The following is a 72,089-nucleotide window of genomic DNA, read 5'->3' on the forward strand; positions in this document are numbered from 1 at the left end:
CGATTAAGATATTGTAAAATGAAGCTGTTTATGCTTCACTGGCTGCCCTTAGACTTTGATTATGAAGCATGACGATTCACATCATGAACAGTCTTATTGTTTCCTTGATCTTTTGAAAGTTCAATGAACTATGAAATCACGCTGTAACTTGCAGAATTCGAAACCTCACAAATAAAGGCTTGAGAAAATGAACATCAGAACTGCACAATAAACTGTCAAGTTTGAGAAAGGAATCATTTCTAGATGAACTTTGGACAAACACTCAAATAATTAGTCAAATTAAGTGTTCATTCATGTATATTTATACAAAGTACAAACATTCTTTGAACACCAGTGACTGAAGCACAAAAGAAGTTGTTTTCTGGTTGTTTTAGGTTTTAATATCCGTCTGAATAGAGCCACTGTGGCCTGGCTGTGTTTTCTCTCTGCTCTGTTGGTTTTGTTAGTGTATACTCGTTAAAAAATGATGACGAGCTTATTATAGCACTGTCTTGATACCTTCTGTGCATTTCCATGCATTATTGATCCGCACTTTAAACAGAAAGGAAAATTTCACTCGCAGACTCTTATTTATGTGTTTTTATTTGAACTTTTTACAATTAGTGTCATTGTTAGTATCATTAGTATAAGCATCATTAAGTAAACATCAAGTAAACATGCAGTATTTACAGTCGTTCTTCAATTACGCTTCATCGTCTGTATATGCAAATGTTACATTATTCACACATATTCACATCAGGATGATCGAGAGCTTCAGAAACCAACATGAACAGTCTGGATCTGTGAGATCAGCCTCAAAACAGTGTCTGAAATTCACTGGGTGAATTCACATTGTGATGGATGACGTGATGATGGTGGAACTACATAAATAATGGGAAAGTAAAGGAAGACATGGACAGCCTTGCCATCAAACACGGGTCAGATTGCAGGATAGAATTGACATAGAAGAGCTGAACAAACAGGTTATTGATCAGGTAATTGTGGTCTGTTTTAGGTGGATTTCTAGACATATGAAGTCTTTGGCTTACATGTTTGGCACTGTCTTCATCATTCTCTCATCGTCCTGTTCACTGGAACAGAGATCATTTATTAGAAATGCATGAAGATTTCACACCGAAAGTATTAAGCTGCTTTCTAACACTGGTGTAAATATAATTAAACCTTGCAGGGATGCTAATAAAATTTAAATAAAGTTCATGAATTTGTCATGCAACGGGAATCTTTAAAGAAAAATGTTTTATATTAATTCTGAATATGCATCAGTGTTATTTTAGTATTAATGAGATACTATTATATTTTTAATAATACTTAGAATTAGTCTTTTATATCTTCATTTTAGCAAAAGTTTTAGCAATTTTACTGTGTTTTTTGTCAATTCTATTTCTGTTTTTTATAATGTCTATAGAGTTTCTTTTATAATTATATTTATATTTGAGCTATTTTTGCACATCAAGCCAAACTAAATGAAAATGAGTTATGTTTTAGCTGCAATAAATTTATATATATATATATATATATATATGTATATACCATATGTATATATACACATTATTTCAGTTAACATTTATTTCAAGTACTGAAAACGTTAGTTTTAGTTAATGATAATAAGCCTGATATGCATATACAGTAAAATGACGAGTTATTGCATTAATTCTCAACTTGGCAAATTAAAAACATCCTAAGAATAAACACAAAGAAGTCCCATAAATGTAAATTTACATCAATATTAATGTATTATTATTACACTGAATAATACCCTAAAGTGGTAAAGAAACATGCATTAAATTGAAAATCAAGCACTTTGTAGTTTTAAACTTTGAACTGAAGGCATTCGACGTGAAATTGCGGATCTGACTGCATGCCGAAGGCAAACGCTCAAAACATCTAAATAAAGCCAATTAAAAGTTACAAAAATAGCAGATCTATTTGAGAGCATCAACAATCCCAAATGAAAAACAGTTTCAAAAACCAAAACGAGGTCCAGAGAGGAAAATTCATCCATTCATAAATTACATCAGTTTTATTACTATATTTAAAAACATAACCCAAAGTGTTCAATCCAGTTCAGTATGGGCCGCTGTCACTTAATCCAAGTACTTTAATGCAAAGATGCATGTCCTAAAAAATTCAATGTTTCCAGACAGTTTAGCATTAGTCGCCACATGCAGTCCATGGCCTTTGGTCCGGTCCGTATCCGTCCTGTATAGAGTCCACAAACACCTCTAAATCATTAAAGCCAGGTCATATAAAGAGTTTACACGGCCCCTGCAATCCATCGATAATGTGCAAGAAAGGGGCCGAGGCCGGAGGATTTATGGAAGTAATAAACTGGTAGCAATGGCTTCTTTCTGCCCTCAACACCGTAACTCAAACTCGAGAACCACAGACACGCCTGGAAGACACGTTAGAGGCATTACAGTGTGGAAAATACCAACACGAGAGAATAAAAACAGACTAAAGGAGAGCAGTTGCTGTGCTTAAAGGGATAGTTCACCTAAAAATCACTATTTACTGACCCTCATGTTTCCAACGGCTCTCAAACCTCGTTCACACTTGTGTTTAATTCAAATATGACGTGTTGCTGTGGATTAGATGCCAAGTAGGGATGCAACACACAATTATTTTGATAATCGATTAATCTAACGATTATTAGAAGGATTAATCGACTAATCGTCAAGTATTTAACTGATTAATCAGTAGGCTTTGATCGATTATTCAGCTTTTGCAACTCACTAAAATATTAAGTTATACTGCACATATTCATATAAATATAGAGCTGCTTGATAGCTGAAAATTAAGTTGTAATTCTAACTGTTTTTTTCATGTTTAATGCTGTAAAGCTGCTTGCTTTAAAACAGTCTACTGTATAAAGTATAAGTTTATAAAAGCGACAAATAAACAACAAACGTGCATTATGATCAGATGCTTTCTTAACTGCTGTTTTCTCACCACTGTCATTTTTGCGGTGTTGTTTTGTTATCGAAAGGAAACGTGCAGCATATATTTACATATTCATCTAAACGCCACTCTCACCTTACAGTAAACTACAAGTAAAAATGCAAAAGAACTTTGCCGTCAGTATATCAGGACCTTTGTAAAACATTCCCACACTCTACTGGTTTGGCTTTGATTGCTCTAATAAGTGTCTCATATTATATTAAATCACAAAACGAAAACAAAAATTACAGTCTTGCGCTACAGCGCCACACTGGTCAAACCGCATTATTGCAGGCTCTTACATTAAGTCATATGACATCAAACAACTACTCAACAACAAAAATATTTTTATGATCAACATTGTCAATAATATCGACTAATCATTTCAGCCCAAACATCAAGCATGAGACACACAAGTTATGTTAAAGCTGCCATCATATCTGAATTGACCGCAAACGCAAATGAGATTCGAACAGTCATAGAGGCTTTCAATGGACGTGAGGGTGAGTAAACAACATTGCTTTCCTCTTTAAATGAACTACACCTTTAGGATATCAACTTGTTAGTCCCTTTTTGATAATATTTTTCTGTTTCGTGCCATTTCAACAACTCCCAGCCGATCATGATGAACACACACTCACACACACAAATCCACATAAATGATTCTGACAGTTCCCAAAAATCACGTTCACACACCTTCAAAAGCTAATTATTATTATTATTATTATTTTATTTTTTTGGTGATAAAACCTACAGTGATTGAAGATGTTAATTTTTTGGTGATAAAACCTACAGTGATTAAATAATTCAACAGAGCACTATTTATTTATTTTTTTCAGCCTTATTTATTTTTTTCAGCCATGTTTTTTTTTTTTTTGTTTATTTATTTTTTTCAGCCAAAACATTTTGAAATTAATTATCTGCTTGAAGTCCCCTGAGTTTTAATTTATCAATAATTTAATATTTCAATAATTTAACAACACATTTGCATGTTCACGGTTTTCTGATGTTGGTTAATAGTCACAAGACATGCAGGTAAACTAATATAAAAATTTTAGTAAGTGTTTTTTTTAATTGTTTTATTTTCAAATTATTTATCAATTTTAATTTGATATTTTATGATTTAATTAATTACTGTATTAGTTTGGGAAACTCTGCTCCAGAGGATCTCCTTGTATACCAGCCGTAAGGCTTCTTTACCAAATCCATCATTATTTACTATTTTTGCTGTAACCTCTATTATATTAACTTTCACCAGCATTAAATGTTAATTATGAACTATATTCCAGAAAGGCTGCGTTAGCTAGAACAGCTGCCTAAAACAACAACTAAATGCTTGACCGGTTAAGATTAACATTATCCAATAGTCCACAGCCTAGATGACTTCAATGGAAAAGTTGACTGAATTTTGATTTCATGCTGATGTTAAGATCTAGTCTGCTCATCTTCAGCCACATGTGAAGTCAAACTCAGATGTCCAGTAAACTGATGCTAAAATTCACATGCATTTTCCTCAGTTTACCTTTAGTTATTCAGAAGATTTAATTATGGGAACCATTGTGGAGATCCAGGGTTGAATAGCCACCATCAGCCACAACAAACTTCCAACCTGAAGCTTACGCTATCAGTGAGATTCATATATGGGACAATACGGATACTGAACATGTCTCCTCACTATGTTCAATGCAAGTTAATCTCTGTCAACAGCATCTGTAGCACATCAGAGCTGGTAAACACTCAAACTTTCAAAAAATAAACATATGGATGTTTTCCATACAGAAAAAGCGACTCACAGGGATTATGTTGCTAAGTTTATCCACTGCAAGGATGACAAATAATAATAGGGATTTACTGAGTAATTCAAAAAGTTGACATTTAGGCTTTTACATGCTGTAAGTGCTATAGTAAATGTAGTAATGGAGATTAAAGCACAAATGCTGATTATAGATCTATAGTATCGGCATCATTCTGAATAATCGGCTGTCGGTATCAGTATTTGTATCGGTATCGGCAGATATCATTCTGAATAATCGGCTATCTGTATTAGTATCTGCACTGGCAGATATCATTCCGAATAATCAGCTGCCGGTATCAGTATCGGTAGATATTATTAGATTATTAGAATTGGATATTGGTACCAGCAGAAATCATTCTGAAATAATCGTATTGGCAGATATCATTCTGAATAATTGGCTATTGGTATAGGCAGATATCATTCTATATAAATGGATATTAAGTATCAGCAGATATCATTCTAAATAATTGCCTATCATTATTTGTATCGGTACTAGAAGATATCATTCTGAATAATCGGCTATTGTTATCAGCAGATATCATTCTATATAATCAGATATTACTATCAGCAGATATAGTTCTGAATATTCAGTATCGGCAGAAATCATTCTGAGTAACTGACTATTGGTATTGGCAGATATCATTCTAAATACTATATTAGTATCAGCAGATCTCATTCCGATTAATCGGCTATCGATATCTGCAGATATCATTCTGAATAATCGGCTATCTGTATTAGTATCTGCACTGGCAGATATCATTCCGAATAATCAGCTGCCGGTATCAGTATCGGTAGATATTATTAGATTTTTAGAATTGGATATTGGTATCAGCAGATATAATTCTGAATAATCGGCTATCGGTACCAGCAGAAATCATTCTGAATAATCGTATTGGCAGATATCATTCTGAATAATTGGCTATTGGTATAGGCAGATATCATTCTATATAAATGGATATTAGTATCAGCAGATATCATTCTAAATAATTGCCTATCATTATTTGTATCGGTACTAGAAGATATCATTCTGAATAATCGGCTATTGTTATCAGCAGATATCATTCTATATAATCAGATATTAGTATCAGCAGATATAATTCTGAATATTCAGTATCGGCAGAAATCATTCTGAATAACTGACTATTGGTATTGGCAGATATCATTCTAAATACTATATTAGTATCAGCAGATCTCATTCCGATTAATCGGCTATCGGTATCTGCAGATATCATTCTGAATAATCAGCATTCGTATCGGCAAACATCATTCTGAATAATTGGCTATTGGTATCTGCTGAGAAATGTAGTATCGGCGTAACCCTAATTATTTTCCTTCTCTGTTGAGTCTCTACTGGTCTTTCAGACACACGTGCCCACACTAGCGTACTTACTAACACACAGAAATGATTCAGCATGATGCCCTGGTTAAAAGTACAGGTAGTATGTCCAGTATAGCAGATTAACGAAGATGAACGACAGTGGGAAGGTTAACCGCGAGTAGTTGTCTATATAATGTGGGTTTTCCACATGACAGCAGTTGATGGATCTCAGGATCTTCCTCAGGACGGAGATGTTTTTGGCACAGCGGCTAAAGAGCTCTGTCGGGACCTCTGCGGTCTTGGGTTCACTGGCGGTCGGGCTGGAGGGTGTGAGGCCAGGCTCACCGGTGACGGTGGGCACAAGTGCCGGACCGTCTTTGCGTCGCTTTAGCCGTGAAGAATCGCTGGTGATGGTGGTGACGATGCCATTCATCTCCTCCTCACACTCATGCATGTGATGACCGTACTGACAGAGAAAACACAGAGACGAGAGAAAATGAGCAATGAAATTTAACAAGACCCTAAGTATGTTGAGATGAACAATAAAAAATTACAATGATGATAATGGGAATAACAATAATGATTATAATTGACATTTTATTAAATAATTTTGAGTGTGTCTTACCTGTGCGAAAGTGACATTAAAAGGGACTTTAATGAAATTTTGCTGTTAATTTACTCTCCCCCACGCCATCCAAGATGTAGGTGACTTTTTTTCTTCAGCATAACAGTAAAGAAGATTTTTAGCTGAAACCGTGGTCCTTGGTGATTCGGTAAATGCAAGTTAGTGGCTGCATCTTTGAGAATGGAATTAACACAAAATTAATAGCCATGGCTCCTGACAATATATTGAGGTCTTATGAAGTGAAATGATTGGTCTGTGCAAGAAACTTAATATTAAACACAACAACATTAAATCCAAACCATAACCCAAAGCAAAGCCATGCCCTCCAACAAAACAAAATCATTCTTTAGAACCAATTTTTTTTTTTTTTTTTGTGACCTACTTGAACCAGTGCATCAAATCCTACTGAACCACCTGAAACAGTTCACGGCTCAAGTTACTCATTTAAAACTCACTTTCAGATGCCTGACAGTCACTCCAACTGGAAATGAGCCGAAATAGCAGCATATCTGATCCTGTGATGAATGCATCATTCAGCGCTCAAGTTTCTCCAACAGTCACTGAACTTAGGAAACAGTTCTGACTCAGACCAAAGACTGATGAGCCGCTGATATGCACATGTGTGAACCCAGCACTCGAATGAAGGAGCGAAATGAAAGCTTTTGTAGTTTCTCTTGGTTAACAGTTAACAGTTGGATGTGCCAAAACTTTCTTCAGTTAAACGAGGAGAAAACTGAAGTCATTGCATTTGGAAACAAAGATGAAGTTCTCAAGGTGAATGCATACATTGACTCTAGGGGACAAACAACTAAAAATCAAATCAGGAATCTTGGTGTGATTTTGGAGACAGAACTTAGTTTCAGTAGTCATGTCAAAGCAGTAACTAAATCAACATACTATCATCTAAAAAAAAAACATTGCAAGAATTAGATGTTTTGTTCCCAGTCAAGACTTGGAGAAACTTGTTCGTGCCTTTATCACCAGCAGGGTGGACTATTGTAATGGTCTCCTCACCGGCCTTCACAAGAAGACCATTAGACAGCTGCAGATTCCAGAACACTGCTGCCAGGATTCTGACTAGAATCTGAGCATATCACACCAGTCCTCAGGTCCTTACACTGGCTTCCAGTTACATTTAGGATTGATTTTAAAGTACTTTTGCTCATTTATAAATCAGTCAATGGCCTAGGACCTAAATATATTGCAGATATGTTCACTGAATATAAACTTAACAGAGCACTCTGATATTTTTATTATTTTACTTCCTTTTATGTAAAGCACTTTGAATTAGCATTGTGTATGAAATGTGATATATAAATAAACTTGCTTTGCCTTTATGTTAAAAGATGAGCTGATGAAGACAAGATTATTTACTTTATATGCTTTAGACATGTAAAACATTTTACATCATTATTGGGTGCTTTAATAATATAATTGTGTATACGTTACATTATTGCATGATTGCATAAACAAACTAATGAACCAGTTCATTAAAACGAACTGTCCGAAAGAACCAGTTCGCAGAAAAGAAACATATTTTCCCATTTGCCTGAAGCTCTGGATTACAGGTAATAATGTGGTAAATAATGTTCAGTTTCTTACACAGACCGATCGTTTCACTTCATAAAACCTCAATATACTGTATCGTCAGGAGACAAAAGATTCATTTTGCGTTCCTTGATATGCTTTTTTATTCTCAAAGACGGGCAGCTGCTGACTTGCATTTTATGAATCACCAACCACGGTTTCAGCTAAAAATCTTCTTTACTCTTCTACTGAAGAAAAAAGTCCTCTACATCTTGCATGGCCTGAGGGTGAGTAAATTTAAATTTTTGGGTGAACTATCCCTTTAAGACTCAAAGTACAGTATGGGCAATAATAATGATGCTTACCTTAGAAAACAGCACAGACGATGATGAACACTATGATGATGATGTTGATGATAATCCTATCTTACCATGAGTCCGTTGTTGTAGTCAGGGTGCTGAAGCGTGCAGAAGTGGGCCACAGCGTACTCTATCAGCGCTCCAAAGATGAAGCTGAAGCAGATGCCCAGGTACACGTCAATGGCCTTGATGAAGCAGTTGGCATTGGGCAGAGACGTCCGCGCGCCCATCATCAGCGTGGTCATTGTCAGGACGGTCGTCACGCCTTTAACATGTACCAATAACACACATGCTCAGCTGAAACGCTCATCTGCCCAGCTCTAAACTGTCAGAAGGAAATCAGCTTTTGCAGTTATTATACTGGATGTGTGAATGTTAAGATGTTCTGTGTAGTTACTACACTGAAAAAAATAATGTTGTAGATTTACTATGAAAGGATTTTCACCCTAAAATAGCTACTAAATTTCACAAAGAACTGACTAGTAGCACATTGAATTTGATGAACAAGAAATTTTGAAGTAGAAATCCTGAAATGGTATTTTATTTTAAAATCAACTCCAATAATCTTTGTTTTATTTAAAACTTAAAAGAAAATATTTTTTACCATGTATATGGTTGCTAATGTGTTATTGGGGGTTGCTATGTGGTTGTTAGGATGTTTCTGTTTGATTTATATATGTGGTTGATATGATGTATTGGGTGGTTACTATGTGGTTTCTCAGGTGTTTTTGGTGGTTGCCATGTAGTTTTGGTTGTGTTTTTGGAGGTTTCTGTGTAGTTTCTAAAGTGTTACGGGTTGTTACTATGTGGTTGTTAGGATGTTCTGGGTGCTTGCTGAGGTGCTCTGGATGGTTGCTAGGATGTTCTCGGTGGTTACTATATGGCTGTTAAGGTGTTGGTTGCTAGGATGTTCTGGGTGGTTACGATGTGGTTGCCAAGGTGTTGGTTGCTAGGATGTTCTGGGTGGTTACTATATTCTGGGTGGTTATGGTCCATATGGTTGCCAAGGTGTTGGTTGCTAGCTGGATGGTTACCATATGGTTGCCAAGGTGTTCTTTACTATTACTATATGTTGGTTGCTAAGATGTTCTGGGTGGTTACTATGTGGTTGTCAAGGTGTTGGTTGCTAGGATGTTCTAGGTGATTACTAAGTGATTGTCAAGGTGTTGGTTACTATGTGGTTGCCAATATATTAGTTACTAGGATGTTCTGGGTATAGGATGTTCAAGGTAGTTACTATGTGGTTCTAGTTGATTTAGGATGTTCTAGGTAGTTACTATACAGTTGCTAAGGTGTTGGTTGATAGGATGTTCAAGGTAGTTACTATATGTTTTCTAGGTGCTTACTGTGTGATTTGTGTCTAGGTGATTACTTTGTGATTTCCAAGGCGTTGGTTGTTGTGTGGTTGCCAAGGTGTTGGTTACTAGGATGTTCTGAGTGGTTACAATATGGTTGTCAAGGTGTTGGTTGCTAGGATGTTATGGATAGTTACTACATGGTTGCCAAGGAGTTGGTTACTAGGATTTTCTAGGTGGTTACTATGTGGTTGCCAAAGTGTTGGTTGCTAGGATGTTATGGATAGTTACTATATAGTTGGCAAGGTGTGTTGGTTGCTAGGATATTCTAGGTGATTACTAAATGATTGTCAAAGTGTTGGTTACTATGTAGGTTGCCAAGGTGTTGGTTACTAGGATGTTATGGGTGGTTACAATATGGTTGCCAAGGTGTTGGTTGCTAGGATGCTACAGATATTTACTATATGGTTGCTAGGAGGATCTAAGTGGTTACTATGTGGGGTTACTATGTTTGGTTGCTAGGATCTTCTGGGTGGTTACTATGTGGTTGCCAAGGTGTTGGCTGCTAGGATCTTCTGGATGGTTATTATATGGTTGCCAAGGTGTAGGTTGCTTGGATGTTCTAGGTGGTTACTATATGGTTGTTAAGGTATTCTGGGTGGTTACTATGTGGTTCCCAAGGTGTAGGTTGCTTATACCTATGCAGATGCGAGCGGGGACGGATGATTGGCTGATCCAGAAAGAGACCCAGGACAGAACCACCAGCAGGCTGGACGGCACGTATGTCTCCAGGATGAAGTACAGGATGCTCCTCTTCAGCTCGAAATGAAAGATCAGCTTGGGATAATTTCCTGGGAAGAGAATCAGAGTCCTTTCATGGGTATATAAAACATTGATGTTGTGCGTCCAAGTAAAAGTCTTCAAGACTATCAATAATTCAGAAGTTATTGGAGTGGTTTTTATAGCCACATACACACTGTAAAGTTGCAGGAGTGACAACCATATTATTATCATTATTACAGTTGTGTGCATGTATGGAAAAGAACTCACTCTAGAAAATGTGATGATTGGCACCATAGCAACGTTTTGCCGTCTCACGCTTTCGGTATCAGCTATTTTAACCAAAGTGATAATACAGCGACCAACGATATTTATGTTTGCTGATTTTAACTAAACCACCATCGACAGAGGCGTCCTCTTTCATTTATGTTTGGAAGGCTACTTAGCAGAGTGTGCTCTTGAAGGGTTGCCATGTCCACGCTTATTAATTGTCTTTGGGCTCAGCTCATTAAGCGATCCAGTTTACAGAGTTCATAAGATTGGCAGGTGTAGGACTCGCGACCTCCCAATATTTTGGTATGTGAATTATTTCCAAGATAAAGCATCTGGATTTGATTTTATTTTGAGCTTGTTCTCATTTGCTGTTTTTTTCTAGGAAGATCTGGCAACACTACATACAGAAAATGCACAACTCTGATACACATTTAAATGCTTCATTCAGTTTCCGTACACACTGCATAGAATTTCTGTAAATGTGGTTGACACTACTTGCATATTTCAGGAGTCAGTTTGATTGTAAAATGCATTTCTCACTCCCGTAAATTACTGAACTCCAAAAACAGACAGTTTGATTGTAAAATGCATTTCTCACTCCCGTAAATTACTGAACTGTGTGTACAGAACAGGATCAAGCACTAAAACTTTGAAATATGAGAGAACATTATTGTTCCGGAGTCACTCCTGAATTGACATAAACATGAAACATGGTCATTTCAGTGCCATTTCTGATGAAACAGCCATAAACATGAAACATGGTCATTTCAGTGCAATTTCTGATGAAACAGGTATTATTATCAGGTCTCTGTTAATAAGCGGCTCCACAGACGTTAGATGTTGACTGCGGTGTGTTTGTGGTCTTGTGTACCCGTCTCATATACGGCTTCAGACACTGAGGTGTAATGATCTTCTACGGTGAACTGAGCCAGTTTCAGCGTGTCCAAACCGCTCACAGAGTCGTTCCCTCGAGCCCAGTAAAACATCACGTCATTGATGTTATAACCCCCTGTGAACAGACAAACAGATCAACACAAGCACACTCAATTTAGACATGACCAGTCCGGGACGCTTTCATACATGGGAAATAAATCAGTCTCTTCTGCTCACCAAGGCTGCACTTATTTTGTCAAAAATACAGTAAAAATAGTTTTTACAATTTAAAACAACTGTTTTCTATATGAATATATAATAAAATGTAATTTATTTCTGTGATGCGCAGCTGAATTTTCAGCATCATTACTCCAGTCTTCAGTGTCACATGATCTTCAGAAATCATTCTACTATGATGATTTGCTGCTCAAGAAACATTTCTGATTATTATCGACGTTGAAAACAGTTGTGCTGCACAATATTTCTGTGGAAACCGTGAAACATTTTGAATAGAAAGTTGAAAAGAACAACATTTATTTGAAATAGAAATCTTTTGTAATTATAAAAATAATAAATGTCTTTACTGTCACTTTTGATCAATTTAATGCATACTTGATGAATAAAGGTATTAATTAAGAAAAAAAAAAAAAAAAAAACTTTTGACCCCAAACTTTTAAACACTAGTGTAATTGTTAAAATATTAATCAATCCTAACATTTACTTTGATCAGTGAAAACAAAAATGCTAAAGTAAACATGTAAGACTAGAAGTACTATGTTTTTGTGCTTTCATGTGGAAAATAATAGTAATAATAATAACAACAGATTAAATAATATTATAAAATTGCTTATGATGTACTTATGAAAAAGAGAAAAAATATTTGATGCACGCAAGTCAGTTCTGGAGTGATCTGAAATGGGACAAACTGTCAAGAAACTGTGAATGCAGTCTAAATAATTTATATTTATTAAGAAATGTACAAATATTTTGATGTGTAGGGGACTATATCAGATAAATGGCCATGTGTATTGGTGTGTAATGTGTCCTCTTGGTGGCGCTGTGGGACAGTAATCAGATACTGTTTATATTGTGCAAATAATTTCTTTAGAAAACCTGTGCAAAAATTGCAATTTGAGGCAAAACTGTCATGAAAATATCACAATGCAAAACAGTTCCTGCAGTTTGTGCATGTAAAATGCATCAAGAAACCTTATTTCGTCTTTTCATTTTTAGAGTGCAATACGACCCAGACATTTCTTGAAATTCACCCACGAGTGAAGCTTTCTGTCTTTTCATTAGAGATAGACTGCGGATTGTGGGTGAGACAGACTTCAGAAGCTCCTCTAACGCTCCTACTCTTTATATAAACACGAGCAGAAGACGTGAAAGAGATCCACATCCAAAACTCACAGGCTGCTAGAGAAGAACGAGAAGATCAGAGAACGGCAGACGGGCGGAGAGATGAAGAGGAAGATAAACTCAGCACTCAGCAAATCCTGACCTGAATCTAGTGGCTGTCACACACACATCAAACAGGAGCATCTTGGACTGCTTCCTGTCTCTCTGTAACATGTATTTATATTAATGATCTTATGCAACTACACATCAGAGATCTGCATCGCATGCAAGTGCGAGGAAAGAAAACAGGCGTGATGTGGCGTGTTTGTGTGCAAGCACAACATGCTCTTATAAAATATGAAACAGCATGAACATTGTGTGAGTACAGATGTCACAAACAAGAGCACAGAAATGTCAGCTTGTTGCCAGAGCAACACTTTAGGGAAGCAAAAGCTGGAAATGTGTGAGTTTTCTTACAGCTCTCCAGTTGTAAGGTGCACGTCTGTTTGTCCATCGGATATTTGGTCAGATCCATATTACAGGCCACAGTCGTGGTGATCCTACAGAGAAAAACACGACTCAGATTATGTTTCATAAACACTGACATGTTTTCATCAAGCTTCTGATATTTAATGAATGGTAAAGAGGCACAGGCTGCAAAACATCCCGTCTGTAATCAGTATTTTAGGCTTGTTTTCCAGGAGAAATATCTACATATCCTTAAACCAAGAAGTGATTAAAAAACTTCCAGGTTTGCTGTGCTTGTTTGTAGAGCTGCACAATTTTGGCAAAATGTTTTGGTTCTATATGGTTATGTAATAACAACAACAATAATAATTATTAATATATTTGTATTATTAAATTATTTTTAATTGTTTATTTATTTTAAATGTATTATTATTATTATTATTATTATTATTTTATTATTATTAAAATTATTATTATTATTATTATTATTTAAAATTACAACAATAATACTATTATTATTTTATTATTATTATTATTATTTATTATTTTATTATTTATTATTTTTATTATTTCTTATTATTAAGATAAGTTTTTATTATTAATTATTTTATTATTTTATTATAAGTTAAATTAACTATATTATTATTATTATTTGTTATTTTGTTATTTGTTATTTTTGTTATTGTTTCTTATTATTTCTAAATAAAAACTAACTAAATATCTTTATTTAATCCTCATCCTTCCATTTTAATAATATGCAAAACTGAATTCAGACTTATTTATTTAGATTTTCTTCTTCTTCTTCTTCTTAATAATAATAATAATAATTATTACTATTATTAGTTGTAGTAGGCTAGTAGTATTTGTAAATATTTTAAATATTTTGAACTTAATATTATTATTGCTATTAATAATAATTGTTATTATAAATATTATGTACTTTTAATTATTTATTGTTATTTTTATTTTTATTTATTAGCATTATTAATTATTAATATTGTAAAAATACAGTAATAATAATTAATTATTTTAGTTGTGTATATGAAGTACAGTATATTGAATGGTCGAATGGATAAATTTTGAATGATACATTTGTGTTAAGAAACAATGTCTATATATATATATATATATATATATATATTATTATTATTATTAATAATAAATAAAAATTTGTTGTTAACACATCAAGAGAGCTCAACGGTCAGATTCAGAGCTATATATCTGTGCTACAGACCAGATAAAGCCTCACCGGAGCGCATAGAGCACGGTTCCGTTGGGAAAGATCCGGATCAGTCGGTTCTCCACGGTGATGTCGTGGAGGAAGGACTTCTTGGAGTCCACTATATAGGTGTCTGGGACCCACAGCAGCTCCACCAGTCGCCCGTCCAGACTCAAGCTCTTATTGCCTTCAAACACGAGCCGCTCGTCTGTCCAGCGCTGACGGAGGAAGATTGTGGCGGTGTAGTCCTGCTCGGTCAACAACAGCACAGCAGCCGTAATGATTCAGCAATCAATACAAATATACACTTTCACAGTTTATGAACAGCACAACATAAACTGTGTGAGAGGAGCCAAAGTGTAATACTTCAGATTAAGAACTGGAACAAACCCTTAACTTTAATTACAAGCAATAATAATAATAATACATATTAAACTAGTATTATTTGTGTTTAATTATTATTATTATTATTATTATTATTATTATTAATAATAATAATAATAAGCAAAAATAATAATAAAACAAATTTTAAATATTGTTTTTACTTATTTATTAGTATTGTATTATTATTATTATTATTATTATTATTATTAATTTCCTTTTCAATTATTGTTATTTTAATAATAATAAAAAATAAAGAAATTTGCTAAATAATAATACTTTTTCAATTATTTTGATTATTACAATATTATTATTATAATTAAAATAACTAATATATGCATGGAATATTGTTATTATTATTGTCTTTTTTTAATAATTATTATTATAAAAAAATTAACCAATTGATAATAATAAATAATCATTTGTAAATATTTTCTTATTACAAAAATAAAAAATATAAATAATAATGTTTTTAATATCATTATTTAATAATAAAAATAATAATTATTATTATTAAAAATTATAATTTTATTTTGTTTTACTACTTCTACAACTACAACTAATAATAATACTTGTGTGGGAGAAGTTTATTACTTAAGGTTATGAACTTAAACAAGCCCTTAATCTCAAGTATGAGCAATAAATAAATAAATAAATACTCACTAATGAGCAGATAAGAGTTTTCGAGTCACCATTCATGCAAACTGATGTGGTGTGTGAGGGTGCTCTGTTTCTCACCATGTTGATCTCAGAAATGGTATCAATACTGGCGATGTCTAAACTCATGCCCACCGTGACGGGACCATCTGCAGAACAGAGATGAGAGAGGGCATGCAATCATAATTCAGAGAATCGTTGCTAAAGACGGAAACCCTGCGAGCGAAACTCTCTGCTCATTAAAGCTGACAATGTGGGAGGCATGTGTTTTATTTCTTCACACATCTTCACAACAGAATGAAGTCGATGCCGGGGGTGAACATGCAGTGAACAGGGACAAATGAACGTGTTACTGAAGTATTTGTCCCTCTGGATTCAACAGTTCGTGTCTGTCTGCCACCGATGCACTGCGAGAGATGTGAGCCGAAAGGCAATTCACTCTGAGATGAGACATGCATTTTGCTGTAAGTGTGACGGGGAGCATGCAAAGATGCAAATGATTGGACATCAACAGCAGATTGATTTCATATCATACTGGAGTTAACTGGAGCTTTGTCTCATTTAACAGCTTTTACTTCATGCATTTAGCAGATGCTTTTATCTGAAGTGACTCGCATTGCATTCAAGGTTTACACTTGATTAGTTCATGCACTCTTCAGGAATCGAACCCATGATGTTGGTGCTATTAGTTATCCCTGAGTTACAGGGATACTTGTGTTAGTTGCTTAAAGTCTAGCTTATGGCTGGGCAATATGGAAAAAATAAAATCTCAATTTGTTTTCAGAATGTTTGACCGATCCAAGATTTGAACAATTTAGTTTTTTGTTGTTGTTGTTTTACTCTACTTTTTTTTTTTTTTTTTACTTTTACTGAAATAACTGTACAGATGTTAATGTTGCTAGGGTGTTGTTATGTGGTTGCTAGGGAACTTGGGGTGGTTGCTATGGTGGTTGCTAGGGTATTGCTATGCAGTTGCTAGGTGATGGGTGGTTGCTAGGGTACTCTGGGTGGTTGCTAAGGTGTTGATATGCGGTTGCTAGGGTACCCAGGGTGGTTGCTAGGGTGTTGCTATAAGGTTACTAGGGTACTCTGGTTGGTTGCTAAGGTGTTGCTATGGGGTTACTAGGGTATTGGAGGTGGTTGCTAAGGTGTTGCTAGGGTACTTGGGGTGGTTGCTAGGCTACCCAGAGTGGTTGCTAGGGTGTTGCTCTGTGGTTGCTGAGGTACTGAGGGTGGTTACTAGGTTGGTTTGGCTAGTTGCTAAAGTGTTGCTTTGATAGATAGATAGATAGATAGATAGATAGATAGATAGATAGATAGATAGATAGATAGATAGATAGATAGATAGATAGATAGATTCTTTCAGCCTGAGGCTCATTCATTTCACTTTTGGTGTGAAAGAGCTTTTGCATTTGTCAACTTTTTTTTTTAATTTAAAACAAACAAGCAAGCCCAGCCCAGATGAGGAAAAGTAACACAAAAGTAACATAACAGTACTTTTTATAAAAAGTATCTAAGTAATGCAATTAGTGCGTGTCTAATTCTAGCCTTTGCCAATACTGTAATGCGTGTCTAATTCTAGCCTTTGCCAATACTTTCATTCAAAACTGGAATTCTTCAGTGTAAAACAAGAATAATATTGTGACAGAACTAATTAATCAATTTCCTTGCAAAAAAAAATCTAACTAACTTGAAAGGCATTATTTCAGCTAGTTGCCACTGCAACATTTCATTTTCTTTTAGTACTTCTAGTTTAAGTACTAAATATGGAAGCTTGTTTCTGCCACAAGATTTAAAAAAGTGCAACTTTTTTTAAATTCAGATGCAAAAACAAAGGTCAGAATTTTTATTCTCCAAAAACAAAAAAAAAAGAATTACAAAAAAAAAACTAAAAAAAAAAGAATTGCAAGATGTAAACTCAAAATTGTGAGAAAGTCAGATTTAGTGAGTTCATATCTCACAATTCCAGAAAACAACAACAACAAAAATAAAAGCTTAATTGCTATTTAAAGTCCAAATTACTTCTTTTTAATTATTTATTTAATTTTTTTATGCTATGACAGAAACAAGCTTCCATACAATAATAACTAAAACTAAATAAACTAAAAAAAAAAAAATTAAATAGACATATTTAAAAAAATAATAAAGACAAAAACACAACAAACTTACTAGAACTGTAACTAAAATTAAAATTAAAACAGAAAATATAAAAATAAAATCTAATTCAAAATATTAACAAAAAACTATAATATATCAGTTGTGCTGAAATAAGACGTGAGCATGCATGTGTGTTTGTGAACAATGCAAGCTCAACTGCATTTTGTAATGTCTCAGAGATGCCACAAGGGGCGCTATCACTTTAGTCATCTTCAGTCATGATGGAGCAACAGTTTACACAGAATCTTGCTGTTATGTTATGCATGTCTCTCGCTTTCTGATCGATGGTACTGTGGCTAAATCACATTTCGATTCTCATTTGCATGTGTCACATAATGAAGCATCAATCAATCTGTTCTGAATGAAGACGTGAGAGAGTAAAGCGCCGTTCAGCCCACATGCAGTACACACATGCACGCATTCAACATTCATTATGTCCCTACTGTCAAAGAAAGGCCGGAGGTATTTGTTGTATCCTTTCATCAGCTTCTGGATGGTCGGAGGAAGAATCTCTCCCTCTTTCACCTCAGCGCTGAGCAGAGAGTTCTCCAGAAACCTGTGGGAGAAAAAAAAAAACAGAGGAATATGAATGAAGAGAAAGAAAGCTGTGCTTCCTCTGCACTCTCATGATTTCAGGGCAGATCGCTGATCAACGGTTTGGCCCGCACTGATAAGAGCGTTCAGATCCCAGAACAACTTCAAATTAAGATAGAGAGAGAGAGAGAGAGAGAGAGAGAGAGAGAGAGAGAGAGAAAGAGGGAAAAAATAAGCTCATTTTCATAATTGGATTACTTTAATCTGTCAGTGTGGAAGACCTGAAAACGTACCATCAGCACTCGGATTTCACCACGCTTCACTTTTACACACAACAGCGGAAATACGGCTGCACCGTCAGCAGAAACTAAAGCGCATTTATGATGCATGAAAGATTTGTGCATGTGTGTGACATGTACGGTAAATACAGCAACGCACTGAGACGTGCAAAAACTGACTACAGAAAAACTCTACTTGTGATTAGTTTCATAACCACAGAATCGGTTTTCGATTTGAATTTAAAGTTTATTTAAGTGTAAACATTTTTAGAACTAGGGCTGCATCATTTATGGGGAAAAAATCTAATTGTGATTTTTCTGATAGAAATCTGTGCTTGTTTGTACAGTAGGGCTGCAAAATATTGTGATTATATAATAAATATTAATATGGCTATAATAATAATATTTATTATTATTATTATTATTAAATAAGAAATATTATTGCTATTTTAATATATCATTGTAAAATAAAAATAAAAAAGTATTTACACAATTTTGCCTAAATTTATGATTTTATATTAATATTGCTGTATTATTATTATAATTATAAAAAATTGGAAATATTATTACTATTTTAATATTTCACACTAAAATAAAATAAAAAATGCTTTGCCAATATTTTGTGATTGCAATAATATGGCTACAAAATAATAATAATAATAATTTAATATTTCATTGTAAAACTAAAATATAGTATGTAAAAAAAATTTTAAATGGCAGCTAAAAATAATAATAATAATAATTTAATATTTCATTGTAAAACTAAAATATAGTATGTAAGAAAAATATAACCATAATCATCAACATTTTATTTTAAATGGCAGCTATAAAAAACATTTTAATTAAAAAAAATGTAGTCTTAATTTCTTGATTTTTAAATGCAAAACAATAAAAAAAATACCTTAAAATAAGCACTTCTCATTACAAGTAATTTTTTATTCATTCATTTATTTCATTTTTTTTTAGATAAGCACTTCTCATTACAAGTTTGGGAAGATGGTTGGTGCTCGCGTGTAAATAAACACAATACCACACTTCACTCTGAACCACGCAGTGCATTTATTTATTCATTCATTCATTTATTTCATGAACTCACAGCCACTGCGATTTGATAAAATACTCATATAGACAAAGATAGTCACTGTTATCAAAATGACAGCCTGAGAGATAAAGAAAGAATAAATATAGAAGATGTAAATGCTTCAGAGCGTCTGAGGAGGAAACGGACACAGGCTGAACTCAAACATTTATATTGCTCCACATTATAGTCATGTACTGAACTCATTTGTGTCTCTGTTTAATTCTTCTAAAGAGACAAATATCTTAGAAAGTTAACTCCATCGAGCAATGAAAGAGCAACATCTGAGAATTTCCTGTGGTGCAGATAAATACTGGCTGAAAATAAAGTAGAACAGCCAAACTGTGTTTCTCTGCCAGGCCTGCAGGTCGTGTGTGGGATCAGCTCTGTTTCTGACAGTCATTCACTTTCCTTTCACACGCTAAACAAAAAAAAAACCAAATAAAAAATTAAAACCTCGCAAAAACATGCAGGTCAGGTCACATGTCACCCCAAAATCAAAGTAATATGAATAAAGCAAATAAAAAATTAAATTTTTATTCATTTAAAAAAAAGAATGAATAAAAAATTAAGCCTATTTGGCATCAAAATATTTATTTAATCATTCATTTATTTAATAAAAAAAAAAAAAAACTTTAGATATCAATGATTCTAATTTGAATTTCATTACTTTAATAGCTTTTTAAATGGGCATAAATGCTGTGATAAATTCTACATTGTTATTACATTCATTTCTTTATTGCAATTCAAAAAAAAAAAAAAAATTTACTTAAAAAAAAATAATGGATTAATGAATTAATTAATAAATAAAAAAAATAAAGAAAAAAAAAATACTAATTGTCAGACATATACTGACCTTTTTTTGTTTTTTGTTTGTTTGTTTTTTAAATCCACACATTAAAATAAACGCACATGCTCAAGTTTATTCGTTGTTACTTTCGTTATATTTAAAACAAATAATAAATAATATTAAATACTATTTTAAGATAATGTATATACTGTAATTCTACCATGCATTAATAATACTTTTAACAATAATCTATCATTCATTTTCTCTCATTATTAATAATGAACATGATTTTCTATTTTTTTTATAAAATTTTCTTTCTTTTTTCTTTTTTTTTTTTTTGTTGCACATTTCATCAATAAGACTTTGGTGAGAAATATGCTTTATTTTCAATAAAAGAAATTTCATTAGGCCCTATAGGCATTCCTTATATGATCACAAAAATATAAAAAATAAAAATCTACAATAGACACAAAAAAAAAAAATAACAAAAAAAAATATAGAGAAGATCAAAAACATACACATCTAAAATGAAAATAACAAAAAAAAAAAAAAACCATAAGTAGAATAAAACATGAGTGAATGTGAATCTCCTGCGTGTGAGAGCACTTCTCGGACTGTGTGGGAATCCAGCGTCTGCTGAAGGCTGAGAGATGTCACCTGCAATCTTACACATGTCCTCGAGGACAGGAATGAGATGGCTCCTCAAGACAGAAAACAGCAGGAAGAGCCTTGAATCTGCTGGAAATTATCGAAAGATTGCATTCGGTAGCTGATTAATGACACCGCATGAATCATCTGAATATTTAACGTAAGGCAATATTGTGTGGATTGACCTACTTAACAATTACACAAAGTACAGGTCTCACCTCACTGCTGTGCTGTTTGCTAAGGAATGCATCGCTGTATCACTATTGCTTTAACTCTGAAGAAATGCATAAAGTATTTAATTCAACATGCAACCATCCAAAGCTTAGGAGTGTCATATATACAGACATGCAAGGCTTCAGCAATGACAATTTGCCAAAAATCTAAAGGAATTGTTCATATTTAATTTTATTACATTCTATAAGATTAATTAAATTAGGTAAAGTTTTATGCATTCATCTGAGCAATACCATTTTTGAATATCAATTTGTTTTGAATCATGAAACACAGAATCTAGAAACAGAATTTCTAAAAAAAAAAAAAGAAAAAAAAAAAAAAGAGTTATTACTGATTATTATTGATTATTACTTTTGCATTTTCAAAGTTATATTAAACAAACCTATTAAACACAACTTATTACTGATTATTATTGATTATTACTTTGATTAAACCATAAAAAAAACTAATTCTACAAAACTTCTAGAAAAAACATAAACAAAAACTAGAAACTGAATTTCTGGGGTATATGCAGTATATGGCAGTATTGTTAAAATTGCATTAAAATTATTATTATTTTTTTAATTTAATAATTAATAATTAAAAAACAAATAATTTGAAAAAAACAAAATATAAAAACAAAATCTCAAAATAAATAATAAAAAAAAAAACCTAAAAAATATACTTTAATATTTTAATTTAATTTAATTATAATATTTTATAACTATAATATCTATTATAAAATAGTAATAAATTATTAAATAGCTAAAAATGCATGAATTCAACTGATTAGGCATCCTTTTTGATTATTGCAATTTAATTAAACCACTAAAAACAGAATCTAGAAAAATAAAAGAATTTCTGAATGAATGAATAAAATTATTACATATGGCACTATTCTTGTTAAAACTGCAATAAATTATTAAAGTTTTACATTTTTATGAATTCAGTTGATTAGACATTAATTAGACAAGCTTCAAAATCAGACTCTTGAATAATTCAACTTTAAAACACTATATTGCTAACGCTCTGAACAAATGCAAACAGTATTAAATTTAGCGTGCAACCATCCAAAGCACATGTGCAATACTTCAGCAATGACCTGACAAGTTTTCTTCAGCAAAATCTAGTGTGGGATCTATGCAGCCTCCAAATGACATTTACTACAAGTATTGAATAAAAAAACAATGCCATCAAGATGCTCTGTTAGTGAGCATTCAGCTAGAAGTCTATTAAGCGAACCCAGCAGGAGTCTGACTCAATAAATCCCCTTGTGATTCACTATATAGGAAATAATAACCTGCTGAATGCGTTTGCGAACACGCTGAGAGCGCTGAGTTTGGACACATGACAGCTGGGTTTTACAGGAGCAAGTGGAAGATGGTGAGTGAGAGAGGCCGAGCATTCAGTAGGAATATTTTCTGCTTATTAATTCAGCAATAACAGCCTCCTTGCAGTGTAAATATCAGCCGAGCGCTATTTAAACATGCCGAGGACAGATTGAGATACGTAGGGGAAACGGCTGATGATTTGTCTTTATGATTGGACTACATTTGTGAGTTTATTCTTATGGTATTTTTTTTAAGTTGAGGGAACATTTCTGGGACGTTTTGCTCAATTGATGTGGAGAAACATAACACAAAACAATATGCATGACCTATATAGATATGTGTGTGTGTGTGTGTGTGTGTGTGTGTGTGTGTGTGTGTGTACTGATAAATTACAGAAAAATAGAAAAAAAATATGGAAAATATCTAAATAAAACGCATATATAAAATAAATTGAAAAATGATGATTAGAAAAATACATAAAAAATATAAAATATAATATGCATTATATAAATATTATATAATTATGATAATAAGGAAAAATAAGAAATAATATAATATTATTAATAAATGAAAAATAATAAATAAAAAAATGACCAAAACACAGAAAGACATATTTTTAACTAAATATATAAATGACGAATAAATCAAATACATATGCATTTATAAATAAAATTATGTTATATATGTATAAATTATATATATGCATAACGCTAGTTGTTGCGAAAACGTTTTTAATGTATGTATGTGTATGTATAAAAGTGAAAGTAGTAGAATACTTGAAGAAAGTATTTTTACTATTTTACTTTTGATACATATAAGTGAAGGTGGACACCTGTCAACAGCTAAAAGCAATTACATGCAATGGTTTACAAACCTGGACTGGATGCTCGGCGTGTTTCATGCTGATTGTTTTGATTTGTCAGATTATGGTTAACCATCTGGAAAATCACATGGACAATTACTTATTCATTTTTCCCTGCTAGAGCAAATGAGGTAAATAAGCAAGACTCTAACAGCAAACTAACAGCAAACAACCCTGAAACAAAAATCAAAACAAGTAAAAAACAACCACCAAACCTATTTTTCACAGTGTCTGGCTGGTGGTGTGATCTGCTTTAAATCACGTTAAAATAATAATAACAGCAACTGGAGTGAGTACATGAGAACTATCTACTGTATGTTTGGCTGTATTTGTGCGGTGCATTAGAGAATCCCTCAGGATGGTTGCTATGGCAACTGCTTCTGAGGGGGAAAAAAGTTACATATTTGAGGATCATTTATAGAAACGGGAGCTTAGAACGGTTTGGATCAATTTAGTACAAACCTCCCAGAAAGAGCCAATTAAGTTAGCAGCGTTTGCCAAGTCAAGCATCACTGTAACTAGTGCTCACACACACAAGTTTCATGCTATTAAACTTCTATATAAACTTCATCAGGCATATTTAGAACCATATTACTCTATTTAATGATGAAAGCACAGCACCAAAATGCAAATTAATTGTCAGCTTAAATCTTCAACATCTCAAGGATCTTTGTCACGATCCTTCAAGGTTTTAGGTTTTAGCCATTTGTCAGCAAGAAGTTTTTAATCATTTAAAATATATTAACAACATTTTAAATAATATTTAATAATATAAAATTAAATAATATATAATAATGTAAAATTAAATAATATTAAATAAAATAAAATAAATAATATAAAATAAAATAATATTTAATAATATTAAATAATATATTCAATAATATTTAATAATATATTCAATAATATTTAATAATATATTAATAACATTTCATATGATCACTGATTCTTTTATATCTTTAAATAAGCACAGATCAGAATCACTGAATGACCATGGAACATTAAAGTTATTTGAAACATTAAAATAGACAGTTTACTTGAATTTAATATGTTTTATAAACTCACTTTTGTTCATTTAAATTTGAACTGGACTTTAATCTTTGACCCATTTACGTATACTAATAATAATAAATGATAATTTTTATATGCTGTTATAAATAGCAATCATTTATATATACAATATATATTTTATTTATACATGCAACTTTATTAAAACAACATATATACAAAAAGTAATTTTTTAGGTTGTAATTTTCTTTAAATCTTTCATATTTACTTAAAAAATTTCAACATGTATTGATAAGTTTAAGGATGTATTTGCATGTATATATATATTCTAATTTCTTAAAAGGTTTCATATTTCAAATACAAAAAAAATACAAAAAGGCCCAAAAGAGAAAAATATTTTCTGAAACATACATACACTTGCAAATGGGTCCCTGCAGAAAATTATTTTCTGAAAAGCTTAATATAAGAATACAGAGGTTTTTAGGTCAAAATGTGATGAAAACCTATTGCATCATGAAACCCTGTAAGAAGGAAACAATAAATCATCATGTATAATCTGAGAGAGCGCTTTCATGCGAAGCTGTATGAGTTTCACTTTAATATGTTTGTTTAAACTGCTCAAAGTGCCTATAGAAATTACTTTAATTTAGGACTTGTGTCTGCTGAAACCAACAGCGCTCTTGTAAAGAGCTTCATGTCCCACATCATTAATAAGAGGTTAATCCATGTTTTCCAGTGAATTGGGACACTCTCGTGTGCGTACGCTCGAATGTGAGCGAGTGTATGTTCATGGCTTTGTGTGTTACGCAGCACACGAGTAGCTTTTAAGACTTCATTCCACATTAATCCTCCTTATCTTTGCCGGCGTGTGTCTGAAATCCCTCGCTGAGGCCGCCGGCAGTATTTGAGACGCTCGTTCTCAGCCTGTGGGGAAACTCGCTCATTTAACATGTGTGCTTTGACAATATTCATGATTTCACTGTGCCAACAATAATGCATGACAGAAATCAGCTGACCGAAGCACTGAAGGACATTCATCTGCAGCGAACAAGTCTTGGAATCCATGTTCAACTATTGCCTTTATAACAAAAGTGAGACAAAAGCAATTAATGACAGACTAATCTAGTAATGCAGCTGGGTGGATGCTCAGTGATGCTGTGGGATCATTATTGTTGCGTAGTAACGCAAGGTAGTTCGTGTTCAAACTTTACATTGAATTTATTTTAACTTAAAAAAAAAAAAATTAAAACCTAAAAAAAAAAATCTGTAAGATTTTTTTAAAGAAATTAATACTCATTAAATTGATCAAAAGTGACAGTAAAGACATTTATAATGTTACAAAAGATTTATATTAGGGATGCACGATATTGAATTTTTGCCGATATCCGATATGCCGATATTTTTCAACTCATTTAGGCTGATATGCCGATATATTTCCTTTTGTTTGGAAATAATACTAAGTCTCTCATGTACAGAGATTATAAATAAATAATTTTTCATTTTGGTTAGTTTAAAAAAAAACTTACTTGGGAGAATTAAATAAAAAAATAAAGTTATTTTTTAATAAGAGTACATTGAAAGCTTTGAAAATAACTATAAAGCAACTATAAAGCAATACTTAACATTTTATTTGAAGATTTAACATCGAATTGAATTGTCTAAAGCAAAAGAATAGTACAACTTCTGAAAAGCTTTTAGAGCTCCTTGTATCTAAGTTTTAATAATCCGTTAAAAAAACCACCTTACACTTATAAAATATATTAAGATTATATATAGATATATATATATATAGATATATATATATATAATATTAATATGATATATAGATATATATATATGTATGTATAGATATATTATATATCACAAGTGTCTTGTTGGTGATTTTATTTGTGTATTTTTTTGTATGTTATTTTTCTGACCTTTAAATCAAACCATGCTCGTGATTTTATAGCATCAATTATTGCTTTATTAAATCAGAAACATATTCTTAATATTATTTGTGTATTTTTGTGTATGCTATTTGCAGTGATTCAAAACAGTGAATCTAATCATCATTCAGGAAAAAGTTTGCTTCATGAATGACCGCACTGCTGACGTGATCTTATCGCTATCACACGCTGAGCACATGTGAGTTACTCGTCTTATCAGCAAGGCATATCGGCATAATAATCAATATCGGGCCAATGCCGATATTTGCATCTTAAGCCATTATCGGCCAATTTCGGTAACATTACAATAATATTGTGCATCCCTTAATTCTACTTCTTTTGAACTTTCTATTCATCTGTGAATCCTGAAAAGACCTACAGTATATAAAATGCTCCTCTGTCCACACAGTTCTAATGTTTTCTAGCTGTCCTTGTGGCTGCATCTGTCTGGGTGTTTTAAACAAGACTGCGTGTGGTGACCAGAGCCGAGCTGTGTGACTGTTTCTGCTACTCAATAATCCTCTCTCTCTATTATCCCCCACCAAAAAAAAAAAAGTAGAAGAAAAAAAAGAAAAAAAAAATCATCATTCCCCACAAGAAAGAGAGAGATAAGATACATAAAAAAAACAGGCGTGTAACTCAAGGACAGCCTCCATATCCTCACACACACATACACCACACTGAACGCCTCTCAAACCCCCTGCGTGGCTTCACTAGAGCTCACACACATCAGACTCAAAGCATTAGATGGAGATGGACGTCAGCTTGGTTATCATAGTTAACTAAAACTAAAACCTTTTAAAAAATGTATTACTTAACAAAATAAACATATTTAATAATATAAACATACTTAAATTAAAAATTAACTGAAATAAAAAATATTTCAGCTAGTTTCCAAGGCAAAATGTCTAATTTTATTTTTTTCATTTTCATTTAACTAAATTACTAAAATTTGAATAAAAATGTATAAAAACTAGGAATGCACAATATATCGGCATTGGCTAATAAATGTTTCATAATAAATAATAACAATAAATGACATGTAATAAATGCATAAGTTTTAAGATGTTTTTAATCTAAAGATTTAATTTTATTGGCCAACATATCAGTTATCGGCTTCCAAATATAAAAAATCATCGGTTATCGGTATCGGCCAAAATTTCAATATCAGTGCGTCCCTAATAAAACTATATAGACTTTTTAAAAAATTTTTTTAAACCTATCTATTCAAAAATATCAAAACAAACAACTGAAAAAAATACCAAAACGGAATCAAAATAAAAAACTGAAAATATTAAAAAAGAAAATATATAGAATATATATAGTATCGATAGAATATATTATATATATCTATATATATATATTATATATCAATATGTATATATTAGGGCTGAAATGATTAAATCACGATTAATCACAATCACAACTAAAAGTTTGTTTAAATACTCATATGCTGTATGTGTACAGGGTATATGTTATGTATATATAAATACACACACATAAATCCTAATATTTAAGAAAATATTTACATGTATATACATTATCAGATTTATATTCTTATAGTTTATAATCTATAATAAATCTAGCCTTAACTAATACTAACATAACCATATTCTTCTTAAATATATACATGCATGTTTGTGTATTGCTATATACAGAATAAATATACACCAGTTACACCACATATATTATGTAAACAAAAACTTATCTTTGGATCGTGATTAATTCGTGATTCATCATTTGACAGCCCTAATATATATATATTATATATATATAGATATATATATATATATAATATATATATAAACATGTGTTAGTTTTTGTTACAGCCGTCACTATATTCCCTTATTATAAAATGGACAGTTCTGAATCTATATTTTAACACTAGTACAAAATTAGCATTTAACTAAACCAATGTAAACTACAAAATAACTGAAAATAATGTAGACAGAAACCAATGTAAACTACAAAATAACTGAAAATAATGTAGACAGGGAAAAAAGGTCATTGCAAACATGACCACAGAAGTCCGTCCAAATGCACACATCAGTGAATTAACAGCAAACTAAAAGTGTTCTTGCTGTTGTAAACGATGCGCAGGATAAATGAGATGCTAATGTTTTTCTTTGAGAGTCTTTCTCTGTTTAGCACCCAAATCAACTGGCAAATGACGCAAGACAAGCTGAAGATAAAAGACAGAATCTCATTCAACCTCATTCATCATAATCACCATAATAAACGAAACAAACAACTAAACTCAGCTTAGTTTCTGTTTTTGTGTGTGTGCATGTGTCCATAATAATGTTTCCTCCAACACGTGGGACCAAAACAAAGCAAATGAGGCTACATTTCATTAGAGTTGAGACCTGATGCTCTGAAGTGAATGTAATAAGATAAATTAGAATTATAGTATTTTGCATTATTTTTACATGCAAAAACTAACAGCACAGCCTGTGTATGTGTAGTCTGATTCACTAACAAATGACTCTGAGTCGATTCCTTTAATAAATCAGTAAAAACAAAACTCACAAATCATTAGCTAACTCATGAGTTACTGGATTGAATTGGTGCATTTTCTAAAAGCATCATAAGCATAATCAGATTATAGAAACTACAATCTACTAAGTCAGGTCACACTTATTTATATAGTGCTTTTATGATACCGTTTGATTTTAAAAACAGCTTTAATAAACAAGAAAGTATTAATCTTGCAAAGTTAATCAATTATGAAAAGCTATTTCAGTTGCAAAGCAGCTCTAAAAACGACAACAGTGTAATTATTCAGCTCAATTTAGTTCCATGTTGATTCAGTTTATTTCAATGTCTCAGTGTCGCAGGAACGCATTAAAAAAACAGACACAATAAAAAATAAATAAAAATCTTAACTTAATAAATCAATAACGGAAAAAATAAATTTACAATCAAAAAGCAAAAAATATAATAACATATTAACAAATAAAAATTAATATAAAAAAAAATAAATATTCATAATTACATACCATATTATATTAAATATAACTTAAAATATTTGTGAAATGCCATAGTAAATGAATGAGAAATTATTTTTTTACCTATTTGTATTTATTTATTTTTTTATTTTTATTTTTAAAAAATCTATGTATGTATTTATTTTTGTATTAGTATTATTATTTATTTTTTTTATATTTAAATATATTTCTCCATTATTGATGATAATCAGAGGTTTAGTAGCATTAAAATCACATCAAAACACCAAATATTAAAGAAAAAACATTACTAAAATGAAATAAAGTATATTTCTCCATTATTGATGATAATCAGAGGAACAGCTGGAGTCTGGAGCTCACGAGCCGTGAAAGCGCTTGATTCAAAGCGCTGTGGGAACTAGGTGAGTGTCAGAATACATCAGTCTCTCGGTTACTGAATCAGGCCCAGAGACGTTCCTCGATGGAGACGATTACACGCGCCGCGAGCTCATGCACATGTGTGTTTGTGTGCGTGGGTATGTTTATCACAGTCTCTGTTAACACCAGCGTCAGGGAAGCAGACTGTGAAAATCCCACCATCATCACAAAAAAAAACAACAAAATACACACACACAAAAACACACATCTAAAAAATTACAAGCCTCTGTTTCTGTCTACCTTCCGATTACTAAATCTACACTATAGATTGCACGATTAATCAAAATAAAAACAAAATGCGGCTTAGTGCAATTATCGTAAATGCTGCAATATAAATTAGATAGATAGATAGATAGATAGATAGATAGATAGATAGATAGATAGATAGATAGATAGATAGAGAGATAGATAGATAGATAAGGACAACCATAAATACCAGTATTCTAACGTAAAAACAAAACTTTTTCATGCAAAAACATAAAAAATAAAGTAAAAAAAAATGAAAATAAATAAATAAAAATGAAGACAACCATAAATACTAGTATTCTAATGTAAAGTATATTATTTTACTTAAACACTCAATCTTTTAATTCTACAGTGAATAATACAATAGTAATATTTTCTGAGACTGAGATTTTTTAACTCATTTAATCACTGACTTTGGAGACGTCACGCATTTACTGAACTCAAAAAAAAAAAAAAGTGGATTCCTTGAATGGAAATATAATTCAACTGAAAAAAAAAAAATAAAACAAAATAAAAAAAGAGATACTATAATAATATATACTATATATCTATATATATATATAATATTATGTATATATTTTATATCTAATATTTAATATTTACATTTTAACATTTTAACAGTGGATTTCCTGTTTTTATGTATTAATTTATTATTATTTCCAAAGCCATATTAATATACAATCAAACAATCAAACAGAAATAGCCAAATCCTAAAAACAAAAAAAAAACAAACATTTATTTTTTAATAATCTGCAATTAAAACAACCCACAAATCAATTTTTTTTTAAACACTTGATTTTTTTTTTACAGTGAAATATTACAATATTTTTTTAATGAATTTTCATATTTTAGTAAGATTATTATTATTATTATTAAATTTTTTTATTATTACTAGTATTATGTCATAGCCATATATATATATATATATACGATAATATATTTATATAGTATATATATATATATATATATATATATATATATAATCACAACATTATGGTCAAATTGTGCAGCCCTAAAAAATAAATAAATAAAAAACTGAGCAAACCTTTTTTTCTGCAAATGCATTATTTATCAGAGAAAGCACAATTAGATTTTTCCCCTCAAATCATGCAGCCTTATATTGCACTATAAACAGTATATATTCGTTGAAACCTAATATCCGAACATCCTTCCCTAAATATTGCCTTTTTTTATTTCCAGACTCATTTCCAGAAACATTTCACATGAGGAATAGTTCACCCAAAGTCATCTATCAAACTATGCCTTTCTTTCTCTAAATGAAACACCAAAAGAAATGAGAGTGAATATATGACAACTAACTATTCCTTTAACGAAGTGCTGAATAATTACACCCTTTAATTGTTAATGCAGCCCACGCACCACAGTATGATTTAGAAACATCAAACACGGTTAAATGAGATTGATTCATGACACAATCCTCTTACCTGCTGATGAAGAGGAGGACAAATAAAGAGCTGAAGAAGGTCATGGTGAGAGGATGAGAGCTTCAGTGCGCTGGAGTCAGTCTGGAGAAGAACAGAAGCAGGTCACTGACACGGCTCCAAACATGCTTTCAGAACCACTGTAAAAGAGTCCTTTAAACTACTGAAGCTTCGGCATAAAAGGCTCGTATCATGCATTTTATTCATGCATCACTATTTTTTCATATTATAAGGTCCACTTATAATGTTAGTCAAGATATATTGTGGCTAAAAGGACATTTTTATCACCATTTTCCACCCTCTCTGATCATTAAAATTAAACTGGGACGGTCATTTTTAGTCATTTTGTCAGACCACATATAATACATAATTTCAGCATCTACTCTCCTGATCCAGCCCTCTGCAAAGCATGCTGGGAACTAACAATCAGCTTCAGTTAATGTGACAATAACGATTCAGGTCGTCCCAAAACGAGTGGATTAAGTAAACTTCTTTTTTTTACATATTTAAGTAGATTTAACAATAAAATTAGGTAGTGACAGAATGATCTGCAATTGTTTTGCTTTTGCTTATTTTAAATTACGTAAATTGTCACGATTATGATTGAAATTAATACGGAGACCATGATTATAAATAAACAAGCGTTAATACAGAGAAAATAAAATAAAAAAAATCATAATAAAATAACAATAAAATAAAATGGATTTCACTTAAACTTGGAAATATTATCAACTGAAATATGAAAAACAAAAACCACAAATAAATAAATAAATAAAAACTTTTAAATAGTGGATTTCCCTGAAAGATAAATATATTTCAACTACAAAAAAAAATAAAATAAATAAATAAATAATAATAATAATAATATGATAGACAGATTTCACTGAAGAATAATTCAACTGAAAACAGAAGTAAAAATCTAAAATAATAATAATAATAAATAAAAACTCAACTAAAAAACACATAAAAACATTTAAAAAACTTCACAGAAAAAAACTTCCTTGAACACTAAATATAATTAAACTGAAAAACAGAAATATAAAATAAAAAAACAAGTAAATAATATATAACACATTTAAATAAATAATGTAAAAAAATACATTTAAGTTAGTTATAAATAAGATCAACTATGATGTGTTGGAAGAACTTAACAATCAGGAGAGGATGAAAGCGCACTGCTGTAAAGGAAGAGATGCGCTGGATTTATAACACAAAACAAAACTAGAGCATCACTGGGAAAGCCAAGGCTTTTATCTCAATTACTGTATCTTGTATTCATAATCACCGGAAGCCAAATCCTGATTGAAAACAGTGCAACACAGTGACAGTAACAGTGTATGAGATGCAATAATTCATCAGATCGAATGAGAGCAGATCTCTAAACCGGTATACGTAAAGTCTGCTAAACTGGAACAGCAGCTAATTTTGTACTTAATGCACTATAATTGTGCTGAAGTCCAACTACAGATATTCTGTGCTAAAGTGGAGCTATGCAAGTATGCATCAGGTAATCTTGCATTTAAAGACTGATTTTATTCAAAGATCATTAAATCCTCATCAATAATGACATTAAAACACATTTTAGGCTTGGTATTAAGAAATGTGCATTGTGCACAAATAGTGCTCAAAATAAAGTTTAATTATAATTTCTATTATAATTATATGTTAGCAAATAAGTTAATTGATTTGAAGTAAATAAATGTATTTTAAATATATTACTGTTTTACTACTCTTCATCATGACAAACAAATTAAATTCACATGTTTTGTCTCTTAAAAAGCAGATGCAAATGTATGTTCATTAACAAATACAGTAACATCTGTCAAATTTGTAGCAACCTCATTTTAAAAAGAAAACTGACACATTCTGACTGCGAGTTAGCATTATAATTAACCATTTGTGTTCCACAGTACTTAGATCACTTGAACCAGTTGAATTAATATAATAGAAATACACACACAAACTGCTATAGCTTAATGACATAAAATATTTATTTCATATTTATCCTGTAATATATTTAATGTCTACATTAATAACATAATTCATTCTTTATGATATATAATTCTATATATCCCACATTTTGCCACAATGCCACAGCTGGAGTTACTGTTACTACAATGACATGTCAATAACTTTGAGTAATACAATGAAGTTAAAGAAACTTAAACAACTTTTAATATATTTAATATATATATATATATTTCTTTCTTTTTTTAATTAATGAATTGATGCAAAATGGTAAAAGAAAGAATCACTATTCATTCGTGAATCGATCTCCTAATAGAGTATATCATATATCAACCTCATAGATATCCAAAAAGATAGTTAAAACAGGGTTTTTGAATTTAAATGGTTAAGATCTTGACACTCAATGTGCCAGAATTTTACTAATAATATATATATATATATATCTATATAGATATATACTATATATTATATATATATATATATAATATATATATTTTACGCATTTATTATGATTATTTTATGTTTTTTTAAATTTTCTTCAAAACACAAATCAACCATCTACCACTAAACACGAAATGTGCTTCAGTATATAAATAAAGCTGCTTTGCCTAAATTATCTATTTCATTCAAGAACAGATAGTATTGATTAAGAATTGAATTGTTAAATTTACACTGTAAAAAAATTACTTTTCAAAGTAGTAAATAAAACAGGTTATGAGTACGTTTTACAAGAAAATACTATTTCAGTCTTTCTACTTGATAAATTCAAGTTTAATCAGTTAAAATGTGCTACTTGCCATTTCTTTGTAATTGTGAAATTTACTAACAATTTCGGAGTGAAAATTGTTTCACCACCAAATTTTTTTTTTTTTTTTTTTATGTAATCAGAACTATTTAAAGGAATAGTTCACCCATATACAAGTCTATAATCCATAATAACACTTCCTGCAGTGAAAAAGTGTTCTGGTGTGAATCAGGAGATAAATCTGCACAGATCAAGCAGCGTTTTAAACAGCGCTAAAACAAATATGTGAATGGATTTTGATGTGGAGAGATGACAGGAGATGCACTTTTCACTGAGGGAGTATTATTATGGATTATAGGATCTATGTATTTGAGTTAAAAAAACATCTTAATGCTGGATGTGTTTCATCTTTTGTCTTCTCCAGATGTTCAACTGATGGACTGGAGTGCTGTGGGTATTCTTGTGGATTATTGTGATGTTTTTATCAGCTGTTTGGACTCTCATTCTGACGGCACCCATTCACTCCATTGATGAGACACTGATGCAGCTCAATCATTCCTAACCTGCCTCAACGGCCAATTGATCCAGATGATAAACTGATCTAAACAGGATTTTTCAGAATATTAAAGCCTGATTAAATTGGATTGGTGCGAGTGTGAATTTTGAGTTTGAGTCAACATGAAAAGAGCGAACGGAGGGAAAAAGTGCGGCGTCATGTGACACAGCTTGATTTAATGTCCTGTCTTATTCTTTTCATCACTTTCTTGTCTTAAAGAGCAAGAGAATATGACTCACGTCTATACTTAAACACATATAGACAAGAAAACCAAGCCCATTTCTCCATGACCTTTGACCCGCACCTGTCTAGCTCACACGGCCGGATGCAGAAAAGGCAGAATGGATAATCGTCTCGTTTTCAGGTCCAAAACAGATGCCTTTATCCTAAAAATTTAACATGAGCAACTATTGTATGCAATTCAGTTCAGCTGCTGCTTCTGGTGTCAGATCTTGAGTGATTTTGATCAAGTAAAGGTCAGAATAACTGCAGTAATATCTCCAGATGAACTCTTACTGGATCTGAAGCAGCTCAGCTTTACTTGATCTCCATCAATCATGTTTTAGAGTCTCAAATCTGATCATCAGGATCTTTTGAGGAGCGTTTGTTTCCAGAAGCTTTACTTTCACTGTTCTTCAGTGAACAGTTGTGTAGTTCCAGTCTTAAGACATTCTGTACTGTTGGGAGATATAGAGTGTGTATATATATATATAGTGTACAGGTCAAAAGTTTGGAAACATTACTATTTTTAATGTTTTTGAAAGAAGTCTCTTCTGCTCATCAAGCCTGCATTTATTTGATCAAAAATACAGAAAAAAACTGTAATATTGTGATATATTATTACAATTTAAAATAATTGTTTTTAAATTTATTATACTTTAAATTATCATTTATTTCTGTGATGCAAAGATTAATTTTTTAGGATCCTTATCAAATGATCCTTTAGAATCATTCTAATATGATGATTCATTATCAAAGTTGGAAACAGTTCTGCTGCTTAATATTTTTTCAGAACATGTGATACTTTTTTTAGGATACTTTGATGAATAAAAAAGTAAAAAAAAAAAAAAGAGCTTGTTTTTAAAAATATAAATATTTTGTAATCAACAATATACACTACTGGTCAGTAATTTGGGGTCAGTAATTTTTTTTTTTTCTGTTTTTAAATAAAATCAATACTTTTATTCAGCAAGGATGTGTGAAATTGATAAAAAGTCATAGTAAAGAAATAATATTATTAGAATATATATTATTAGAATTTTTTATTTTTATTTTGAATAAATGCAGTTCTTTTTAACCTTTTATTCATCAAATATATTAGACACAGCAGGAACTGTTTTCCAACACTCATAATAAATCAGAATATTAGAATGATTTCTAAATGATCATGTGATAGACTGGATTGTTACATGTGACACTGAAGGCTGGAGTAATGATGCTGAAAATTCAGCTTTGCATCACAGGAATAAATTATTTTTTCTAAGTATTATTCAAATAGAAAAAAACTATTATTTTAAGGTTGTAATAATATTTCACAATATTACTGTTTTTTCTGTATTTTTTGATCAAATAAAATGCAGGCTTGATGAGCAGAAGAAACTTCTTTCAAAAACATTAAAAATAGTAATGTTTCCAAACTTTTGACCTGTACTATATATATATATATATATCTATATATATATATATATATATATATATATATATATATATATAGATATATTTTTTTTTTTTTTTTTTTACACATTTTCAACTAAAAGAAAACTTTGAGATATAACGTGACGTTGCTGTAGAACATTGTTGTGTATGATGCCTAATGATAAGCTTATTCAGATATGGTGATAAAAACTTAATTATTAAAAACGAATGTCTTTCTCGTTAAACGTCATTTAAATAAATGAATATTCAAACTTTTGTTTTTTTCATGATCCTAAATGTTCAAATACAATATTTTTGAAAAATTCCCAATCCCTAATATTAAGGTGGTTCTTCTCTAATACTCTAATACCACTTTTTATGATCTGAACATTTCCTGCTGAATTAAATCATGCCTCGCCCTTAAAAAGACCATTTCATGTTGACCTAAAAATATCCCTGAGAAAAATATAATATAATATGAATTATATATTTATTGAATTAGTTTTGTATTTAAGATCCAAGTAAAATTTTTAACTGTTTTAATTTGTCCCATTTTTGTAAGATTTTTAATGTTTTAAAGAAGTCTCTTCTGCTCATCAAGGCTGCATTAATTTTATCAGAAATACAGAAAAAACTGTAATATTGTGAAATATTATTACCGTTTTAAATAACTGTTTTCTGTGTGAATATCTGTTAAACTGTAATTTATAAAAAAATTAAAGCAGCTGTATTTTCAGCATCATTACTCCAGTCTTCAGTGTCACATGATCTTCAGAAATAATTCTATTCTATATCATTAAAAATCAAATCCAGAAAAAATTTAAACGGAAAACACAGAATTTAGTAAAAATAAATAAATAAATAAATAACCTGATTTTAAAGGCCACTCTTATTGTTGAAGTTTTAATAAATTATAAAATTGAAACACAGTTATGAATTTAATTGATTAGAAATATGGTTTGATGATAAAACAAAAATGACTTAAACAATTAAAAATGGAATCCAGAAAAATTAAAATTAAGAAAGAAAAATTGGAACTCTTACATTCAGACATGAAAAAACAATCAGCAAAAACAACAAAACAAACAAACTAAAATCAGAGCCAGTCAGTATTATTCCCAACTTTACACAATTACACAAACACGGAACTCTGACAACACCTCAACAAATCCACTAAACCCAACATCCTAAAATCCTCTTACAACAGTGCAACATCCCAAAGGATCTTTCAGTCAAGTGTGGGCTTATACAGCGGGGAGGACGTATGAGGAGAAATAATGGATCAGCTGTCACACTTTCTGTACAAATAGTCACTCAACCTTCTAAAAGAAAAGAAAGAACAAAGAAAAAAAGAACAACACTCCCACCGCACCCACAAAACAAAAACCGATTAATAACAAATCAAGTCTGTGAGACTGTGTACTCGTGAGATGGAGTATCGCATAGATTTATCGGGAACTCCTATCCCTAATAGACAATATGACAACCCTCCCACCGCGCCGTCCAGAGATACTGTGATTGATGGCCAATCAAGTCTGTGAGACGGATGGAGCTGGTGCTTTAGGAAGGCCCTACAACTATGATACCCTGGTGTGCCCTCAGTTAGCCTCATTAATCTTATTTTTGACCTGCAGTGGGACAGAATATGACCCAGCTGTTACTCAGGGTTTAGTTATAAACTAGTCTTAACTAGATTGCTGTTCCATAATCCATAATAACACTTCCTCCAGTGAAAAAAAGTGTTCTGGTCTGAATCAGGAGAGAAATCTGCACAGATCAAGCAATGGTTTGAAGTTAAAAACGTCTTAATGTTGGTTTTGTTTCAGTTTTGTTGTTCACTGATGGACTGGAGTGCTGTGGATTACTTGTGTGGATTCATTCGTGATGTTTTTATCAGCTGTTTGGACTCTCCATAACATTCTGACGGCAAACCCATTCACCGTGAACAGTTAGCACTAAATATACAGATACAATGCTACATTTCTCCAAATCTGATGAAGAAACAAACTCATCCTGATCCTGGATGGCCTGAGCGTGAGCACATTTTCAGCAAATTTTAATTTTTGGCTGAAGTATGAGCAAAACACCTCTAAATATACAGATATATACTCTACATACCACTGCCCTGATTCAAACTGTCTCTCTCAGCTCTCTCCTCCTCTCCTCCGTCTCTCTCCAATCTCTCTCTCTCTCCGTATATCCCTCTCATATATCTCTGTAGTTAACATATATCTATATATATATATATATATATAATTAATATATATATATATATATTATTAAAAAAACATCTCTCATATGGTGTTTTTCACTCTACTTTTCCCAGAACTAGTAAATCCAGGTCCAATATGAGAATTCAGCCAGTTTGTTATGGCAATCCCACAACAATACTATAAAAAAAAAAAAAAACAAAATCCCGGTTCTGGAATTTTGATGATAAGTTGAGGCAATGTTCCCACAATTCTATTCTAAAAAAAAAAAAAAAAAAAAATTTAAAAGTTAACCGTTATAGTTTAATCATCTCGCATCTCAACCCCAATCCTACATTTGCTCTGCGTGTAATGTTTGACTCAAGAGCCGCTGTGGGAGCAACTTCAGCACGTACACGACTATAACACTATCACATCTTATCCCTGGCTGTAACACATACTTATACAAACCATGTGAGCTGATCAATTACAAGATGATGGGAACGGCTCCTTGCCAATTTTGGAAGAAGAAAAAAATGAGTGCCAAAAGCAATGGAAATGCATTAATGCTTCATATAGGCACAAAGCATTACGCAGGAAGAACACTGCATAGAGTGCAATTACAATAAAAGAAGACACTGCAAGAAAAAAAAAAAAATAATAATAATCACATTTTCCAAATCTAATGAAATACTCAACTGCATAATGTGCCATTAAAAGTGAATTTGCTCAAGAAAGCATGAACATATGCCAGCCAAACCCCTCTAACGTTTCATTCTGCTTCTTAATATCTGAGAACATAAGGCATGTGACGCATGGGCATATTTAAATTATATAACAATATGCAACAACATATGGACACATTTTTCGGTCTGCAATAGATAACTCAATAAGAACTGCGCTTTCCATGGATGAAACTGCTCTTGTGATAAAAAAATAAAAAACCACAATAAAAAATACAAAAAAACACAATATTACAACAAAAAAACACCACAAAAAATCCGTTCCAATCGTTTTTACATCTTCAACTTGGAAACAGTTAAAATATAATAATCCAATACTAAAAAAAAGCTCGTGCTCCAGTTTAAAGTTAACAAAGTAACACACCTAAAACACCAACTTCCAGCTCACTTCAGCGGACACCTCCGAGGTCCAGTCGAAGCTGAAGCGCGTCTTCTCTTACCTGTGGCGCCGTGTAGACACGGGCATGTCTCGGGAATATCAGGATGAGCTAACCGACAGAGTCCTCAGAAACACTGATCTTCACTTAACATCCATACTAAACAAAAGTAGACCCGAGCCGTATTTGCCACCCGCCCTACGAGCGTTCTCTCTCTTGCACTCAGAGCCCCTTACATTCGGTGTTCGTGATTGACAGCCGTGCTTACTATCAACGGTGACTACTAGTGCTCTGTCTGTGATCTGCTAACCAAGTTAACCCGTAGCGTACTAGTAGCTATCTGGTCTGTGATCTGCTAACCCAAGTTAACCAGTAGTATCCGACATTAGGAAAATAATCCACACAAGGAAGAAACAAGAAGAAGTAGCAGAAAAAAAGAATAGTAGTAACACGACGTTATGACGGACAATATAGAAAGAAAAAGATATATACTCATCACGAAGAAAAGCTAAGATATATAAACTATATATAAGATAATATAGAAATTATAATATATGGAGAAATATTAAGAAATACTATCGTAGTTATTTATCGTTATCTTAACTGTTCAATAAAATCCTCTTAAACAACACTCTGATAGGAATAACTGAGTAAAACTGTGACCGGACCCATACACAATTATCTTTACTTTATCTCTGACGCATTTCAAATCATTTTTGTTTGTTACTTTATCTCCGTGTGTGTGTGACATATAATATCTGTGTCCACCCTCATATGTGAGTACTTATATATTAGTGCGCCACTACATTAATTAAACAAAATAAAAAAAAATTTACACTCAAAACAAAAAAAAAAAAAAAAATCATATTTATTTATTTATTAAATTTTGTTGTGTAACTTTTAATTTAGTTCAGTGTAAAAAAAAAATCATTTTTATTTATTTATTTATTATTTTGTTATTGTTTTTCTAGATTTTTCCAGTCTGCATTGGATTCAGTGTGTGGCTAGCTACTTTTTTGTAACTTTTAATTTAGTTCAGTGTTTTGTCATAGCAGCATTTGTTCAACCTTCACTAACAACTGCGATTTGACTTATATGTATAAATGTATTGTACTGTATTATTGTTGCCATCAACATGTTTACTCATTCTATGACCACACCCAACAAAACTGAATAACTGTGAATTCATATATTAATACTAGACACCTTAAAGATAACATGTATCAAAAATCGTTATCATATCTTTGTGTTAGATACTTTTTGTTTAGGAGCTTTGATCATCTTCTCATGGTGCTCTAACCACGTGACACTGCACATTTTTAAGAAATAATTTTACTTTACCACATTTTTTATGTAATTCTTTAGCTCAAACATTAGATCATGAAGCTTGCAACACCAAGGTTATGGGTTCGATTCCCATCTAAAGAATTCACTTTAAATAAAAGTTTCTACAGAATAAACACAAAAATCCACTTCTGTGTAAACATGATGATGCAGGTTCTTTAGATTTAGTTTTCTTAAAAATGCGTCCTTCATGCAGTATGGAAGAAAACTTTGGATGCTCTAAAGATATTTATCATTGGACTTCAGTAAATGTCAAACTCATGATGCTCTAAGTTTTTTCTCTCTCTCTCTCTCTCTCTCTCTCTCTCTCTCTCTCTCTTCCACACGCATGCTATCATTAATTAAACAGTTACCTTAATTAGTGAAATGAGATTCAGTTTTAAATTGAAACTCACTCTGTGCTTTGTGGTTTCTGATAACTTCTTAATTGTGTCCATGAGTCTTCAGGCATGTTTAATTTAAGCGGTATGTTTTGCCATTATACGTAGATGAATTAGGGTCTACTCTCCCATTGCTGTCTAGAAAATGAAGTACAAAATGATTTCACTGTTAATCAAGTGAAAATAACAGAATCTCATTAAATGAATAACAAAAAACAACAAGCAACCGAAAATAATCACTAAACAAAATCACAACCATTTATTAGCACAAAAATATCTTCTCATACGTGTTCCTTGGTTAGAGTTTCTTCTCACACGTGTTCCAGCAGATAATCCTTTCCTAAAAACTGATTTTGAGCTTTTTGCATTTCTAAAACCTATTTCTAAGTTTATTTATGCTACTGTAAAATAGAATAATATGCATGACTATTTTGAATTAGGTGTGTAAATTGGATGCATAAATGGGGGTTTCAAACAATATTAAAGCTGGTGGTCCCTGTGCTGTATTCAATGCATCTTCAGCCTGAGTTTGCACACAGGATGAATATAAAGTTTCCTTTGTCACTGATAAATACATCACATCCGATCTGGTCCCACGCACTAATCCGGACTGTATCCCTCTCTCTTTCTCTCTCTCTCTCTCTCTCTCTATCTCTCTATCTCTCTATCTCTCTCGACAGACTTGTCCTCTGTATCCCCAGGCACAAGGCATCCCTATGCATTAAACATCAAAGACACTTGAGATCTCTGCTCAGATGCTGCTAAGAGGACATTTTTTGGGGGAAAGGCATGAAATGAAGCTTCTACCCTCTATCTGCCATCTGCCTCTGTTTCATGAATTCAACATCACACCGTAACAACAGCGCAGCCCCGGTCTGAAGACCTGATCATGTCTCAATCTAGCAGCGCATGAAGGAACCTGGGTTTATTGATGGAGCAGAAACTGGTGAATAAAAAAGGGCTGGTGTCTGTCCTTGCATAGATGTTCATAAATGGCTGCTATCATGCAAAACTGAAAAAGTAAAAGCTGTCATTCGTATGATATAATATGGGTTTAAGTCGTTGAGGATTTTAGTTTATGCATCATGGTTGCTTCTGTTCTCCAGCTCACCTCCAGCAGTAATTTCATATCTATTCTCCTAGATCATAACAATTTGCAACACCATTGTTGAAGATGTAATGCCGATATGTAAAACACAAAATGCAGAGAGTCTCAAAATCTGACTAATGTATCATAAAAAGCTTAAAAAGCATGTTTCGTGTTTAAAATAATAGCTCAAGCAAAAATTAAAATTGGTTAAAAGACTCATTCTGACGGCACCCATTCACTGCAGAGCATCCATTGATGAGACACTGATGCAATGCTGCATTTCTACAAACCTGATGAAGAAACAAACTCATCCTGATCTTGGGATGACCTGAGGATGAGCACATTTTCAGCACATGTTAATTTTTGGGTCAACTAATCCTCAGTGGTGTCTCATCTATCTTTGAAAGGATAAATACGACTTCCTTGAGTGTCAAAAAATCTTTGACAGCTACTTTCCAAGGAGGTCTATGGAGAAAATACACACGTCTAGTAGTTATGATATCGACCAGCAGTTAACTGTGTGTAGTTAATTTCAGTGATTGAATTTAGTTTGTTAGTTTAATGTTTAGAGTTACTGTATCTTAATGGGAAACAAATTAAAGCATGATATAATCTTCAAATGTGGAAATCGTCATCATGATATAAGACTCACAAGTGGCCAATAAGTAGCAGCGTTTCTTCAAGTACTGTTGAAAACGGAGAGCATCGGGACTGATGGAGAAGCCACCCCACATGCATAATGCAAACACACTTTCCACTGAGAGCGTTTGTCACATAATTGGCTCCACATCGTCAATTGTCTGTGTTTTTCGATTCGATATCCTCCGTCTCTCGCACTCTGTTCTCCCTGGCTTCTGTTATTGATGATTAATCTTCCATATCTGCTTCTGCGTCTCCGAATCACTCGTGCCCCTTTCTCTTGAGACAATTCACAACACATCTCAGGAGAAAAGCTGAAATGCAGTTTAATATCCTCAATCACAGAATCTGTTTGTTAGTGACTGAGTGAGCAGGGAACTCATGTCATTCAGAGGAGTTACAAACAAACTGAAATTTCAACACTTTTCAGAGGCCTTTGTTTCAGCAGTATTTTTCACAGGGGTTTTAAAAAGTTTTAATTCAAAAAAATCAACTAAACCAACCAGCTACGAGGTGAATAACAAGATTTCATACTAAGGATTTTTTTTTAAAAATTGGTCAAAAATCAAATCGCAAACTATTGATTTAAAGAAATTATATATATTACATTTATTACAAAATATGCATTTACACACAAACATAAAACTCTGACTCTTACATAATTTGCAGTGATTCATACAAGTGGGCGGAGCTAAAGAGTTACTTTTGGCACAGTTAGCTTGTTTCGATTTTCTGATTGGTGGGTATTTCACTGCTGAATTATGGGTAATGTAGTTTTCAATGGGATTCTGCTGTTAATCATGATTACTTAAAAAAAAAAATAGGTTGAAATAATACGCACTGATCAGTCTTTAATGGATTATAAGTTATTGTTAAAAATCAATTCTTTTATACACTCTTAAAAATAAAGGTTTTTTGTTGGCATTAATGGTTCCATGAAAGAACTTTTAGTATCTATGGAAACTTTCCATTTCACAAAAGGTTCTTTACATTCTTGAAATGTTCACAATATGTTCACAATATGTTGAAACACCCTACATAGACAGCATCTCTGTGCACACTGATTTTCGCTGAGTGATGGTAAGCTAAAAATGCTTTTTTTTATTCAGAATAAAACTCTGTTTATCTATCTTTTTCGCATTTATTTTCCCGAGGCACAGATGCACCATATGTCAGAGCAAACAAGGCTATGAGTCTGACATTCAGCTCTAATTTAGGACTTTCCACTGTTAATCTTCTCTCATTAGGCTCAGTGTTATTTTAGTATCATTGAGACATATTATAGTTTTTATTAATAGTTTGAATTTAGTTTACTGTACCTTATTTTAGTGATTTTTTTGGATTTTTTTATTTCAGCTGTTGGAAGTTTGTTTAAATAGAAAACACTTTAGTTGTTTTTAAATGTGCTATACAAATAAACTAACTTCTTTTTTTATATATAATGTAAAAATATTTGTATAGCCTTTATTTCAGTCCTAGTTTTTTTTTTTTTTTTTTTTTTTTTTTTTTTTGTAAAATAATATTTTAATAATATCTTAATAATTAAAATGGAATAATTTTTAATTTAATATTTTAAAATATTTTTTTATGTTTTTTTTTTTTTAATGATAATAACCTTATATTGCTTTTTGTTTTTTAATGTGTCTATCTGTCTTTTATGTGTCTCAAAATGAAAAGATAGAGAGCCCGTTACTGGTATTTGCTACTGTATTTGACTTCTATCTTCAAGAGGAGAGACCTCTGTCTAAAAACACAAAGCTGAATCCTAAAATCTGGCGTTTTAAAGACACTAACTCATCATCCCTCTGGAGATGTTTGTGGCCTCATTCAAGTTGGCATAAATAACAAAGCTCTCAATTCAATCCACCAAAGAAAATGTATTTAGATATATGCACAGAAAAAAATATAAAATAAAATATTTTTTAAATTATATAACCAAAAGTATTACTAGTATTGCAGAAAATTCATTATCACCACCACATCAAAAATATAACATACAATACAATATATAAATTAAATTTATATTCATGAATCATCACCTATTTTAATATTTTATTATTTGTTATTGTTGTATTGTATACGTCTTTTTCTTGTTTTGTGTCTAATGCTTTGGCAATATCACCACAATTATGCCAGTAAAGTGCTATAAAATTTAAAAAGAAAATTGAACCTATTAAAACTACATAAAACCACAAAACAAAAAAAAAAAAAAATTTCATCCTTCTTTTTCTTCACTCACCCTCAAGTTGTTCTAAACCACCCTCAAGTTGTTCTAAACATGTGTTTCTTTCTTCTGCTGAACACAAAAGATGATACTTAGTAACAGAAGAGTTGACTGTCCCCATGGACTTCATAGTACGGGGAAAATTACTATGTAAGTCAATGGCTACCAGCAACGGTTTGGTTACCAACATTCTTCAAAATCTTACTTGTGTTTAGCGGAAGAAAGAAACTCATGCAGGTTTGCTGAGTGAACTATCCCTTTAAATTTTGTGTGTGTGTGTGTCATTTTTAATGTATTGCTGAATATTGGATGAACAGCCTCTAAATGAATAATTATAAAAATCAAATCCACAGGGCTCATTGTTGGAGGAATTTAACTCTAACTGAAGCATAATATGTCTGAAATATGAAGTAAAACATATCATTGATGCCACTAACATTACTAAGAATTCACATCATTAAAAGCTCTAATTAAACAAAATTTCATTTCATTTTTCAAAAAAAAAACACAGAAATACACAGATCAGAGACATAAAATTAATTTAGGAGGAGGACAGGAATCAGATTGTAGCCATAAACGCCTCTGTTGTCTTCCTTGAGAAGAGTTTCACTCCTCTATTCTGTCTCTTCAGACTGGCTCTTTATGGCTTATTCAGAGGCGTGTTCGTCTGATGCATGTCTTACATAAGCAGTGACATTTCAAAGCTCTTCATCGACTCATTAGGGGGCAAAACCTGGAGCAGTGCTCTTCTGTGTCGCCTGATGTGAGACACGCTTTCACAGTCGATCAGCTGCTTCTGACGCTCTTCTCACGCTCACACCAAGACATTCCCAGCACTGTAACCTGGTTTACAATCACTGGATAAATAAAAAAAAAAAAAACAAAACCAATCACACAAAGCCCCCAAATTCCCACAAATTTAAAAAAATCAAAAAAACGCCAAAAAACACAAAAAACACAAAATAGCCTAAAATACCAAAACATTCAAAAACATTATTTTTTGTATATAATATATTTCATATACTATTTCTTGTCCTGGAAATAAATTTTAATATATATTTTGTTATTTGAAGGTTGAAACTATAGTAAACATATATAATATATTTATATATATTAGTACAATGTTTTCTAGTACAAATATCTAAAACTTATATTTATTTGAAAAATAAAATAAAAATATATATTAATTAAATAAAATTTAAAAAGAAAATAAATTTTCTTTATTAATTAATTAAGATTTATGTATTTTGAATTAGATTTTTCTTTCTTAAAAATATATATATTATAATTGAATAATATATATAATTGAATAATATATATATATATATATATAGTAAGTTAAATATATTATATAAAGATATGTACTTCAATTATTTAAGTTAAAATAAAGTTAAATTATAAAAAAAAGATCTACTTAATGCATCACAATTAATTAAAAATGTATTAAATTAAGATTAAAATTAGTTTAAAACATTTATCTGCAATTCAAAAATAATAAGATAATAAGAAACCTTATAAACTATAAATAAAATCTGGACTATTTATATATGTACCCAATGTGCTTCTGAAACTAAAAACTTTATGAAAAACTGATCTTCTCAGTTGGTGAGTTGTTGAAAGGATGAAAATGGTGTCTAATAAAAGTGAATTAATCCATAAATGTCTACTTTTTAAACACTCTAGTCATTAAATATTTGGTTTTAGATCAAAAAGAACACGAAGGTTCATTCATAACAACTACAAAATCATTCACAGGTAATATCATCCAGTGTAAATGGTACAAGAGTCTGGCAGATTATCAGAAAGAGACACGTGCTCCATCAGTCTCCTGTAATATCATCAACACAGCGTTTATCAGTCGTCTGTAATCAAGCTCTCTTTCAGAAAGTGACCCTGCTCTCTTGTCTCACTAATTCTATAACAAAAAAACACTTCTCCAGAGAGGCCGCTGATCTTCTTAGTATGCAGCGTTTAACTCACGGCCAGATTCAATCAGATCAAGTCTTGTGTGTCAGTTAATTATTTTCCTGATTCCTTGAAGAATATGAGAGACACAGCCTTTTGAACACTCGCAGCCAGCCGTTTTTAAAGATTCTCTCTTAATTTCACCAAAGCTGCATTTAGTGTTGTCCAAAAATAATTATTAGTCCTATATATATTATATGAAGAATATGAGAGAGTTTTTTGAAAAAAAAAAAAAAAAAAACTACAAATATATTTAATACATTATTTGACAAAAATACTGAAAAACGACTGTTGTTCAAAACATTCACAATAATAACAAACAAAAAAATTTATAAAAATTCTTTATGTACAATGCTAGGATGGAAATTTATTTTCCTTACCCCAAACAGCTGGTTTCTATTTGATTACTGTTACTGCAGTTAAATAATGTCATATGATATTCTTGTTCAGCTCATGCTGATGTTTTCCAGCTTACTCAAAAGTCTGAAAAGTTAGTGATGGAGCATCTTCAAGTGGTCACATGCTTCAGAATATTATTGGATTTGAAAAGCTGCCTCGCGAAACATTTCTGATTATTATCAATGTTGAAAACAGTTGATAAAAAAAACAACATTTTGTGGAAATTGCTAAAGGAGTAGTTCATTTTCAGGATTCACAGATGAATAGAAAGTTCAAAGAACAGCATTTATTTGAAATAGAAATCTTTTCTTACATTACTGTAACTTTGGAGTATTCACTGCTAAAGGAGTAGTTTACTTCCAGTCTCTAATTAACTCTACCCACCCAAACCAAAACCAACATGTCCATCTCTCTCCATCCTCAAACGCAAAGGTTTTTGAGAAAAACATTCCAGGATTGTTCTCGATATAATGGACTTCAATGGGGATCAGCGGGCTCCTTTAATATTGTAATGACACATGCAAGTGTCTGTTCATATGTAAAGCCACGACACCAAGTCACGGTGTTTAATTAGTTAAAAACACAAAAACAACACTACCTTTATGACACTGTTTTCCTACTGTCTTAAGCTCAAGTTTCACAATAAATTTCAACACTACTCTTAATATAATATCCAGTTTTAATATTTGTGTTTGTTCCATGTTTTAGTGGTGTGACGTGGGATTTTATACTTATCAAAACTGTGCCATGGCAAAAAAAAAAAAAGGTTGGGAAACACTGATGTCGAGGAGCGTGACAAAAGCTGTGTTATGCTCTCTGTCATCTCTCATCTGTGTTTGCTTTGATCAGTCGCACCTCCGGCATCAAACTGACACCAGATCAGACAGAGAAGCACTGAACAGGACCTTCATGACAACATGCTGTAACCGAAAGACCGAGAGCTTTCAATAAAAACACTGATGCATTTTCATATAAATGGAAGTTTTCAAAGCTGAACTACTTTGAACTTCACACAGCATCTTAAAAACTTTAGTTTAGCAGGCAGCCGCTGATGAACTTGTGATTGGGATCTTATGTAAAACAGCACTGTCTCTTTAAATGTGAATTAGAGACTCGTTTGAGTGCCACAATGATGCTTTAGTAAGTGGGTCAGGATAGAGAAGAGGAGGAGAAGCTATAAGATTCTCTGTGTGTTTGAGACACATGGTGACAGCGGCATCTCTGATGATTAATGGATGCTGCGTGTCAAGCTGAATCTCAGACTCGTTCGGTAGATTGTCTCTGTGAATTACCAACACACTCTCATGAAGAAACAAGACGTGGAATTTACCAGCACAAATCATTCTTTACACAGACTTAAAAAGCAGCTCAACACCAGCAGAAGAACCTGGGAAGTGACTAACGAAAGTTCAGCTGATCTCAGAACTGAACAAATTAAGTTTCTTTTCCGTTTTATTAGGGCAATTTTATTTTTTTTTTTATTTTTTTTTTTGCATTTATTAGTTGTTTTTGAGCCAGATGCACGAATTGTATAATTTATTGTATTATTGTACAATACATTATTTCTTGTATATTGTATATTAAGTGTAATAAAATTAGCTGTACAAGTCATTTAAACTTAAACTGACTTTAGTTGAATCTTGAATAACTTCCAAAGCGTCATTTTAGACCTAAAAACAGGATCGGGTCGTTGCTATGCATTTATTTAAAAAAAAGGCTTATACAAAACCGAAAAAATAATATATGAAATACAGCAAACAGTTTATTAGAATAACATACAGTAAAATGACCACAAAACTATAATATTACATTCTAGAGAGAGACAGAGGACGCTGTCCACAGATCAGTGGATTTTCATACTGTTTGATGCCAAGGACCCCAAAATATAATAATCCCCTTTAGGACCGGTAAGCACCCTCAGTAAACTATCCAGTGCATATGTGTTTGCACTCTGGACATCAAGATTTCTATTTACAACATGTTTTTGCGGCGTTGTAGCCAATCACAGACTTATCTGCTGATTTATTGAATTCAATAGCCAATCAGAGGCGTTTAAGTTAGAATCCACTCACCGCTCATTTTTGTTCAGTGAGTTCTGTGCACTCACGAATCATCTTATTATAACAAAGTGAAGATGCAAATAAGAGAGATTCATGGATAATAATCGACCTTTGATGAATTAAGAGTGACAGCATTTTAGGGATTATACAGGAAAAGCTCTTTTAGTGCTTTCTAGGCAATATATAATCCATTCAGAATTTGTTTAAAACTTGAATTTTTCTAATACACTTTGCAAAATTCCAGGAATGACATGCGCATATTTATGAGTGATTCATTCTTGAAAGAGTGACTGAGGCATGTACCATCTTTTTTTTTTTTTTTTTTTTTTTTTAGGACTACCACTGCCCAGAGTGCATGGAAGTGAATAAATACTGATAAAAATCTAGTGTTATGCTGTTAAATTAGCTATATGATTATGTCAAACTCTAATAGATCAACAGTGGGTTGAGGCACCTAAGAAAGCAGCTTCCTATAGACAGCAAGACCGCTCTTTATTAGCTTACTGTGTCCTCAAATAACTTTCAGTGTAACGTGCAAGAGTAGTTGAAGTAATTTAGATTATGAGCAGCTTAAAATTTGATACCTCAACACCGCTGTGGCATTAATTAATGCAGTTGCACCAATTATACAAATTACATTGGATTTGGTTCTGTGGTACATTTTTAATTCATTACTCCTGAATATCATGCATATATTAAAAGAGAACTAAAACAAGTGCATCTGTATTATAAACCTTCTGTTTTCTATGTTAGTAGTTCTCAACTGGTGGGTTGCTGGTCTGTTCTGATGGCACAGTTGTTATAAAATTGCATATTTTGGGCAGATTATGGTAATATTAATATACTTTTGTTTACTTTATTATGATGACTCAAATCTGTCCTAAAGCAAAATCATTATCTAAATGATAATGAGGTTAAGGCAAGACATAACAAATGTTAAAAATGGTAAATAATTTATATACATATACTTTTTCAGTTGATTAATCACAGTGCATGAAGAAAGTTTTTTTGTATTGCAAGTTTTCTGAAGTGTTATGCTTAAATATGTTAACGAGGCATGACCTAATCAAATATGCACTATTTTTGAACAAAATTCCAGAAAATAAATCTGAACATCAAAATATGTTGAAATCTTGACTTCTCTCATGATTTCTGTTTTTGTTACTCCATAAATTAGAAAATACTGTCAGCAGACAGACTTTTTTTTAACCATGTTTTTAGGAATAAAATCTTGTATAAAATCAGGTGAATGTTAAATGAACAAACCCCACTATAAAAATCTTCAGAATATAGATAGGAATAAAACTGTAAAGTTTGGTGTATGCTCACAAACTTTAAAGATATGTATTGTATTTACGCACTCAAATTGGTAAACTTTTAAAGAAGTATTTATTGAAAAATAAAAATCCACAGTCGCGAATAGATAAATTTTTCCCTAATAAACGTTTTAGCAATAAAATAGCTGAAGAGCTCAATATTAAATTAGGAAAATGTTAGGAAACAAACCCCTCTATAAAACCCCCCAGAATATAGATAGGAATAAAACTGTAAAGTTTGGTGTATGTGAGAGTTACTGAAGTGGAGAAAAAACTCACAAACTTTAAAGATATGTATTGAAAATGAAATCCACAATCGCGAATAGATAAAGCGTATAGCAATAAAATATTAGACAAATTAGGAAAATGTTAGGAACAAACCCCTCTATAAAACCCCCCAGAATATAGATAGGAATAAAACTGTAAAGTTTGGTGTATGTGAGAGTTACTGAAGTGGAGGAAAAACTCTTTAAAGATTTGTACTGTAATTGAAATCTACAGATGCAAATAGATAAAGTGCAATAAAATATACACTTAAATGTGTGTTTAGGATGCTTTCTTTCCACTAGTCTGAAAGAAGACATGATTCAGTAGCAAAATACACCAAAATCTCTGAATGTTCATGCAATGATCTAGCCTGAGAAAAACACTAGTTCACAGCGGCTCTTTCATCTGCTTGTCCCATTTGCTCTATTTCAGATATAGTCGATTAAGCTAAAAACTTGACCATAAAACACAATGTTTCCATCTAACATGTATATTGAGATGGAGCTTGTTATTAATGGAGTGTTTCACTGGTTAGCAGTAAACCGGTTTCCTCGCCTGAATATGTTCATGATTTGTGTTGGATGTTATCTTTGGAATGGAAATGTGGATATTTTATTGGTAAACATATTAAAGTTAATGACATAAAACTAGCGAGTCAGTAGTAGTGCTGACAGTGTTGTGTAAACATGACTGAAGATGAGAAAAGAGGAGGAACAGATGAACCGATTCAATTGATATAGACATATACACTTAAACCGCAACCACTCATACAAACTCAAAACCACTACCACTAACATCAATTTAAACATAATCAAAAGAAAAACACATTCAAATTTCTAAATTCTACATCGCTTGTGATCATTTAAAAAAGCACGTAGTGATGGTGAACCTGAGTTTTTCTAAACTCGGAACCAGTTAAACCATTAAAATTGTATCATATTGCGAATCATTCCATTCAGATCGGGACTTCAGAGGGTTTGTTTTTAGTGAATTCATGGTTAATTTTCATAAAGCATATGATACCAGGTTAAAAATGAATGAATAAATAAATAAAATAAAAAAGAGATGACACAGAATTAATATAGAGACACAGTTTTCACTGTTTCGGGATTAACATAACTTTTGATAGTTTCCATGTACTTTTAACTCTGAATAAAGAAAAGTGTCACGCTGGTTTTAGGTTTTTGTTTCTTGTTTAGGTTTTCTAGTCTTTTATTTAGCATTCTCTTGTCATTGTCATGTGTTTCCCTGACCCTGTCATGTGATGCTTTTGTTATGTTCTTTTGCTCCCTGTACTGCTGTTTGGTGAGTTCATATGAAAGTCTAGGACTTGTTACAAAAATAGATCTTTAGAGCTAGGTTTTTGTTTGTGTATGTGAAATTTTGCTAGTAGGAAACACAAATTAAGTCATATTTTCCTATATTCTCTTTTGAGTAGTCAAACAATCCAAAGAAAACATCTTTAAAACTGAAAGAAAAGTCACTTACAGTATGAGATCGGATGAGCATTAAAACAATCTGACATTGGCAAAACAAGTGAATGAATCTTCATCAGAAGAGACAAAAACAACATCTCATTTCAGTTTCTGACTCATATTATAATCACATCCAGAAGCTTTCTGTGAAATGTGATGAAATCATGAATCTTTTGCTTGACGTCTTCATATTTAAAGAGAGAATTATGGGTTATTTTTAACTAAAACTAAAAGCATTAAAAAAATAATTACTTGAAATAAAACAAACATTAACTGAAATAAAATAAAGTAAAAATAAAGTATTGGAAATATTTACTTTAACACTAAAAAAAAAAAAAACTAAACAAAAAAAAAAAAAAAACACAATAAAAAAAAAAATAAAAAATTTCTAAAAAAATAAAAACAAAAAAACAAATAAAATTTAAAAAATACTAAAACAACTAAAATTAAAACTAAAACATAAAATATAAAAAATCATTTTTAAAATATTAACAAAAACTCTAATAGTATTTCAATGCCTACTAAAATAACACATGGTGTGTCATAAACAATATCAGCTTGTTTTCTGCCCATTTAGACCCACAAATGAAAGAAAAGTCAAAATAATTAATTCATAAAGAGAAGAATTCAAATGTAATTCAGTATTTACATAAATGCACATACAAATATTAAGAAACCTACACCATAAACAGCAGCATATGCAAATATGTACCGCATCTTTTTCTCTGTAAGAACAAGATTTCTTGCTGACAAAATGCAGAATGTGTTCATTTGCATGCAGCATCGGTTTCAGTAGCATCGGCTGTTGTGAAGAACTAACACAGAGGCATTTGGTTAAAATATGCATGATTTTAAGCAACAGTATTTCACTGCTGCCATCCTGGAGAAAAACATGAAGATGAGGGGGAAAGAGTCCAAGACGTCTGTAAGCACACTGTGAGGATAAAAGAGAGTAATCAAGCACATTCACACTGGTCTGAGATCAGCTGTGAGCAAACTGAGAAGTTAATGAAGAGACGCCACACAGACTGTTCACAGAAAGTATTGTTTTTATAATCAGAACTACTTAAAGGGACAGTTCACATAAAAATGATCCTGTCGTGTCGTTCCACACCCATATTTAAAATCAATGTCTGTCTCAATGAATGTGTCTAAAGGCACCATATTTAATCATTTATATTGCATGACTTGATATAGCAATCTGTATTATTATACTTAACTAAAACTAAAATAACTGTTGTAACTTCACAGAAACGCTAACCAATATATATATTGTGTGTGTGTGTGTGTGTGTGTGTGGTGTGTGTGTGTGTGTGTGTGTGTGTGTGTGTGGCTATATTAATATAAATATATAAATGTATAATAAATATATATAATTTAAAAAAAATGCACTGAATAGCAGGGATTTGTGTGTGTGTGGGTGCATAATATCGCTTAAAATCCACAAACAAAAACCATAACATATCACACAAACACGAGTAAATCAACCTACAAACACATTTCTACAACGAAAAGGCAACCGATCAATATATATTTATTTCAGACAGAAATATTCATGTTCGTACTTAATTATTTACAACCTACAAAACAACACATTTCTGTAAACCCACTAGAATCTCTCATCACGTAGAGTTCCTTAATTATTTATAACTTAAATATGAGCTGGACATTTTTGATTATAACCCCACCGAATCTCTCATCACGTAGACTTCCATTGTTATGTTTATTTTCACCTTTTGTATTTTGGAACGACATGAGGATGAATAAATGATGACAGAATCTCTTGTAACTGCAGGAAATGAATCAGTGAATCTCAAGAGTGTGGAAAGCATGATACACACTCTCACACTCTCTCTCTCTCACACACACACACACACACACTAATAAGGGCTGTTTGTCACTCTGTTACCTGCCTGTGGCACAAAAAGTGTCTTTTCTTAATATTTCACCTTCATAGTCTTTCTTTCTCTTGCTGTTTGTTTCATCTTTAATCTTTTTCCCTCACGCATCTCTCCCTGAAGGCCTACAGGAACATTTAATTGCTCAGATTTTGCTCTTTCATAACTCAAGAGATTTGTGCTACATTTACGTCATGTTATGAGTAATGAGTTATGAGTTTCTGGCTAAAAATTGGAATCAGAACACTTTAGGGACTTTAAATCTTCAATAGTTATGATGTCATGAGAGTAAAATGTCATTATTAGTTACTTATACATTCCTGTGTACACTAAAGCATTCAGCGGTCAGCATTTATTTGATCAAAAATACAGTAAAATAGGGATTTTTTTTTTTTTACAATTTCAAACAGCTGTTTTCTATGTGAATCTCTGTTAAAGTGTAATGTATTTCTGTGATGCGCAGCTGTATTTTCAGCTTCAGTCTTCAGTGTCACATGATCTTCAGAAATCATTCTAATATGCTGATTTACTGCTCAAGAAACATTTCTGATTATTATCATTACATACATTTTATTTTTCAGGATTCACAGATGAATAGAAAGTTCAGAATTTCAATTTTCAGTTTATTTGAAATAGAAATCTTTTGTGACATTATAAATGTCTTAACTGCCACATTTAATCAATTTAATGCATCCTTTATGGTCCTCGAAGTATTAATAAAAAAAATAAAAAAACTTACTGACCTTAACCTTTTAAAGTTTCAAATGTATCTTTAAAATGTCCATGTGCTCAAACTATAAGACCCAAATAACCTTCAGACTTCAAGGCCTTCTTCTGCTTTCTCACGAGCCTTTGTCAAAGTGAGTCTTGACGAACTTTCCTCCTCTCTTCTCTTCTGTCTTCATTATCTATTCTATATGTTGTCTGAAAGGTCTCGGCCCCTCTCAAGTTTCAAAAGAATACTTGATCATATCTGCCTAAAACTTTCCATATCTGCAGGATTAGCATTACGACCGGAGCCGTTCAATTCCCTGAGTGACTGTAAGAGGAGATGTGAGACAGAAGAGTCACAGGTCACAGGATTCAGACAATAATAATGTGACAGAGAGATACTGTTATCAGCTCAAAAATACTCAAACATGCAAGTAGCTGCTATAATGTGCTCTATAAGACTGTCCTCAAACTGTTGCTCCAACATCTGAAAGAGAAAACTGTAGCTTTTTAGATGTTTCAGAACGCAACAATGTGTGAAATTGATGCATGCACTACTGTTTCAAAAACTGACATCAGAAAGATTTTATTTATTTTTTTTAAAGAAAATACTTTTATTTATCGAGGACTCATTAAATTGATTAAAAGTGTCAGTAAAGACATTTATAATGTCACAAAAGATTTTATTTCAAATAAATGCTGTTCTTTTGAACTTTCTGTTCATCTGTGAATCCTGAAAAATAAAATGCATCACGGTTTCCACAAAAATATCGTGCAGCACAACTGTTTTTAACATCGATAATAATCAGAAATGTTTCTTGAGCAGCAAATCATCATATTAGAATTATTTCTGAAGATCATGTGACACTGAAGACTGGAGTAAAGATGCTGAAAATACAGCTGCGCATCACAGAAATAAATTACACTTTAACAGAGATTCACACAGAAAACAGCTGTTTTAAATTCTAATAATATTTCACATTTTTACTGCATTTTTAATCAAATAAATGCAGCCTTGATGAGCAGAATAGACTTTTTTATATATATATTTCCAATTTACCATTACCATACCTACCATTTCCAAACTTTTAAGCAATAGATAGAATGTTTCTAAGCATCTGCATAAGAAAGACACATTGTGCTGCACAGACAGCATAATGATCACGACACTAACATGATTTATTTTTTGCCATCATGCAAACAAACTGATGTTTTTATGTTGCTGTGTGACCCGAGTCACTTAAGCGGATTCGCTGCAGCTTGCATGCTTTATTTAGCCAATGGCCGAGTCCTTTCACTCTGTTATATCAAGCTTGTTGCATGTCGTTTTATTGCATGTGATATGACATCAATAAAAATGACAGACAGCTTCAATCACTAGAGTGCTGCAAACTCCACTAGATAGCATTAAACACCTGCTGCTTCAGTGTTTCAAGAGAAAAAGACTGTAAAACACATGCATGGAGATGCAGTTTGTCACATCACATCCACAGTATCTGCAGTTTCTGTTTGCGCTTGATCAGCAGCTGCTGTTAATTAGTTAGTGCACTTGTTTTTCTAAGGTGGGAATGGTTAATGAGTGCCAGTGCAGAATAATCACTTCAAAATTTAGCCTTGGGTTGTTCTTTAAAGCTGGGAAGCAATCAGTGAGAAACAAGCAATTAGAGTAGAGAAGCAACACAATGAGACACAACGCTCACGGTTTCTTATTTCCCTCCTGAAAGCAGATAAAAATGCAATATCACACTCACAATATGAACATCAGCAGTACTTCGAATAAAGCTGCCTTTCCAACACGATCTCCAGCACAAATAACTGAGCGCCAATATGTCTGAAAGAAAAACATAGTAGGGTTTCCAAGGCTAATCAATGCAAGTAATTATTTAACAATTTAAAAAATATATTTTAAACATCCATCCATCCAGGTTTAAGTTGCAATTCTAAATGGCCAGTAACTCAATTTTATTTAATGATCAGATACTTTACAACAGCCAATAAATAACACAATTCTACAATAATATAACATAACACAGCAACCACTACAATTTAGTTTATCAACAGAAGTGCCAATTGCAATGACTTTTGTTAATTAGATGCAATCTATAATAAGCCTACATTTATATAACACACAGACACACACACACAAAAAAGTGCAGAAACTATTTTTACTCAGAAATTCAAAAAAAAATACAAAAACAAACAAAAAAAAACTCAACTAAAATCTTAATTTAAGAATAATGAATAAAAGACTTAATAAAAAACACCCCATAAAACACTCCATTAATATATATACAATAATATATACAACTTTGAAAAATTTTTTTTTTTTTTTTTTTTTTTTTTTTTTTTTGATAGCGTACACGAGCACAGATCTTTCAGAGATTTGCTACTCAATAAGCAAACCTTGTGACTGGTTACTAAAATTGATGATCATGATATCAACCTGATGCCTTATTCCTGATATAAACCTGTGCTGCTTGACTCCATAACTGCATTACAATCTGACATCATGATCGGGGTTTCCACTTCTGAGGGCGATATACAGTACATCAGATGGTCAGTGAGTGTCTGAAGCTGATACTAAATAGAAAGAGAAAATGCATGATGCTGAGGAGAAACATTACAAAGAAGTGTGGGGAGGAAATGGTCTGGAGGGGATGAAGAACAAGAGAAGGAAAAGAGACAGCGCTCAAGGTGGTGAGAATGAAGTGTGACAGCCAGCAGAGAGAGAGAAGCAGGGCAAAGAGAGCTGACACTGATATGATTTCTTGCCTCAGCAGAGGAGGATTTCAGGCCTGGAGTGGCCCATCTGTGGCCTTACATAAAGTGTTTTTCTCAAGTGGGGTTACAAATGTGAAAAAAATTGTGTAATCTGTCACACTTAGTCCAGAGAGAGAGGCAGAGGTGGAGGGGATGTGAACCGTGAAACAGCCAGAGACGCTCTGACATACTACACCATCTCCACACATTCACATTCATAGCTGCCTATCCATCCATATGTACATCCATCAATATATCCATCCATCCATACATCCCTTCATCCTTCCATCCATCCATACATACATACATACATACATACGTACCTTCACCCATACATACATACATCAATTCATCTGTTCCATCCATACATACATACAGTACATACATCCATTCATACATATATACAACATATATACACATACATACATACACACACATTCATCTGTACATCCATCCGTCCATCCATCCATCCATACATACATACATACAAACATCCATTCATCCGTACATTCATCCTTCCATCCATACATCCATTCAACCGTACATTCATCCATCCATTCATCATACATCCATCTATTCATCTGTACATCCATCCATCCATTCATACATTCATCAATCCATTTATCCATACATCCATTCCTTCATCCTTCCATCCATCCATCCATACAGTACATACATCCATTCATCATACATACATACATCTATTCATCTGTACATCCATCAATTCATACATTCATCCATCATTCATCCCTTCATCCTTCCATCCATCCATCCATCCATCCATTCATACATACATACATAAATACATCCATCCGTCCATCCATCCATCCATACATACATACATACAAACATCCATTCATCCGTACATTCATCCTTCCATCCATACATCCATACATACATCCATCCATTCATCTGTTCATCCATCCATTCATCCCTTCATCCTTCCATCCATCCATCCATCCATGCATCCATCCATACACACATCCATACATATATACATTCATCCATTCATACATACATCCATCCATCCGTCCATCCATACATACATACATACATAAATACATTCATCTGTACATCCATCCATCCATCCATTCATCCGTACATTCATCCATTCATCCATCCATTCATCCCTTCATCCTTCCATCCATCCATACATACATCCATTCATCTGTACATCCATCCATCCATTCATCCATCCATTCATCCCTTCATCCTTCCATCCATACATCCATCCATTCATCTGTACATCCCTCCATTCATCCGTATATTCATACATCCATACAAACATCCATTCATCATACATCCATCCATTCATCTGTACATCTATCCATCCATCCTTCCATTCATACATTCATCCATCCATTCATCCCTTCATCCTTCCATCCAACCATACATACATACATCCATCCATTCATCTGTACATCCATCCATTCATCAATCTATCCATACACAAACACTCCATCCATCCAACCATCACATCAAACCATCATTCACACACCCAAACATACATACATACATTCATCCATTCATCCATTCATCCATCCATTCATCCATCCATCCATACATACATTCATCCGTACTTCCATCTATAATCCATTCATTAATCCATCCATCAATCCATCCATTCATCCATCCATACATCCATACATACATGCATTCCTTCAGACATCTATCCATCTATTCATCTATAAATGCTCAATCTATTTCACTCAGTAACCTCCCTCCCACTTTCATTCACAGTTCAGTCGTTCACATTACTAGAATAATGTGGGTGCATGGCTAATAAATAGTGATGGATGCCGTGAAGTGTTTCTCAGAGGATCATTGCTGATTCACGAGAATAAATGTAGTCACTTATTTATCATTCCTGATCAGATGAGGCAGCGGCGCTCGATGTAAAGCTTTACTGTTTGATCTGACTTACAACTCTGAGCATCTGAGTAATGCAAGTTAACAAATCCTCTAATGCAATACCTCTTGATCTTATGAGAGTGAAGATCATGACATGCTAATCTCTGAATACATTAAATATGACTAATAAAAGCATATATCTGCATTTTTAACTGATGTTTGATGTGTAATTGAAGGACAGATGGATGGATGGATGGATGGATGAACAGATGGATATATGTTGGATGGATGGATTGATGGATGAAGAGATGGATGAACAGATGGATAGATGTTGGATGAATGGATGGATGGATGGATGAATAGATGGATAGATGTTGGATGGATGGATGGATGGATGGATGGATGGATGGATGGATGGATGGATGGATGGATGGATGGATGGATGAACAGATGGATAGATGTTGGATGGATGGATGGATCAACAGATGGATAGATGTTGGATGGTTGGATGGATGGATCAACGGATGGATGGATGGATGGAACAAAAACATAAAAGAAGGAACGAACAAATGAAAGAACATACATACATATATATATATATATGAACAGATTGACAGAACAATATATATAAACATAAGGATAGATGTTGGATGGATGGATCAACAGATGGATAGATTGAACAGATGGAAAGAATGAATGATAGAATTTATGAACAGATGGATAGATGTTGGATGGATGGATGGATGGATGTACAGATGGATGAACAGATGGATAGATGTTGGATGGATGGATGGATGAACAGATGGATGAACAGATGGATGAACAGATGATAGATGTTGGATAGATGGATGGATGAACAGATGATAGATGTTGGATAGATGGATGGATGGATGGATGAACAGATGGATAGATGTTGGATGGATGGATCCCACACAGCCCATATATAAAGCTATTGTACTGTCAAATTTGGCATCTGAAGGAATAATTATAATCTTGTATCTTGAGCAACATCAAAGGAAAATAAAGAAGAAAGGAGCAAGTAAGGCCATAAATTATCTTTGATAACATGACCGTTAGGTGAACTCTTATTTGATTTGGATGCTGACAGGAGGGTGTGAGCTTCACCCTCCTAATTATTCAGAGACACGAAGCAGCAGCGGGAAGCTGACATTTGGTTCTGCATAAGTGCTTTTTTTTGCCCCCAGATAACTCCATTTCAACAGATAGAGAATCAACAGAAAGCATGTAAAACAGCATGACGGGGCTGAGAGAGACGCACAGAGAGGAGGAGAAGAGCACGAGGGCAAACTAAGACCATGTCAAAACCAGCAGTGTTCTTTTTTTTCTTTTTCTTTTTTTGCATCAATCAGATACTATTATAGTTTTTATGAATAGTTTGAATTATATGATATATGAATGAATGATGCACACACACACACACACACACACACAGTTTTTATTTTAAAGTTTTAGTATATGTTGTTTTAATATTTCTATATAGAGTTAACTATATTTATTTTTAGTTCTTTTAGATTGTTTAATTGTTATATTAATTGTCACATTCATTGTTTTAGTATAATTACATTATTTTACATTAGTTATTTTACATTACTAAATGAAAATATGAAACGTTTCAGTTGCAGCTCACTAAATTAAAATAAGTTTCAGTTTTTATTTATTTCAGTTAAAATGCATTTCATTTCCAGAAACTAAAATGTTTTTTTTTTTTTTATGTTTTTTTTGTTTGTTTGTTTGTTTGTTTGTTTGATAAAATCATCTGCCAAATGTGAATGTAAAAAATCATCTATTTTCATAAGATCAAGTCTTATGTGTGGTATATTACAAGTCATATGATGCTTTAAGTAAGATTAATATCTTAAATATAAGTCTGTTCCTAGAGTCTGTTCCTATTTTTACCTAAAGTAATATATATATATATATATATATATATATATATATATATATATATATTACTTAAGCTAAAAATCTAATGAAAACAGAAAATATCAAAATAAAAACTAATTTAAGATATTAATAAACTCTATAGTATCTCACTAAATCTATATGGACTGTTATGATACTTTATTATGCTTTTAGTCTTTGGATCTTAAAGGTGTAAATTCCCACCAGCTTTTGTTGAATGAAAAACTTCTGTCTAAAATCTCATTTTTGTTTCACAGGAGAAAGAAACTCATAAAGTCTGCGAAGAAACATGAGGCTCAGTAAATGATGATAGATTTCGCATTGTTCCTTTAACCAGCACTGAAGTGCAGCAATGACGAAGCAGAAGAGCACTGAATCACGCTCTGGAGAGCCGCTGACCGTCCCATAATGCCCTGCTGCTTATCAGTGAGAGACGTGAGAGACATTCATTTGCTTTTGATCCCTTTCAGTGCATTCATCTCCTCCACAGGCTGCAGGCCAAACTCACACATGCAATTATCCACATCAGAAACACCCCGAGACCCACTGTGAAATGAACATTACAGCCCGGCTGTGGCGCTCACTTCGTGGCATGCATATTTAATATGAAATATAATTTAATCATATACACATATATTAATTTAGAAAAGACAGTTAAGAAAAAAAATTGAAAATCATTATATCGGAGATAGGCAATTAAATGCAAAAAGAAAATTTAATATGCAATATCATATCTTAAATATAATACATTATATAAAAATTTATAAAAATTAAGAATATTGAATAATTAGTTTTTGTTTATAATTATTAACTATTTGTAACTATTAAGAAAGAACTAGGAAATCACTATATTGGAGATATACAAATAAATGCACATTTAATTTATTTGAAATATTTAAAATAATTAAGAAAATCTAGGAAATCATTAAGAAACATTAAGAAAAATTTTAATCATTGTATTTTGATTAAATATGTATTTTTTGCAAGTAACAGATAGTGTATGTGGCTGGTCATTAAAGAACTACTTTTGATGTTTTGCTGAGGCTCAAGCTAGTTTTAAATCTCCTCTGAGATCCTCTGTGTTTTATCATTTCCCGTAAGTTCTTTGTTTGCATGTACTGCATGTGAAACCAGGCCACATTTGCACAGAATCAGGCATTTTAGCGGCAGTTAACAGGCACTTCCTGCCTCATGAGAGAAAGACAGGAAGTTTAACCAAACCATTCTGAAAAAATAAGGGAAAGGAATAAAGTGTGGATTTCAGAAGGAATGAGAGATAGAAAATCACAATGGAGCAATATTTTTATTTATATTTAACTTTAAAAAAAATGTAATATATTTCTGAGTTATTTTAGTAGCATTGATATTGTTTTTATTTTAATATTTTATTTTAAAAATATTTTTATTATTTATTTTATTTCAGTTAAAGTTTAATTCGTTTTGAAATGACCCAGCCTGTCGCTGTACCTCTGTGAATGTCAGTTTTAAAATTGATCATTGTTTAATTTGAGATTTATATTTGTCAAGTTTTCACAGTGGATACTGTACATTCAATACAAGTACAAATCATTATTGTGCAAGTAATCAGATTCTGCAACACTTTTACCTCTGTAGATTTCTCAATCCAATCGAGCGAGCTGACTTTCTGAAAAGATTATGTGATTGAGTTTGTCCAGATGTGCTGTTTATCTGAAGAAAAGATGTCCGTTGTGTGTTTGTGGATGTCTTTGGATCCAAGCTTGTCTTGCGCTGGTCAGAAGTGATGTTTGGTCATGCATAACCTGCTCTTCTTCAGGTCAGAAGAAGCTGTGAGGAAGATGAAGTCAGTCCTCAGATGCTGTGGGAGAGTCGGGTCATGCACTGTATGAGTAACTCTGTACTGTACTGTACTCACTGTACTGGCTTGACAAAGAGTGTCTGTAACACTGATGAATACAAGTTCAGTGAAGCTTCACTCCATCATTACTGCTCTGTAATTACAGGATACTGAAGAATCAAGAGACAAGCTCAATAAAATTAACCAATAACAATTCGACTAATAAACTATCAATCACTACAGAAATGAACTTTATGCAAATTCATTTTTGACCAAACCAATCACTACCATACCAATAACTTATATTATAAAATTTAATTTTATTTAAATTTTTTTTTATTTTATTATTAATATAATTAAATTTAATTTAATGTAGGTTTTTTTTTTTTTTATATATTTTTTTATTTTATTTTTTATTTTATTTTATTAATTTTATTAATTTAATTTAATTTTTATTTTTATTTTGAATTTTTTTATCTTTTTATTTTATTTTTTAATTTTATTTTATTAATTTAATTTAATTTCATTTTTAATGTTATTTTATCTTATTTTATTTTATTTTAAATTTTTATTATTGAATTGAATTTCATTTTATTTATTTATTTATTTTATTTTATTTTATTTTATTTTATTTTATTTATTCCAAAGTTAACAAATTTGTACAATTTATCTACGAATTGAAGAACATGGCTGTTATCGTTATAAAGTTGTTCCCTTAACACATCATGAATAATTCATAAGGTTGCATTTAGTTCAGTTATTTTCTCTATTGCTTATGTTGATGTTCTTGTCAAGTTTTTTCTTTAATCTCACAATTCTATTTTTTTCTCAATAACAAGATTTGTTTTTAGAAGATTATATCTAACAATCCTGACTTTATATCTCACAATTCTGATAATTATTCCATATTGAGCTGTTTGCAGTGTGTCTTAAAGCTAAATCTATTTTGTATGACAGTTTAGCTTTTGGCATTGCATTGGATTTGAATAATTTTTCTGACTATTATATCATATATGAGACTTTAGAAGAATGATCAACCTGGCAACAGAGGTAAGAGTTTAAAATAATGTACAATAATGTACCTCTCTGTGTTTGACGTGAGAGAGAGTCTGTGTGGGCTGAAGTGCAGTCTCTTCTCCAGGAGCGATGCTGATTTCACAGAGGCCTGTCAAACACTGCATTACCGTATTAACAAAACACGCTTCACGCTGAGACTTCATCCCCAAAGAGTCCAACTGCAAACCAATGTACAACCAGCTGGGAACAAAAGAGCTCGCTGTAATTGACTAAATTCAGATTGCTGTTAGAATATGTAATTGGCAAGTTTTAAAACTAATAAATCAAGAGTGATGTTCTGCACATTTAATGAGACAGACCCTGTCTATAATATTTGCATCTCATTAGGCGTTGAGATTTAAGATTAAAACTGTGATTGAACTTCCTCCAGTGAAAAAGTGTTCTGGTGTGAATCAGGAGAGAAATCTGCACAGATCAAGCAGCGTTTAAACAGCTCTAAACAAATATGTGTCTGGATTTTGATTCGACAGACAACAGGAGATGCACTTTTTCACTGCAGGAAGTGTTATTATGGATTATGGACTCTATGTATTTGAGTTTAAAACATCTTAATGCTGGATGTGTTTCATCTTTTGTCTTCTCCAGATGTTCACTGATGGACTGGAGTGCTGTGGATTACTTGTGGATTATTGTGATGTTTTTATCAGCTGTTTGGACTCTCATTCTGACGGCACCCATTCACTGCAGAGCATCCATTGATGAGACACTGATGCAGTGCTACATTTCTACAAACCGGATGAAGAAACAAACTTAACTGGCTTGAGGGTGAGTAAAATCAGCACATTTTCATTTTAAGGTGAACTATTCCTTTAAAAAAAAAAAAACCTTGTATCTCACGCAAGTGGACATGGTTTGAAATTTGAACTTGCGCTCAGGGTATAATAATAAACAGCTGCCACCTAAAATCATTACCGAAATTAATGAAACCATCATGACCTATACTGACAAATAATCCATGCATGAGTAATCAATAAATATAGAGTTAATTCTACAATGCCCAAGAGAGCTAATAAGAACAAATTAAGGAAACATCTTCATCAGTTTGACAACACATGCATTGCAAATATGCACATGATTCCTAAGCTTTTTTGGATATTAGTATCCTAGATAAGCTGACAAAATACACAATTACTGTAACTGTGAAACATTATGTAAGCTGGCTAGCTTACTATTACGACTTCACTTACGAAAATTAACCATGGTTTTGCTATATATATATATATATATAAACATGGTTCAGTTAAAACCATGGTAACCACATACATGTTAAAAAAAAATGTTGTGTATATTTGCAGCACATGTCTAACTGATGCAGATGTTTTATTAATTTGCTGGTGTTTTTTCTATTTGCATGTGTTTTCTTAAGTTGCAATGCATTGAGCTCTCTCAGCCACCATAGAATACAGATAAACTCCTCTACATCCTGGAACACTTTTTTTTTTTTTTTTTGCATGAGCTATTCCTTCAAATCTGTGTTGATAAGGAAGTCAAATACACTGTCCCACAGCATTTCTGGTGTGAAGAATTGAAAAGAAGGTTGATTGAACACACACCTGAGAGAAGCTGCAGATCTGACCCTCCTGCTGCATCTCAGTGTGTGACAGCGAGGGTTTCTGCTCTCAGGCTGAAGACATAATGCTGGGTTAGATAACAGTCACGGCTGTCTGCTGCGCTCGCTGTCACGCCTCCACGGCCCTTTTGTGTTGCACAGGATTATTGTAACAACAGCTTCTCTCAAAATGTGCTGTGGTTTAACAGAGCAAGAATCCCACAGAAACATGTCTGTATTTCAAACCAAAAATGAATTTATATTTTGCGTAAGGAAAAACAAAACATTTTGTCATGAGATCTTAATGAGAATTTTTATTGCATTGCCGAAATTAAACAAACAATAAAATACACACACAATATGTTTGTAATTCTTCTTATTCCCAAGGTTAATTCTCAATACAGTAATACTGTAATTTTTTCATATATATTAATTTAGGAAAAAAACACCAGCAATTTAATAAAACATCTGCATCAGTTTGACATGTGCTGCAAATATACGCAACATTTTTTTTTTTAACATGTATGTGGTTACCATGGTTTTAACTGAACCATGTTTATATATATATCTTTTGTAATAATCACATTATATATTAATTTAGAACACAGTAAATTGCAGTGACCTGGACAAGTTCTTGACAGCTGTTGTGAGATTCACCTCAAGACCTGTTACACTAAATGCAAATAGTAATTAGATGCTGTTTGGATTAAGTTTATTACATACAAATAGCAGTGTTTTCTTTGTACTAAGTGCATATAGTAATTAGGTGCAATTTGCGTTAAGTGCATTAATTGAAAATATTTTCTCTGCATTAAGTGCAAATAGTAATTAGTGTAAAGAAAATACTACTATTTTCACTTCATGCTCAAATGCAAATAATAAGTGCAATTAGATGCTATTTGCATAAAGTGCATCAAGTGAAAATTTAATTATTTTCTTTGCACTAAGCACAAAATAAAATGTTATTTGCAGTAAGTCACTTAAGTAAAAATAACAGTATTTTCTTTAAGGGCAATATGCTATTTGCATTAAGATCATTAAATATCAAAAGCAGTAATTTTCTTAATTACATGCTGTTTTTTTTTTTTTTTGCATCAAGAGCATTAAGTGATATTTTTGTAAGCTGCAATGGGAAGGAATGGTGATTTGTCTGCTTGAGACAGACAATGGTGGTCTCTTTTCACTTGTGGAACATATAGTGTAAGCTATAAACATAGAGTTGATATGGAAATGTTTTCAAACTGCTTGGTCATTCATAAGAACAGAGGAGAGAGCAATTTTGTTGTCATATCACCTTAAAGTGTGTGTATAAATCATCCCTCACATGCTGACACAATTTAAATGTCACATTCAACCAGCAGAGAAAAGCAATCATTTGTAACATCCCATTCTGAGAAGAGAAAAGCTGACAAAAACAGCTGAGCAGGCTTTTGCTCAATGAGTTGTGAAGTGAGAAATCCCAAACAGATAAGCGAGCAGTTTAACTCTCATACATATCCGTCCTGAGACACAGTGTGGGTTATGAGCATTGTAAATTCATCCCTCTCAGAAGTGAAGGAGTCTGTAATATATACCACACTTGTCTGAAGTAAGCTGAATGCAGGTCCTGAATCTCTTACTTTTTGCTCTTTAAAGCACTTTAAAAAGTTTTAATGGCCATTATCTGCTTCCTGGTGATGCATGTCCAAAAACTAGTGAGCAGTCTTGCTAAATACTCCCTACATATACAGCATCCTATCTGAAATTAAACATTATAAGTGACTGATAAGGCAACAAACTTGGTGCATCACACAAATAGCACTTTGCATTTTAAGTGACGTGATTCACAATTGATTTCAAGTAGAGTTTACATTAGCATGTCAAATCTCGGCTGTGGATGTTTATATCATTGCATATTATTGCACAGCTCTCTAAATAAAATTGAATATATACAGTAAGCATATCCAACTTTACCTGCATTACATACAGGATACACACACAAAGCAATACATACTTTATAGAAAATCTCAACTGCTGGATTGTTTATATCATCGCAAAATGTAAACTCTATTATTGTACCGATCTGTATATAAAGTTTGATGGCATGTCCCACTTTATTCGCATACATACAGTACACTCGCATAAAGCGATATACAGTATGCTATACAGCAAATCTTTGATGCTTTATTGTTTGTATTGTCTTAAATTGTGACTGTATTATCACACAACTCTAATCTGATAAATGCAACTATAAGGCATGCAGATATTAAGATATTATATATATATTAACATGATTTTCTGTAAAGCTGCTTTAAACAATGCATATTGTTAATTCAACTTGACTTGATTAATGACAATGTGCTAGTATGCATAAAAAAAGCATAGTGTTCACACAACTAGTTAAAATTATGTGCTTTTTTTTATAAAATAAGACTATTTCAGTAATATTTGTGCACGTAAAATTTTTGGTCTGAGCTTATTTGTTGTGATCAGTGTTATTTTTAGATACTATTAAAAGTTTTTATTAATATTTAGAAAGAAATGCTTGCGGAACCAACTCCACTTGTTCTTTTACTGATTGTCAGTCTGGGCTCAGAAAAAAATCACTCTACTGAGACGGCATTGTTGAAGGTTTTTAATGATATACTATGAAAGTGTGATTCAGGCAACTATGCCGTTCTTGTGCTTTTAGATCTCGCTATCCTTATTGCTCGGTTGAAACATTGTGCAGGTATTACATGCAGTGCATTGGAGTGGTTTAAATTTTATCTTACCAATAGAACTTTTTCAGTTAAGACAGGAGAGAATACCTCTAGTAAAGCTTTGTTAACTTGTGGTGTTCCCCAAGGATCCGTTTTGGCTCCTATTCTTTTTTTCTTTATACGTGCTTCTGCTTGGCTCCATCTTTAGAAAATATGGGCTGTCATTCCACTGTTATGCTGATGATACAAAAAATATAACTGCCTATAAAGTGGAATTTGGATGGACTGGATGCTTTACTGGCCTCTTTGACAGATATAAAGGCATGGTTGGTGGTACGGCTCCTTCATATATCTCTGATTTATTGATTGATATACCCAAGACGAGGCAGAAATGCAGGGATGATCACGCTTTCTCTACAATTGCCCCAAGACTCTGGAAGGATTTGCCCATTTCTATTAGACTGGCTTCTTCTGTGTCTATTTTTAAGCCTATCTGTTCAATCTGTTCCCATTTTCCCATCACTTCCACAATTCCCACTAACCCCTACACTTTTGTTTTACTGCTTTATATGTTATCATTGTGTTATTGGTGTTTTTAGTCATTTTGTTGTAAACCACATTGGTCAACTTGTAGTAAATAGTGCTATTTGTATTAAATGTTGTAGTGCTATTAAAATAAAATTGCCATTGCCATTTTAAAAAACTATAACCTCAGGTAAGTTTAGTATGTACATGATGTTGAAGTCTCAGTATTTTTTTCTCAGGGGAATCCGTTGAGTCGCAGGTGTCTCGTTTCTGCTTCACAGAGGAATAAATCTGTCCCTCACATCTTTTATTATGTCCCTATTTGTGTTGTTGTTCTATTTCCAGGAGGACTTGGATAAGGCTGTGATGTACCATCTGAAGGCGACTGAGATTGCCAAAGACAATTCCAGGTAGAGTAAACTATCCGAATAGAAAAGAGATGGTAGAAACTGATTCGTCTTCTTCTTCTTCTCTCTTGTACTGATTAAAATAAGTCTGAAGTGACTCGCTTCATCAATAAAAACAGCCAAGAGGAGAATCAGAGATCGCTCTTTCATACCTCAGGAGACTTACGAGGTATTAACTAAAATTCTCAGCATTTATTAAAATATATGTCTTTCCTCACACTTTTGAATGGTAATGTATCATTATTTCCACAAAAATAATGTGCAGCACGACTGTTTTCAACATTGATAATAATCAGAAATGTTTCTTGAGCAGCAAATCATCATATTAGAATGATTTCTGAAGATCATGTGACACTGAAGACTGGAGTAATGATGCTAAAAATACAGCTGCGCATCACAGAAATAAATTACAGTTTAATAGATATTCACAGAGAAAACAGCTGTTTTAAATTCTAATAATATTTCAGAATTTTTGCTCAAATAAATACAGCCCTGGTGAGCAGAAGAGATCCAATTATCCCAATTTAATATGTGAAATCTCATTATTGTTTTGTCTTGACAGCAGTTTACAGTCTGAAATACCTTGTAGCAGCTTCTGAAATGGAAATTAATTAAATAGTGTCAGGCTTTAAATAAGCAGCTCCTCGCGGAATTAACTTATAAATGAAATATTATGAAATATTAACACTAGGCAAGTAACACACTATCAAGGGATGTCCAGCGCACGGGACTCGGCTGGATGATGTTATATCTACTGTAAACTTGTAATTGCAGGATGATGGATGTGTAATCACTGCTTCACTGCTTCTGTAGTGGCTCTCAGGCTCTGCAGAGGAAAAACAGCTCGGATAGTCGCTGCTAAAACACGCCGTTCTCTGGTGGATAAATTAGTGACTCTGGAATAGAGTCTTTTTCTTGCATTCCTCACCCATTTATTTCTCATGGACACTGAGGCCCCCCGTGGCTCTTTGAAAGCCACACACACACAACACACACACACACTCTTAGATATAAAATCACAACATGCTATAAAAAGATAAGAAGTAGAGAAATCAGATACTTAACCTCCCAATAGTGATAGCTTGAATAATTAATCAGACTATTGTTTTTTTTATTATTCCCTTCTCTTTCTGCTTCTCCCCCGCCTCATTCTTTCTCCATTAGATATAATTTCCTGGTGTTCAGCGCCTCGCTGCTGTACCTGCAGTAGGAAAGAAATATGAAATCATATTTTGCATAAAGAAAATGAAGCATGTTTAGTTTTTTTGTTTATTTGTTTTTTTCTCATTGTAACAATACTTCCCCCATAATTAGGCCTATCCTCTCCCTTCAGATTCTCATTTCTGTTTATACAAATAAAATATCCATTTAAAAAGGCCTAAATTTATGATTTTATGTATTTGAATTGCATATGCAATTTCCATGCATTTAGATTGCAACTAATAAACTCAGTCATACATAAATGAAACAAGTCAGATTTCTATAGTACTTAAAAAACGGAATGTGTTTTAAATACACAATAACCAGGTTTATTTATTTATCATCACTAAATCCAGTTTGTTTCAATCAAATACATTTTAAATAAGTGAATATTGCTTGTTCCACAGCTAGACATATTTAACCATGTTCATACTTTTTAACTGAATAAATGTAATTGTTTTAACAATGACCAGATTTATATGGAAGTTGGTTTCGGCCACAATTTTTATTTATTTATTTATTTATTTATTTTTAAAGATAATTGCATCTTTTTTTCTTTATTTTTTTCTCAGAATTGCA

At 32.3% G+C, this 72,089-nt stretch overlaps 1 protein-coding gene across 1 annotated transcript; it reads right to left on the reverse strand.

Moving 5' to 3' along the window:
* Positions 1–5,190: 5,190 nt before the first annotated feature.
* Positions 5,191–40,126, reverse strand: LOC109113657 (gamma-aminobutyric acid receptor subunit pi-like). The gene is made up of 10 exons (XM_042769567.1): positions 40,017–40,126; positions 31,744–31,824; positions 18,446–18,558; positions 15,927–15,994; positions 14,838–15,055; positions 13,598–13,680; positions 11,781–11,918; positions 10,555–10,707; positions 8,633–8,826; positions 5,191–6,516 (listed from the first exon to the last, which is right to left on the reverse strand). Exons 2-10 carry the CDS (start codon positions 31,785–31,787, stop codon positions 6,157–6,159), a joined length of 1,371 nt encoding a protein of 456 aa, XP_042625501.1. The 5' UTR covers positions 31,788–31,824; positions 40,017–40,126; the 3' UTR covers positions 5,191–6,156.
* Positions 40,127–72,089: the final 31,963 nt, after the last annotated feature.

This window comes from Cyprinus carpio, chromosome A13 (genome assembly GCF_018340385.1).
Source record: "Cyprinus carpio isolate SPL01 chromosome A13, ASM1834038v1, whole genome shotgun sequence".
Taxonomy (NCBI): domain Eukaryota; kingdom Metazoa; phylum Chordata; class Actinopteri; order Cypriniformes; family Cyprinidae; genus Cyprinus; species Cyprinus carpio.

What these genes read in the sequence shown, in the direction of transcription:
- LOC109113657 (XM_042769567.1), bottom strand. Translation starts at nt 31,787, where the DNA reads ATGACCTTCTTCAGCTCTTTATTTGTCCTCCTCTTCATCAGCAG. An exon ending in CACCTTACAACTGGAGAGCT is followed by an intron (nt 11,919 to 13,597) that starts GTAAGAAAACTC and finishes GTCTGTTCACAG; the next exon opens with GGGGTTATAACATCAATGAC. An exon ending in TGAAGCCGTATATGAGACGG is followed by an intron (nt 10,708 to 11,780) that starts GTACACAAGACC and finishes TTCTCTTCCCAG; the next exon opens with GAAATTATCCCAAGCTGATC.